This window comes from Gossypium arboreum, chromosome 10, assembly GCF_025698485.1.
Source record: "Gossypium arboreum isolate Shixiya-1 chromosome 10, ASM2569848v2, whole genome shotgun sequence".
Taxonomy (NCBI): domain Eukaryota; kingdom Viridiplantae; phylum Streptophyta; class Magnoliopsida; order Malvales; family Malvaceae; genus Gossypium; species Gossypium arboreum.
In genome coordinates this window covers 46956590-47028085 of record NC_069079.1, presented here as the reverse complement: position 1 = coordinate 47028085, position 71496 = coordinate 46956590, and the positions used below count along the sequence as shown (strand labels likewise).

Genomic DNA, 71496 nt, shown 5'->3' with positions numbered 1-71496 from the left:
ACTTATTCATGTTCATTTCACTAACCCCGTGTTTTTTTTACAAGTACCACATTATGCACTATTGCAGCACCCTACTTCTACCCCTCCCACAGGTACATTTTTTGTGGCACCTCCATCCCCAGCATTCTACACCCCATGTTGCTACTGATGTTGATGCAAATGATGAGCCAGATGTCAACGTACATACCGTCATCGATGTGACACTAATGTCATCATCGATGCCTATATCGATGCCCAAGTTAATGTCGATGTATCTAGGTTTCACGACATCATACAGTTATACGCAGATAGTGTCATAAACACCCACCGCATCGTTGTTTTATCGAGGTGGGTCATCGGCGCAACCATTTTATTGTAGAGTAGAGGACACACGATGGGAGGCTAGGAAGCCATCAAATTCAAGCACGGAGGAATACAATAGAGTCAAAGAAAAAGTCGAGGGCAAAGATAAAGATCAGTACGAGGGTGAAGGTGAAGATGAAGAAGACGATCACGATTAAAAACTGGAGCCAGCACCACTAGTTGTACACAGAAATCCTATATGCACCCTTCAGCCATCACTTTATGGCACACATTCAACCTGACGACGCTAATGGTGTATTTTTTATTTACTTATTGCGATGTAAATATAAATGACATCAATAGAAAAATGATCAATTTTTTTTCTATTTCTATTACAACTCATATTTGTCTTTGTTAAATTTTAATGTACATTATACATAAATCTCCATACATAATATTTTACTTGAAGTAATGCTTAAAGTAACAACTTTTCCACTATATGAATGTTAATAGACTGTGGCAAATACAATTGAAATGTAAGTTAAAAAGAAAGAACATATTTTCTAAAAAAAATCTGGAAGCATTGTAATCAATTTTATATTGCTGCAAAAAAACTGAATGCTAGCAACGTTGAGGCCCAAATGTACCCTTCAATACGGAACACGTTGCCTTCGTATGCCCTGGCTTTCTATAGTACCCGCATAACCTATTTTGATTGACCCTCTCCCAAACATCCATATTGGTAAATATCTAAAGGGAATTCGGATGACCTTTCAAGATGCAATGCAAGTTCATGTTCAGGACCAACTCAAACAGCTCGCTAGATACTAGTGGCCACATACTATTATCTGGGACGGATAGGAATTCAGATCTCCATGCATTGTACATGCATTCTAGTCTGTATACATCACTAATATAAGGCGTGTACTCTATTCGTACATTCAAACATGCAGCAATTGTAAGTGCACATAGGAATCAAAGTGCCTGGAATCTCCCATAATCATAAGTCCCTTTCGTTAAGTTAATACGGTATGATGCTTCTGACATGTTTTAGTTGAGTCTAGCATACTCCGTCACATGAAATCTCAGGTTTGGATAGAAGTGACACAGTACATACATAGTGTCCGCTCTCTCTGCATTTTGTCTAATTTCTTTCATGACATCCTCGCACCAAACATGATCATCTGCTACTTGTCTAACATATGTTGCTGCCCGCCTTCATGACATCTTCACACCGTGTTGTTGATGGTGCACAAGTTATCCAACATTTCATTGAAACGATGTTGGACGAGCTAGTACCCTCGCGAGAAAATTATACTTATGAATGCAAACAATATACTCCAATATGGCTTAGTATGATTACGGATAAAATGGAAACTACATACGATCTCGTTCACTTCCCGAAGGCTATTTTAAGTGGTAGTTTGAATCGACATGCCTTATACAATACCTATGGTGGGTGTAATCCCAAAGGCTACCCTGCTGCTCAATAACAGACAAGATTTCGGTTCCCCTATCGGATATGACACATATGTCAGACTACAGGCAAACGCGATGGTGCAATCGACTAAGGAAGAAATCCCAATCATCTACATTTTTGGAGGCAATTATTGCAAATACTATCGACAGAATCTTCCGATTACCATCTTGAGCAACGACTATCAACAATTGATGTTGGTACCTCCAATATAGCCAGGTGCCATCAATTTTCACCAACGGCTTGCAATGTCAGAAAGCTTATTTACATTTATCGAAACTCCAAATGAATTAATGGAATACTCTTTTCCTAGGGACCAGACGATCTTGGATGAAGTACTTGACACGTATCGGTGCATTACCTGACATCATTACCATAAATCATTGTACAACCTATCTCAGCCGTGATGCAACTTATCTATTGCCTTTTGTTTTGAAGCCCATGCTTTGTAGTACAATAGAGTGTAATCGTGCTGGCTAGAAATGTTGGCAATCAACACTAGGAAAAAGATCCTGAGACTCGCTTTCACCATAGGTAGAATAATGTCAAATATGTAACACCCGTAACCCCTATCTGTCGTTGGAACAAGGTTTTAGAGTATAACTAAAATATTTAGAACATTTTTTAATTAATTTATGTAAATTACTATTCATTTACCGAGATCATACATATCGTCCCTTATATGGACCCTCGAGGCCCAAAATGAGTGTTGGAATCAAATTGTGACTAAGTCAGGAACTCAGGGAATTTTTCGTGAAATTCTAAAAATTTTCCTAGGTACAGGGCTCACACGCCCATGTGGTCAGGCCATGTACTACACACGCCCGTGTCTCTAACCCGTGTAACTCTCTAAGTTTTAAAGCATGAAGAAATTGAAGTCACACGGTCAAGTCATATGCCCGTGTGCTAGGCCGTGTGGCGAATTTTTATTTTCAAAATTTAGGTGCAATTTTCACACGGTCGTGTAACACACCCATGTCCAAGGCCATGTCAACCACATGGTTGAGACACATGCCCGTGTTTCTGCCCGTGTGCCCAATTTTGAGCATTCTATTTCTCATTTTTAAGATACAGAGGACACACAGCCAAATCACATACCCATGGGATAAGCCGTGTGTCACACACGGCCTAGACACACGCCTATGTGTCTACCCGTGTAGACAAAATAAAGCCATTTCCTAGCTTTATTTTCTCACCCAAATTTTTCCACAAACCTACACCAAATCATGCAAACATATACCAACCAATCCAAGCATTATAATTATACAAATTAAGTCATTTGATACGTCATAGCATCATATGTACTCTTAGCTTTAAATATACTCTAAACATAAACACATAAGCTTGATATAATTCCATCAAACCAACCCATAATAAACTTAAGTAATTACAACAAAATAACTTCATACATAACCAAACTTAAACCATCACTAGCCATTCCAATGGCTAGGTTACAACACAACCATTCCAAGCCATCATTGGCCAACAAGCTTATACATGCCATTATACCAAAATGAGATTTCTATTTATACCAAAATGAGATAGTAGATAGTGCGATGACTGCTCCGACAGACTTCCAACCTTCGCAAGCTTTAAGCACTATAAAATAGGGAAAAATAAACGGAGTAAGCATTTTATGCTTAGTAAGTCCATATAATGGGAAATAAACTTACCGGTCTTATTTATTAACACAAGCACACATAAAGACATATTCCATCAATTTTAGGTAAGTTACCTAAACACATACACTTGTTCAAACAAGTTAGTCATATAATCTCATATGAATATCAAGTAAACATAAATGAGCTCATCACATTACAAGCTTCCATTAATTTCATCTTTCCACTCTTCAAGAGTCTTTTTCGTCAAACTATTGAAATCTCGATGGATGTTCGGATAATATACACATGTGCAAAAGTACCCATTGGGTACATATTAAAAAGACACACTCTTGAGCCGTACATTTTACCGTAGGATTACCAGTTTAGGCTGAATCCTATCCATAGCATATGCTCTAAAGAGCTTAATATGGATTACCTGTCCGGCCTAAATCCAGTTTATAATCTAAACTCAAGAGGACTTACATTAGAATTACCCGTCCGAGCTAAATTCTATCTGCAACATATGCACTATTATTCTTAACCCATCGAAATTCAACATTCGACCAGAACATGATAATTTGTCCATATTACACAACTTAAAACTATTTCATTATGTATATATCATCTCACACATATCAACACAATCATATAATTCAATTTAATCACATTAACATACATACTTAAGTTACACGAACTTACCTTGAAAATGGTTCATTTTTGAATTTCAACTAATCCGAACTTACCTCGATCTAGTTCTATAGTTGGTATTTCCAGATCTATATGGATAAATTTAACTATTAATCTATCACATTTCATATGCATTAGCATTCTATTGCATCATAGGCAAAATTACCAGTTTGCCTCTATCCTTTTCAAAAATTCTGATTTCATCTCTAGGCTCGGAAAATGAAATTCATGAAATTTAACCCTCTTTCCAAGACTAGCCAAAATTTATAAACAACATTTACAGCACACATTTTTCACAAATTTCAGAATTTTCCATGGGTTTTTACCAATTTTCATTTTAGTCCCTAAATCAAGTTTTCATCAAAAATTGCTTTGTAAAAGTTGTTTATCTATGAATAACTTTTCATTTTCTACCATAAATTTCTAATTTTCAGCATATTCATCCATGACCCAAATTTTATACCTTGATAACTTTTCAAATTAATCCCCTAAATAGAGAGATTAGACTATTCCGGTTTCAAAAATATAAAAATCATTAAAAATAGGACTTGATTTCATACCTTTTCAAGCTTGGTAAGTTGTTTTCCTCTCTCCTAGGGTTTCTATAGAAATTTTGGGGAAGATGATATGAAATTAGATGAATATTTCTTTTTTTTTTAATTTCCATCTTTTAATTTTAGTGATTTCCAATTTAGTCCCTTACCTTTTCAAATTTTTCCATGGATGAGTCATTAAAATATCTACTAACAACTCTTCAATGGTTTAATTACCATATAAGGACCTTAAGTTTTAAATTCCATAGCTATTTGATACCTATAGCTACTAGAATCCAACTTTTGTATTTTATGCAATTTAGTGCTTTACCTAATTAACCACATAATTTATAAAATTTTCGTATAAAAATTTTCATGTGACCTTCCTATATAATGCCAACCATAAAATAAAATAAAATTTATTTTTATTTTTAACTCAAATTTGTGGTCCCGAAACCATTGTTTTGACCTCACGGAAATTGGGCTGTTACAAAATATCATGTCGACGTCTAGCCTCAGATGATCCTGACTTACACCTACAAACTACGAATTTAAGTTACATTATTGGAAAAACAAAGACCCATAGGTTGCATTATGTTAGAAAATTGGGTGATCGCATTACGCGCCTATTACAACAAAAGTATGTCGACTGAAATACTTCTTTATCATCCACAAGCCTATTTTCTTCCGAAAAGATGTCATGATTTTCCATTTGCACCTCTCGTAGCACATTGTGCACTTTTCCTCGAATTTTTCCGAACGTGATTCTGTGACGTGATAATTCATGTCGTTTTTAAAGTTGTCCGCTTCAGTAAAACAAGAAAAGCATCATTGTTGAGGTATTCCATGAAAGCTTTCACTACCCAGACATCTAAAGATGACCTTGTATGGCCAAGTGTTCTACGCAGTAGCTACCAAAACTCTAAGACATCATTGACGGAGAGGTCAATGTTGGTCATGTAAGGTGGAGGTTCATATACCTTGAATTGTGGATCTGGACTCAAAGTAGTGTCCAAACTTTTATCGTTAGAACCACAAGGTTTTGGCTCAGTTGGAACCTACTTTGGTTCAAAAGAAAGTGCTACTTCTAAACCATCTGAACTGGACTATAAGATTGGATCGGGGTCTAAATCTGATTCGTCAACTACATTCTCTACCCCTTCTTCCTCGACTGCATCTTTTTCCTCATCTGTGTCTTCATTGTCATCTTCAACCAAAGGGTTCGTTGTATCCTTGCCGGACTCAATCATAGAGAGTAAGTCAACAATTTTTCTATACCCCATGTACCGGTAAAATCTATACTGAATTGTAAACCAGTGTAGGTTAATGGCCTCTCGGTATATGTGCTTCCACCCTAGGACATCAGTCCACTGAAGTTGAAATTGAACGCATTAATTGAATGTCGTGCTTGGATGCCGAGGTTCGGGTTACACTCATACCCCAATTGATAGTGGCCACTAAAGTTTAAATCGATGTTAGAAACTAAAGAATGTCTTGTAACAAACTAGTGAACCCACTGCACAACTGTGTAGTAGGGCTTCCTATTCAACTTTGATTCCAGCATTAGTTGCAACAGTGGCTAAAGATGAACCAACTCCATCAGCCACAATAAACTTGATATATAACTTCATTACTGCATTTTCGCTTGATCAGTGAGATGATATGAGCGTCTTTAGCTTGAGCTCGCCTTTCACATCAAATAGCTCATACTTAAAGGGATCAACTAATGCCACATATCTATATTACAAGCTCGAAAGTCTTCCTCAGCTCGAACCCTCGACTTTCCTCCTGATTCTAGTCCATAGCTAACACAATTGAATGGTACAGTTGAAAGTCAATTCCATGGACCAGGCTCCTACAAATACGACTTCAGCTTCTTATTATAGATTTGATCGTCGTAGTAAATAACATATTTCACTCGTAGACTCATTTTAATTTAAAATGAATTGGATATTTAGAGAAAAAATATTCAGACGATTATGCAAAGAAATGCAGACGACTCTCACAATTCAACACTTTGATGTTTGATATAAATTTGTTGCATGCCTAAGTTTTGAATATTTCAGTACTTTAATAGCAAAATAGAATAAATAGAGGGAATGTATGGTTCAAAATTCATTTTTCAAGATGCGTTTTTGTCGAATAATGATAATGAAACGCTTTTCAATGCTTGAAAATACGTTTCACAGATCAAATGATTTCATTAGACGCGTGCTTTAGAGAGTATTCAGTGCCTCAAAAAGTGCTTCAGATTTTACCTGGGATTCTTGGGGTTAAGTATTTTTTCTCAAACTTTGCGAAATTTTTAGTGAAAACTCATCAAGCTGGGTGAGCTTGATAGAAAATCAGGTTTGTAAAACGTAACGGAAAATAAATTTAGGGAAAAACCAGAGTTTTAAAATTTTTCCAAAACTAAAACTTGGTTGTGATATCTAAACTAATAAACACTTAATCAAAATTTTACATTTTTTATTCGTCCAGGATGAACTCTTTGACCGAGTAGTCTTCACCGCTATCCTCAAGCTCACGTCTGATGAGTGTGGGCTTACTTCGAATCAGAAAATTTTTCACAAAAATTACTAGTAGGGTAATTTCGTAATTTCTCTAAACTTTTGGGCCAAGTTGTAAATAAAAAAATCTTTAGAAATTTTCTGAAATAATCTCTTTAGAGAATTTTTTCTCTACAACTTTCTTTTGAATTCAAGTGTGTGAAATAATGACCCAATGCTATCTTTATTGTAACACCCCAGAATTTAGGGTTAAAAGTTTTGGGGTTTGTAGTTAGGGTCAGTGAATAGGTCGAGCAGTTATGTTTAATTTCTCATTTTAATGTCAGAATGAGCCTGCTAGTTCGGGTATGGGGAGTGTGTTAGTTTACCTTTAGGTTTTGGGTTCGAGTCATCATGTGTGTTTTGCAGAATTATTTTATTCTATTTGTTTTTAAGTTAAATGCATATTTAATTTTAGTCTTTTTATTTTATTATTTTGGAAAGGAAGTTTAATTTTTAATTTGGACGTTCCTTTTCTCTCTCTCTTTTTCTCATGTTAGTTTTTCTCCTGGATTTCAAAAATTTGAAGTTTCTTAACCATTGAACTCTCCTTATTATCACTTTCGTTTTATTTTTCCTTTTAATTTTTGTTTGAAATCATTGGGTTCCATTAGATTTTGTTGATTGGTGTGTGGGTAATTCCAGTAATCGAGTAGAGGTAGAGTAAGTAGTGTTTTTTAATTTTTTATAGGACAATTTTTGGTTGATTCTTTTGTGTTAGTTTGGTATGATAATAATAGATTGGTATGTTTGTGTAAACTAGTTTTCAGAACTTTGTTGAGGAGGCAAATCGGTCAGTTTCTGGTGCTTGAAATCCTGATTTAAGGTGTGTTTCTGAATCCTTAGTGGTTAGGGATGGTTTTGCTTATGCATATTCACATTTTTGGTCTATTTCAGTATGGTTTCATGACCACACGAGTGGCCACACAGATGTGTGCCGCACACAGGCGGTCCACACAGGTGTGTGCCACACACGGGCGGTCCACACGGTCGTGTGATTTTGGAAATTAGGGTTTTGGGGCAAATTTTGGTGCCACATAGCCGTATGGCTTCGATTTGTGGGATTTAGTCGACTTTCACACGAGCGTGTGCCTTAGACACAAGGCCGTATACCTTGGACACAAGGTTGTATCCTTTGGACATAAAGTTGTGTCCCTTAGCCACACGGCTATGTCTGCTCTGCACCCTATTTTATCAATTTTGGACAGAAAGTTACACGGGTTGCTCACACGATCATGTAACTAGGTCACATGGGCATGTGTCTCCTCCACATGGGCATGTAGACCTCTACACGACCTAGGCACTTCTACACGATTGAGGCACACGGCCGTGTAGGCTTGTTTCGCAAATCATTGTTCTGTGTTAAAATTTGACTTGTTTTGTGTTTCTGTATGCCCCGACCCTAAGTTAAGCTTCGATAAGTGTGTTTGGGACACGGTCAAGGTTGGTGTTTGTAAATGTAAATGCCTGTATTTGTATGTGTGTCTGTGTACTGTGTGCATTGCTGCATTAGCATGAAAACTTTGGGTTTTGGATGTTGAGAGAAGGAAGATTGATTTGATTTGGCAATTTTAACTACGATACATCTGTACAGCGATTTTTCGCACTGTACTATACATATGCTAGCTCAGCTGCATATTGATAATCCAGTAGCTTAGTCCCATAATATGTAGTGTGTATGGTGGATGAGCCAAGTATGGTTCTATGTGGTGTGAAGGGTGGATGGGCTTGATATAGCTCATATGTGGTGTGCAAGGAGGTCGAAGTGGTGTTTGGATTGTTGGGATGGGTTTTTCACTCGTTACATTGCATATTTGAATATATGTCTGATTATGTAAGCATTGGAATGTGGCAATATGGTTATTACATTATATAAGTGCATTAATTAAACATGTGTTTTGGTAAGTTCTGTATACTGAATTTTTTATTTAGGTTCTCCCTGTTTATGTGATTTGTGTGCGTGCTTCTAGAATATTCAGTGTGTTATTCTATTTCATTGATTGATTTGGATTTTGGGCTCACGCTGAGCTTGCATAGCTCACCCCCTCTTAGCTTTCTTACTTTCAGGTATTTTGCGAGGCTATGCTATAGACTAGGCACATCGGAGGTCTCAGAAAGCTTGGTTTGATTTAGCTTAGATAAAAAATTATCATAAGTCTAATACGGTTGGTTTTAAGAATAATTGTAAGGTAATTATATGAATTGTGGTACGGGTTTTGGTTCGGACTTTTTGTTAAATCACGTGTTTTTCGGTTTGAACTTCATTTTGGGAATTTTGCGCACATTTTTGTTTTTCAATTGGTTTCTATTATTGATCCAAGGTTCCTATTTATTTGAGAAAACCACATATTTTTCCGTACAACATTTACTTGAAATTTTGAGTTGCAATTTGACTAAATTAACGTATTTTAAACCATCGTTTTAAAGTGCGAATTAATTACTGTTGCAAAACATAAATTGTTAAATGATTTAGTTCGGTTTTGGCAAACTATGTTCGAAATGAGTTTTAAACGATTCTTTTTGTTAATTACTTTTGGATCACTTCAGTGGTCAATGTGATCTTCGAGATCTGGTCAAAACTTCTGGGCCAAGTTTTAGGGTGTTACATTTATATAGAGAGAGTTTAAGGAGTTCGACTATGATTAAACTTAACCATGTTAATATTGATAAATATTAGATTAAATTTAATATTAAATCTTATTAAATTAATAGAATATTTATCTACAAGATAAATATTAAAATAAATTTAATATTAAATTTATTAAAATAATATTATTTTTGGAATAGTTAATCTGAAATCAAATTCTCTGGTAGAGTCCTAGTAGGAGTGTAATTCTTCCACTGCTCAACCACTAAAGATCCACCGTCGCCGACCATTTTCCGACCATCGGAATGTCACTGTCACAGTCGCTAGCACCCCAAGCTGGTTCAGTTTCTGCTAGTTTAGCATGGACCAGTGACGGCTCGACCTATCCAATCTACCCATCGATTGGATCATCGGCTCAGTTTCGCATATTAGACTCGGTTTGACCAATTTTTGGGTTTTGATCTCGATTTTGGGCTCCCGAGCTCAAATTATGATCTCAGGTCTAATTTTCATGTTCAATTATCCATTGGGCCAATTGTTTGACTTAAAAATTAATTTTCAAAAATATCATATTAATTTTAATTAATTTGATTAATTTAATTTTACTTGATCAAAATTAATTTTTCCAAAAATCATTTAGATTTTCCAAATTAATTTTTCAAGAAAATTCTTTAATCAAATTCTCTAGTTGAACAATTCTTACGACTGTCCAATTTAATTCCACATCGAATAAGTCGACTCAATTAAATTATTTCCAAAGTCGTAAAATTTCTTTCTGGTTCAAATATAGTCCGATTGAACTTTTGTTAAGCTAGTGGAGGGACCAATCAGACATATACAATTAGGATTTTAATTACAATTATATCCAGAAACATCATTCCAATAATTCGCAATTACTTAATCATGGAGTCAGTCCACAAGAAGTACCATGATTGAAAACTCCTTTATACTCTTTATGAAAGCAATTCATCTATATGCTTTGTCCAATGACTTCGTCATGTGTGTGTTACCCTCATATGATATCCTCGATTCCTTTAAGTTAAATCCGTTCACTCAATACAATCCTATTTTATCTCATTGTCAGCATTGTGTCTTCTTAATGATTAATATGATCACTGTCAACAAATGACTGTGATAAATTGCTCATTTGAGAACAAGCAACCCGTGGCTATGTTCCATATTTATCAATCCACACAAAGCCAATGGGAGGATATTGTTAGCTCTTTAATTGCGCTATTAATTCCACTGTTGCTAGTAAAACCATGCCATACACAATGCATGTACCCAACATATTGGCTATTGGCTCGATATCTTAGAGCATAAGCCTTCACTTATATCAAAGCACATCAGTTACATATGCATGGTTAGTGAATAACACAAGATTTAGGAAAATTACACCTTGAATGTCACAAGTGAATTAATTCACAAACGGATTCAGAATTAATTCATTTTGGGTCTAGTCTAATGTATCATTTTGCTAATGAATACATCTATGTCTCTACCCGTGGATTCAACTACTCCGATAGCCAAGACTAGTCATCTTTTCAATTGCAATTGCAGACAACATAATAATCCTTCTCAATATTTGAATCAAATGTTCACTTTGATTCTTTTACAGGATTATAGACTCGTTTAGATTATCTACTGGATTAAGTTGTCTTTCTCACAATATAAACGTTCTTACAATTCCACTTATCATCAGTTTGAACTTAGACAATCAATGAGCTATTATTTGCTTGTCACAGTTTCGCTATGCATACAAAATATGAAAGACAGAAATACAAAAGACATAACAGTGAAATGTGAAATTTATTTATTCATCATTTAAATACATAGTAAACAGATACATGATTACTATAATATAGATGCATTTTCCAATTGAGTTTACCTACTGATTTGGCAAGAAAGCGCATCTAGCTGGATGCACTTTCCACTAATACGAGTTTTCACTAATATTTTCATAAAGTCTGAAAAAAGTACCTTGACCGAGAGAGCTTTTTTGCATATTTGAAGCACGTTCTGAAGATATTCAATGAAAACGTTGGTATTACCACGCGTTTTCGATCATGGAGATTTTTTCCTTTACAATCTCACCCTTCTTTTACGACTATAAAAAGGGGCTCCCCCTCCACTCCATCATCCTTAAAACATCATCTCTCCCAACCTTTATCCCTTCACTTTACAATATTTCTCTCTCTCTCTTTTCTTTCCTGCTTCAGTGTTGAAAATTTCCATCACTAATAAAATTGTCGGTTTAAGGTATTCTTGAGTCGTCGGTGATGTGATATCTCTCCAAGACACACATTTCATATATCTTGTCGGGATGGAACCTTTACCTCTTAAACCTATCATGTGGAAGTCGAGTTCCAAGGTGATTTTGCTTTATTCGGTCACGGGTGGAAGTCTGCGTAGAGGTCTCGGTCGACGGTTGTTATGAGGTCGTGATCAGAGTTTAATGGGGGAGGGCACAAGCTCAAACTTTTTGGATACCCGGAGATGTTGCCTTATAAATACCATACAAAAGTTTGAGGGCATAATCATAGGAAAAAACTGTGGTGCTTCACGTTATAATTGGCGTAGTTTGTTCCTCTATTTCCACGTAATCAATATCTTTAACCTTACTTCTTATCCGAAGGCCAACACCACTGTGGGCATAGGAGGACTCTCATGCGGGGAGTGATTATTTCGATAGAGTAAAGGTAATGCTCTTTTTGGGGCGACAACGGTTGCCATTATTAAATAACTCATTAATAACTACAATCGTTGCCGTGTCGATCCGAGTTTAACCTCTATTTCCACTAAAACATCTGCTCTCAGCCTGAGAGCCCTCTTGTGTCCACCTCAGTTTCAGCCTTCGGATGAGAATAAAATGTTAAAGATACTGACTAATTGGAAATAGAGAACAATTATGTTGATTACACTAGAAAGCCCTCCGTTTTCCCTATGACTATGGCCCCAATATTATGTATAGTATATACAATGCATCATTTGCGGGTATCCAAAAAGCTTGAACTCGTGACTGCATAATGACCATCAACTGGCCCCTGATTATACTCAAACTCGTGACCGCATCATGGTTGCTGACAGGGACCTCCATTTAGACTTCGACCTACGACCATATCAAGCACTGTCACTCAAAAACCAAACTTTCATAGGATGTGTTTCTGAGGTAATAATCCTATCCCAGCATGACATATGAAATGTATGTGTTCTGAGGAGCGTTATTGCATCTCCAACCCCTCAATTCTACATATAAACTTTTACGGTTTCACCCCTAAAATCCTAACCTTAAAAAAATTAAAAAAACTCCAACCTTATCAAAATTAAAAAAAAAAAATCGAGGAAAGTGTTTGTGAAAGTGCACCCAATTGGACACTCTTTCAGACACTCTTTCCAAAATCAACCTATTTTTCTAATTTAAAAAAAGTTACATCTAATTTAGCCATTTTATATGCTTTAGCAATATAAAAGCATAATCAAATAACCTGTATGAATGAATAATTTAATTTTTTTATAATTTAAAAACTTTTATAATCTAAAAATATTGACGGGAATAAATCTAAATAGATTATTGTTGAATCTTATTCGTTCCAGCAGATTTTTCTATAATATTTTTATTTTTATTTTTATAATTTTTATAATGATTTTTAAATGTATGTAAAAATTAAATTTCAAAATCTAATCTTTTAAATAAATTTATATTTTTTATCGACGTAGATCATCATGTTAGCAATGAAACGATTGACTCTGAAATCGTTAATGGCCATGTCAGCAATGCAATGATTAAAAACTAAAAATATTGATTAAATGACTTAATTAATGTAATTTGAAAATTTTAAAACTTAATTTAGTGCATATTATTGGAAAATTTTAATTGATTCTTTTCACCAAAATTAAAATAATTTTTAGCGTAAAATTGTTGATAAGTACGTACTACTTTATTCCAAGATTGTTTGAAACAAATCGATTAGTCGATGAGACCGGTTGAATCAAGAATCAGTTAGAATATCGATTTGGAAGAGGACATTAAATTGAGAATTAGTACAAACTAGTAGAACTAAACAAAAAAACTAAATGAACCAAGGCGTTGAACCGAAAATTTAAAATTTTCTAGGGTAAATTTTTTGATAAATAACAATGGCAATACCAATTGAAAACAATAATTTCAGCATATGTATGGACTACTTTATTCCAAAATTATTAGAACCGGATCAAAATAATTGATAAAATTGAGAATCGATTAGAATATCAATAAAAAAAAGCATTAAATTTAAAATTAATACAAACCAATTGAATTAGATAAAATAGCGGTTGAATCGTTGAAAAGAATTTTTAATTTTTATGAATTTATAATATTTATTTAATCGAATCTAAATCAAATTGATATAACCGATTGATAGACCTCTAAATCGATTGTTTATTGTAGGGATTAATGATGATTTTAATTTCTTAAATTTTAAAAAATGGAAACACACAATAAAAATCTACATTGGAAAGGATGCATTTAAACGCCGACAACACCAAAACGAAAAACAAAATTTTTTTGACTCCCAAATCCGAATCGTCTCCTCTCTCTTTCGCTTGTTTCCGCCACGGTCTCCGTATTCTCTTTATTCTTTTTTCCGCAAAAAATAAAATTTTCTTTGCTTTTTTTTTTTCATTTCTCTCGATGCCCTAGCCACCTTCCCTCGCCGGAACTTCCCAGGGCGCGTCGCCGCCGCCGGCGATATCTGTGGCACCAAGCTTCCAAATCTCTCTCCTTTCTCTAGGTTTTGGTTTGTTTGGATTGGATTTGATTACGCAAAAAGGAATAACAAGGACGACGAAAACGACGGCGTCGAAGGATCTATTAGGGGTTTAGTCTTGATGGCTGGCAATCGTAAAAAGGGAGGGAAGAAAGCAAAAATTAAGAATTTAAGCTTAGGCGATCTTGTTCTTGCAAAAATCAAGGGTTTTCCTGCCTGGCCTGCCCAGGTCTCTTTCTTATTCTCTTCCTTCGATATTACTTCTTTATCCTCAGTTATGCTATTTTCAATCTAGATGATTTTTTTATTTAATTTCTTAAATACTTAATGCGAACTTACGAAATTTGAATAAGTCGATGATGAGGTTTTTTTTCGCATGACGTTGGTAAATTTATTTTATACCTACATTGCCTTACTTCGCAGTATATTTGCTGGTTTTTATACTCAATTGGTTTCTTTTTAGTAAATGTTGTTTTACTTTATGTAAGGCCAAACTTTGGAATTTAATGTTTTCCAATACTTATGTTAGTTGATTGTTCTTTTTAGTGTTTCGGATTTGGGACTTGGCCTGTTTCTGAATTGAGTTACTTGATGCAAATATGCAAGTTTTTTATTTTTGGGACTGAAAAAATAGGGCAAATATGTGTTTTTTGTGGTTTTGTGCTAAATTGATTTGAACGTAGCAAGTGCATCAGAAATTTAGTCAGGGATATTGATTTATGTTTTATGTTTTATGTTTTATTATTTGTTACTTACAATTGGTTTTGAGGTAGATGCTGTGGGTTCTGAATTTCAGATTAGCCGGCCTGAAGATTGGAAGCAAGAACCTGACCCTAAGAAATATTTTGTCCAATTCTTTGGAACACAAGAAATGTAAGTATTGCACATCCAGTTTGTAAATGTTTGGTGAATCAGGGAGATGGCAACATGATGAATATAGATAGGTGATGTGTCTGTTTTTGGTTTTGCTTCTACTTTCTGGTTGGAGGGAATGCACATTTTATCATAAGATGGAACATGAAAAATGTTACTATGTAAATCCTAGAGCTATTAAATTGTTATTTACCAAATAACATGTTACATATGATGATACAAGCAGACAAACTTTTATGTAGTCTTTACATTGCTAATTGAACTATTTTGTTTCTTGTCAGTGCTTACTATAGGATGCAATGAGAGTGAATTCATTTTTTCTATCTGCTATGCTGTCTGTATTCTTTGATTCTTTTTCTTTCCATGCAGCTTTTTTGTTTGAGATTATAGGATGCATGTTCTAATAACAACAGGAGAAATTTTCTAATATGAAATGCTCTATGCTTGGTCTTTTTCAGTACCGTGGACATCTCTGTCATTTAATTTTAGATTGAATTATGTAAACTCCTCTTTCTAATCTTTGGGGGAATATTTTGGGCAGAAATGATAAGTCATGCTGATTATCTTGCAAATTTTATATCTTATAGTGTCTTCATATGATAATTTGAGAATTGTTGAGATGTCCTTTAGATAACCAAGCTTGTCATTCTAGGATGCAGAAAACTAAACATTAATGTCATTACAAATGGTGCAATTGTTTTCTTCTTGTACAGGTTCCTGAAGTAGCATGTGCATTTCATGTTACCTTTAATCTTCTTGTTCGTACCTTTTATTATTATATATATTTGAGTTCTTTCTTTTGGCATTGTGTAAGATGTCTCATTTTAATATTGGTTGTTAGCTAAGCTGCTGATGTTAGTTGATGGGGCTTTTTCGGATGTTTGTTGTGGTTAGGAATTTTGGTATGGCATATGTGGGTCAGTTAGGATTAGAGGTTTCTTTTATCAAAGACCACAATCTGTTCTTTCTGTCTTTTGTTTATTTTGTAATACTTGATATTCTCTTTTCTAGATCTCTTCTGTGTATTGTGTTCATGCACACGTGAGCAAGTTGATAAATTTAAATATCTTAAAAAAAAAAAGTTGGCTCTTAAAGCTAATGTTTATGTAATTGGGATTTTCATACTGCATTTGGGATGTAGAAAGGAGTAATGCTATTGTTTTCCAGCCAAGGGATGCATGCATCATTATTGTTTCTTACACTAATCTTTTCAATTCACTTGGGTTCTATTTGCTTACTCTGCTTCCCCAACTCTTCTTCTTTTGTAGAGCTTTTGTTCCCCCTGCAGATATTCAGGCATTTACTAGTGAGACGAAGAATAAATTGTCTTCCAAGTGTCATATTAAAACTAAGTACTTTGTCCAAGCAGTGAAGGAAATCTGTGTGGCATATGATGAATTACAGGAAGAAAAATGCCGAGGTTTGGGAAATGAAACTGATGGATCGAAACCTGGATGTGAGGCTTCAACTGTTGATGGGGTTGAGGTTGATGGTGTAGAGGCCAACTTAAAGGACGAAACAGCTGCAGTTGTAACTGGTGAAGAAGCCAGTAGCGATGGAAAAACTGATTTTGATTCGAGTGTGGGGTGCTGTTCGTGCAGAGGTGAGAATAATAATGAAGATATAAAGACATCAGTTTCGGTTCATGCGGATGATAGCTCATACCCAGTTATGTCTGCTGAGGGAAAACATAAAATATCTAATGGTGAACAACCTAAAAAGGAGGTGTCATCTGCATCATCTTTAGATAAGCCCTCTCTGATAACAGAAGAATTCTCTGATGATAAAATTGCTAATGCCAATTCTACTAAGAAAACATTAAGAGAAGATCAGAAATCAAAGAATATGGCTCCTGGGCCAAAGAAAAGAACTGAGGAAGGACAGAAAGGCAGCAGCTCAGCTGTAAAAGTTCTGAGGGATGATAAATCTGAAGGTTGTCTTGATTGGTCTGAGTCTGAGGAGCGATTGAAAGATAGAGGAAAAGGCAAAGTCTCTGGCATTGGTACACGAAAATTCTCACAAGATACTCTCAAAGCAGATTCTAATTACAGTGGTGGTAAAAAAGCAAAGGAGTTGCCGAAAACCAAAAGCAAATTCAAGGCCTCTGATGATGTACAGAACACTGTAGCCAATTCCAAAGCTGAGACCACTGGTAAGAAAAAAAGGTGTGAACCGGGACTTGGAAAAGCTAAATTAGGAAGAGTTGAAAGTTTACGTCCGGCCAAAAAGTCAAAGTTTGTAGATATGAAAAATGATGCCTCCAAGGGATCTCTTGGCAAAAAAATGAAGAGTAGTTCTTCAATTTCTAATGTCAGGGACAAAGAAGTTAAAAAATTGAAGTTGAAAAAATCCACATCTCATGTTATTTCATCGAGAGCCCCAACGGTGACTAGTTCTGATGTTTCTGGTGATGAAGCTGTGCTGCCCTTATCGAAGCATCGTCAGCAGGCTTTAGAGGCTATGTCTGATTCTGCCGCTCTTAATTCTAATGATAAAATTGGATCAAACCCTGTTGAATTGAAGAGTGATGCTCCAAGCTCCAATGTGAAAACTTCAGCTACCCCATTGCCAAAGAGGCGGAGAGCTGTTTGCCTATTTGTTGATGATGATGAAGATCCTGAAACTCCAGTTCATGAAGGATTTGCTCGGAATGTTAAGGTAACTCCTGTTGGCTCTGGTCCTTCACAGAGCATTGACGTAAATCATGTGACTACTGTCAATGCTCAATATAGTGTTGGAAATTCTTCCCATAATGAGAATGGTGGTCCCGAGGTGGCTTTTTCACAATTAGAAAATGATTCTGGCTCACCTCTTCAACCGCAAACTGCCGAAAGGAAGCCTTCTGCTCATGCCTCCATCACTCCTGAAAGATCAGAAGCGGAGGAGTTGGCTGTGAAGGAGGCTAAACCAGTCTTGATTTCCCCAAGGAAGTCTCCTCCTCTGGTTTCTGCTATCAAACAAGTTGAACAACATAAAACTACTAAAGCTACTGTTAAGGTTTCCAGTAACGGAACACGGAAAAAGGCTCTATCTGGCTCTGTTAAGGGGTCAGTTGTGGTTTCTGATGCTTTGAAGTCTTCTCAGAATCAGTTTTTAAGTCAAAGGTAGTTTCTTCTATATAAAGACTGAAATCTACTCTGAAAGCAATTTCACGTGTAAATGACTGCTTTTTTTACTGAAACTTCAATGGAGTATGGCTCTGCAATGTCCTTGTTATTATTGTTATATTTTCATTAATCTTTTTTAACGGTATTTATTATTCATTGCATAATGTAGATTTAATCATTTTGCGTACAGATCTGACTTCTTTAGAGAAGATAGGAGTAGTTTATTGACCGATTCCAAGACTCCAGATTCCGCTGTGTCTATGAAGCATCTTATTGCAGCTGCCCAGGCAAAAAGGAGACAAGCTCATTCTCAACAATATTCTCTTGGAAATCCCAGTTCTATTTTTGTATCAATGTCCGATGTTCAGGGGGCAAGTCCCAGCTCTGCAGTTCAGTCTTTCCCATCTGCAGTTGACAATGTAATGCAGGTTGATGTGCAGGGATTTGCTCATCAGACAAATCTACATTCTCCATCAGCTCTTGGCCACCAGTCAGGATCCCGTGATCAACAGGATGCTGAAGAGACTGAAGAGAGAAGAGCTAGTTCAGGACGTTTGGCTACTGGAAGCTCTCTCAGTGGTGGCACTGAGGCAGCTGTTGCACGAGATGCATTTGAAGGAATGATAGAGACTTTGTCGAGGACTAAAGACAGTATAGGACGTGCAACTCGCCTTGCTATTGATTGTGCCAAGTATGGTATAGCAAATGAAGTAAGTTGAATAATATGCTTTATTTGTTTTTTATGTGGGTTTAATGATGTCAAGATGAGCTTTTTCATCACCATATTCATATATATTATGATTTGATGTTCATGATTGAATATTTTTTTGTGGGTGTGGGGGTTTAAAATACATTATCTGCATGCAGGTTGTTGAACTTCTCATCAGGAAGCTGGAAAGCGAGCCCAGTTATCATCGTAAAGTTGACCTGTTCTTTCTTGTTGATTCAATCACCCAATGTTCTCATAATCAAAAAGGTTGGTTTGCTATCTTTATTAGGAACAGTTTGAGTTACTCTATTACTGAATTTCTTTGATACGGGCAATTAAGAAATGAACTTTTAGTTTCTCTCTTTTCTTGCTGGTTTAACATCACAAGGTTATGTCTCCTATAGACTGTTGCTTGATTGCATGCTCAAGAACAGTCTTTTAGTTGTTTTTCAAATTGTGTGCACACATGCTGAAATAATCAAATGCGATCTATTAATGCAGCAATTTGTGTAAATGGTTGTGGTCAATGTTTATATAGGAATTGCTGGTGCTTCTTATATCCCTATGGTTCAAACAGCATTGCCTCGGCTCCTTGGTGCAGCTGCTCCACCTGGAGCAAGTGCTCGTGAAAATCGTCGTCAATGTCTCAAGGTATATTTTTGCTTTTTAATTGTAAGAAACTTTTCTGCTTCTTCCTTTCCCCCCACTATCTGGAGGATACAGGGATCTATTTTCTGTACCAGGTTTTAAGGTTGTGGCTTGAGAGGAAAATTTTACCCGAATCTATTCTGCGACGGTATATGGACAACATTGGAGTTTCAAATGATGATACAATTTCAGGATTTTCCCTGAGGCGCCCTTCTCGAGCGGAGCGTGCTATAGATGACCCTATAAGAGAAATGGAAGGCATGCTTGTTGATGAGTATGGCAGGTCTAAAATCTCTTTCAACTATCTAAATCAAATAAATTATTGTTATGATAATAAATATAATATCTGCTATATTACTATTTAGGTTTGATTTTTTATTCAGTTTGATTTCATATGCATCTGAGACCAGACTATGACCAAATTACTTAACTGTTTGATTTTGAGACCAAACTGAACCTTTTTGCTTTCCAAATGAAACCAAACCGAACCAAATCAGCTAGTTAAATCTGATTTTCAGCTTAGACCAAAATTTTTCACCTATTTGCTATTGCCCTGTAATCTGATTAGCATCAACAGCTACTTTTTTTTTAGTCACCTTTCATATTGTAGCACTTCAGCCCCACTTTAGTTTTCTAGTATTTGTCAATTGAGAGGAATTAAATCTGATTTTCAGCTTAGACCAAAATTTTTCACCCCATTTCACCTATTTGCTATTGTCCTGTGATCTGATTAGCATCAACAGCTACTTTTTTTGAGTTACCTTTCATATCATAGCACTTCAGCCCCACTTTAGTTTTCTAGTATTTGTCAATTGAGAGGAATATCAACTTTCTGACAGTAATTTTGTTGGTTCTTGAGACCAGTAATGCTACATTTCAGCTCCCTGGATTGTTGTCTTCTAATGTATTTGAAGATGAAGAGGAAGACAATCTTTCAAGCAGCCCTGGCAGAGAAGCTGCTGATGCATCACCTCTAGAAGCAGCTCCTGCTTTAGGAGAGTTAGAAACATGTGCGGTTACTCCAAGTGACAGGGCTCATCGCATCTTAGAAGACGTGGATGGTGAGCTTGAAATGGAAGATGTTTCTGGACATCTGAAGAATGACCAGCCATTCACAAATGATGCTCTTCAAATGGACTGCCAGCAGCAGGGGATTATGGAACCAGCTTCAAATAGCTCCAACGAATTCCCTCCTCTACCAGAGGGTTCACCGCCTTTGCCCCCTGATTCTCCTCCACCTCCACCCCCTTTGCCACCTTTTCCATCCCCACCTCCACCTCCAACATCTCCATCGCCACCTCCACCTCCTCCGCCTCTACCAACTCAACTTCCTCCTGCGCCACCTTCATGCCCTCCTCCACCCTTCATACCTCAACCACCAGTGCCAACTCAACCGTCACTGCTATCCCAGCCCATGCTACCACCCCAATCAGCAATACAGTCTTCTCCGCAGTTGGCATATCAACCACCTGTACCTCATGAATTCCGGGGCACACCGAATGTATGATTCCAGGACATTTTCTTTGCTTTTTACTCAGTATGTTAATACATTTTTATTTTTTAAACCTATGCATTTGTATGCAGGGTAATCAGATAGTTCAAATGGCTGGAAATACTGCTCATGGAGGTCATATTGATGCTTCTGTGAAAAGTGAATTGTTTCCACAGCAATCACCTTGCTTTGTACCAGGAGTGTGCAATTCTAGAGAGCCTTCTGGATATGTTTCTTCAAGGCAATTGGACTATGGACATAATGAAATGTACTTGAATGCTCAATCCTCTCAACCAAGTCAACAGTTTCAACCTGGTAATGCAGCCTTTGTGCAAAGACCTTTAGCCCCAAGTCTGCCACAGACCTCATCTAGCCATTTCTCATTCACAAAGCCTGCCATGCCACCACATCCTCAGCATTCGTATCCTCAATATGATGGCTGGAGGCCATTTGTTGCTGATGAACAGTGGAGAATGCCTGCTGGAGAATATAACACTGATAATCAGCATGGTGGGTGGATATCAGGAAGAAATCCATCACCTTGTGGTCCATTGTTTGTCCGGGAAGGTAGATGTACTGTCCTTCAATCAATTTTTTGGGTTCACTCATTTTAATTTTTACTTAAAATTTGTATACCTGCTTGCATGGATAAAGGTGGATTTAGGGGCACTAACTTCTGTTTTGATCTGATCAATAATATAGTTACCTGCAAATTAAATATATGCCCTTTTATGGTGGTGGCAATCAAACTCATTACAAGTGTTACATGTTCTTATCGGATGCTCTACAGAACTAAATGAGAAACCCAAAAGTATAGAACCATGTCAACCATATAAACATGAAAGGCATGCTTTACATGATATCTGAATACTCTGGTAGTATCTACTTATTTTCTTGCTTTGAACTGTTGTCATGGCTAAGTTCTTACTCTCAATGTCTTTTCCAGTATGTATCTGTTTTAAAAGTTAAAGAGTCTGGATGATAACCCTTCTAATTGTTCTTTTGTTGAACGATTGAGCTATGTTATGCTCTTTGTTTTAAAAGTCAAAGAGTGTGGATGGAAACCCCTGTCATCTTTCCTTTGTTGAAAATCTGAGCTATATTATCCTTCTTTCGATGACGCTGTTAATTCTTCAGCAGGTTACTTTAGACCACCTGTTGAAAGACCATCCTCAAATGTTGGGTTCCCCCTTACTTCTGCCAATAATTTACCTGCTGGTGCTCCAAATTCAGGTGTTGTAATTTTTAATTGCGGTCTTGCTTTGCTTGTAATTTTCTTCTTTTGCCAGGTAAATAACCAATCATGCTTTCAACCAGAAAATGATTTCATTGTTATATTTTTCAGGTCATGGTATTTTTCCATGTCGACCAGACATGTCTGCCATTAATTGTTGGAGGCCAGCTTGAGACTGGGGAAATAGTATCATTAGGTACTTCAAATACATTTCGTACTTATTTATTAATGAGTCTCAACTGGGACATTTCATCCCCCCCCCCCCCCCGGCCCCCGCGGCCACCCCCAATTTATTAAGGATAGAAACTTCATCTCTGTCATTAAGTGAATGAACTTTTGTTCATTTTTCCGGTAAACTACTATCTAGTATTACCTAAAGTTTGAGAGTTTCTGCTCCTTTTGTTGCTAGAATAGAAATTTCACAGTATTTTCTTTCATTGTCACTTTCTGCTGTAAAAGAATGGGGAAGTTTATTCTTCCAGGATAGCAGGAAAATGCTAAACTCAAGAACCTATCTCCTCATCTTTTCCACTTATTGATTAATTATTGCTTTATTTGTTCCATTGATTGATGTCTTTGGGTAGTTGGCTGCAAGACAAGTTACATGGAAGGTGGTTCACTTTTTGGGCAAAATAATACCACCACATGAATGCAGTGCTGATAACTTCTGGAGACTCTTGGCAGGATTGTGCATATTATATTTTTTTCCCTGACGAATGTATCCCAGGAACATCTACATATTTCTCCCTTGGTTAGTAGATCTGTTTCTTAGCTTCTCAAATTAACTGAGTATAAAGTAAAAAAGAAACTATTCCTTGTTAAAAATTTGGACTCTGGTCAACTAATATAAACTAAATGCGCAACGTTTTTATGATCCTCTTTTATTCTAAAATCTTAAGTGCTTTGTATTTAGTTGGCTGCTGTGATGATGGCTTTCCCTTTATCTTGGAGCCATGTTCACATCAGCATTTTTTGTACACTCAGTTGAGCTGCATGTTTAGTATCTTGTGACTTATGTTCTGGTGAAACATAGCTGCAACATTGCTGATTTGTTGTGTGGAATACAATTGTAGTTCACTGCTAGACTTGTCAATCATTGAAGTTTATTTTCTTTTGAAAGATGGACGAACTTGTTTAGTAACTGAATCCATTACCAGATTTACCTGTAGACCTTTATTGACTTTGAGAGAATGGGAGATACTTCAAAAAACTCTGCATGTAAAACTTTAAGCAGAATTGTGGAGAGTCGTTTTCTGGGATGGTTAGGCATTCTTCTTGTAACTTGTGGTGCTCTTAAGCCCTGATGAATAAGGGCATCACCTCCTGAACTGTCTACTTTATTTTGTTAGTGATGGTAAAAGAATTTAGTTCTTTTTATGTTTATCTGCACCTTCAGGTTCCAATTCCCCAATTTTTTTTTTTTTTTGGTAAAGTGATATGGTTTTGGGATACTTCTATTATATCATCTTTTTTTGCTGTACCATGTTTGATTTGGCATCAAGACCAAAATAGTCTTTTGACCCCTATCATCGATTGGAAGAGAAGGAAATGGAAGGAAATACTTTTAATCTGATGCGTGAGCTAAGACATAGCATATGTTGTTATGAATCCAACTGTTAGATGATTACTTTACCCTTTCTTTCCTCTTTTCTTTCCTTCCTACATTGCAATTGTATCATGGTTTTTGCAGCTTGATGCCCTTTGAGGTTTTACGATTGTTCTAGGCATCAGATTTACATCAAGTCTTTTTGAACAGGGTAATATTAGGCTTTAGTTTAGAACTGTCGCGGAATTGAAGATCTATTACATTTTTGGACTTGATATTTCCTGAAGTGGTAGAGTAATACTGTGCTAATGCATGGAAACTGGTCTAATTTGATAGAAATCTGAGCTCAATGACTTGGGTGCTAAAGAAGAATTTCATGAAATGGGGGTGGTACTCCTTTTGAAGATAGGAAAACACTGCATAATGTCAGGGATTTAAGTGGAAACCATGGTGTAATAGTTCTGAAGATGGGGTGGCGAAAATAGGTGGATGAATCTTTCCTATTTCTGCTTATGCATTTTTTAATGTTATCTAAGGTTGTAAACATAGAAGTCTCGTGTATAATGTTTTCTGGACATATTAGTTGTAAAATTACAAACCTGGGAACATTCAGTGTTGGAATGTACGACTGTACGGTAACTTGATCCAGTATGTGAGTGAGGAATGCTTAGAGATAAAAAGTTCAGTTGCCTATGGGTGAAAGGGTAGGGAGCTGGGGGAATCTATACGTCCAAAGAGAAATGATGAATGAATTAGGTTTGGACCACATACTCGAAGAGTTGCCGAACTGGTTGGGTCTTTGAATAGTGCTGGTAACAAGTAATGGGTAATGGGAACTATAAACTTGATGTTTAGTAGGTTCTTTTCATTAGGATCTCAAGGAAGATTTTTTGAGGTTTAACTGAGTGAATTCGTGGTAATTATAAGTTGCTGGGAGTCTGATAAGGCTAAAAATAAACCTGATAAAATAGGGGACCTAAAATAAGATTCTCGACTTCTGTATTTTCAGTTAAGCCAGAAACTGATAAATCCTTAACCTATATAACATCTTGTCTCTGATTGCTAGGTAGGGGAACTCAGTGTTCAAACCCTGATAACAGTCATGCTACTAGCTGAAGTAGAAAACTAAAGAGAATTAAATAAATAAAATCTTCTATGTTGCATTCCAAACTATCATAAAGACTTAATTAATCTTTAGTTCTTGAATTCTTATTCTATCTTTGAAGTCTAATTAATCATTGTTATTGTTCTTTTTTATAATGTTATGGAAAAAAACCTGAACAGATCTTTTAGTAATTGATTATATCTGCTAATGGTAGATATTCATTTTTTATTCATGTAGCTTCTTTCAGTGGTTCTGCCTGCACTTTCTTTGGATGTTAGTTTCCCCGGCCCTCCCGTACACCCAAAAAGAGGCATCTCTATTTTTGTATTAAGTGGTTCACCTTGTAGCAATGAGTGATGAGGAAATCACTTTGTAATTTAAATAGCATGCCCATGTAAGACAAAAAGAGAGCATTCTTTGTTTTTTTTGAAGGCCTTGGGGTAATGCTTTCACTATGATATATTTCTGGTACATATTGGAGATAGTTCCCTGGATATACTTGGATTTAGTTTTAGTGGATTGCAAATGACTAAATCAGTAGTCAGACTGAGACAATTTTTGGACTTCCAAATCGGGGAATTATTGAGTATTCACTCTGGACCACTCTTATGTGTTGGAACTAGGGAAATGCAACCAAGGTTTTGCTTTGTATGATCATCATATTTCCTTATGGTTTGTTCCATATTTTCTACATTAAGAAGTGTCTCCCTCCAGCTAAGCCTACTGCCCTGGAGTCTTTTCCTGTTTAAAGCCTCTATCTACTCCTTGTACCTTCGTTACATATGCTTGATTATCAACGAAGGATTATTACCTTTTTTTTTTTTTTCTTTTATTCTTTTTCGAAGCTCTTTTATCATTTTCTACTTGGTCTGGATGTATATGGCTGTTGATAAGCTGGCTGGCATTTATCCACTTATTGCCTGCAGTTGAAAATTAGTTTAGTAGTCTATGAATTTTAGAACGGTTTGAAGCTTAACTCACGTGTCAACTTCTTTTTACTAGTGAAAGAAAAGGGAAAAAATAGAAGCCAGTTATGCAATTGGTATTCAATTTATATTTGCTTTTTGGAAAATGAAAATTCAATCGAGAATGATGTTGCTATTACATTTATTACAGGTTCGGCAAATTGTTCAACTTGAAATGTCTATTTATGGTTTTGCAACTTGGATATCCACCATTGTTGGCAGGTGCTAAGCAGAGCAAACTACTGCAAAATGTTGAGGTAAATATCTGACATGGATTCTTGAGCCAAGGCAATGCTTGGAATTTTCTAATTAGTTAGGAATAGTTCTCACAAAAGATGTTTTCTGTCAAAGTTTAGGCAGTTAGAAATTACTTGAAAAGTTTTTTTTTTTTTTTTTTTTTCCATGTTTATAAGGAATCATGTACTATTCTGTATATTACGTATACATGAGTTTTTTTTTTTCCTCATATCCATTTTCTTTTTGACTAGTTAGCTGATTAAATTCCCAAAGCTATGCCGGTATTAATACCCATGTCACTCAGATTTTTCATTTTTATTTTCAGTACCTATGGTCGGCATCCATGCCTGACGCATAACCAGGCATGAGTATTTAGATATGGTCCTAAAACTACATGAAAAAACTTTTAAAATTTTGAACAAATTCGTATTTATACCTATATTTGAGTCACACCAGGGTTGGACTAACCAGATTTTTTATAAGGTGGCTGATATATTATACAGTGCTATAAACTTATGTCCTCTTTTCATTTCAAATCGTAGCTATTTGCACCTAGAAAACTATGGAACCAGTTTTTGATTTTTCTGACAGTTGAGTTGCACCATAAATTAGGTCCTTGGACATAGTGCGGTGGTTATTTGTGTCTCCTTTGCGTCTTAATTTTCTGGGCAGTCAAAAAAGGGTGCTCCATTGTTGTATTCGTGTGATCTGTTATCAAATACCCATTGGACATGGTTATCATAAGTATGAAAGTAAATTGTAATGTGATGAATGGTCAGTCATATGTGGTTTTGCTGTTGTTTATAAACCTGTGTACCTATTTGTACTGATGTTGATTAGGATAAGGAATGATCATATTTGGTTTTCCCATGCGGCAATATAGTCGCATATATTGAAAGTAATAAAAAAAATGGATAGGATATACGACTTAAAAATATCAGACAGTATATTATTTTACTAATATGTTAAGATTTATATGTCTGAACATAAATAAATAATATTTGAAATATTATTCTGAAGGATTTGTGAATAGTAATGACGGATTTCTTATTAGCTTCCTATGTTTTTTTCCCTTCATTTTCATAAGTTAGGTATAATAAAACTAAAATATTTATGGGTTTCCTTTTAAGCATCACAAATATTATTTGCTAATATGAAGAGAGTTGCCCAATTAGGAAATGCGTTGTCCAAGCTATGGGCTTCATAAATAATATAACTAAGATTAGTTTATTATTTCAATTCGTGCCATTTAGTTGTTTTTATGAATGAAATATTGTTGATGCGTAAGTTGGATCACAAGTGTGTTGGAACGAAATGTAGATCCCCCCAGTCTATCTTTGGGTAATACTCACCATTACAGGATTTTGGCTTTTTTTATCTGATATTACTAGATTTAGTACTTTTAGGCGTAGTATAATTGTAAAATTAAAAACATGATATATATATATATATATATACAGAGTACTGCATAATAAAAAATAACATAAAAATATGGACATGCAAAACATAAATTAATTTATTAATGCATTGTTAACCCTTTTTAAAAATGCTACAGGAATCATAACACCTAGAGTTTATGGGTAATTTGCATTATAGATTATTGAATTTCGCTTCAGCTTTCAAATAAATAAAATTTTAATTGAATCAGATCACTTCATTCGACTTTAATTACTAGTAAATGAAATCACTTATACTAATATCGTTATATTATTTTAATCAAAAGATTAAATCATGACTCCTATTTTGCATATTTTCAACATTTCAGTAAATTAATATCTAATTGGCATATTTCTAGGTTTATTTTTAAAGTAAATTATTAGGAAAATAGATTTCCTATTGTCTAAGAATGAACCTTAAATAATTGATCAATTTGTATTATATAAGTTTTCGTAGTAGGAGTTAGATTGTAAAACCTCAGTGCTACATGTAATCCATTTTTTTTTTACCTCTTAGCTAACTCATAACTCTGGTCAGAGCACTCCACTGCTCTTTCCCTGGATTACTTGAGTTCTTGCTCAACATCTCCAAAGCAAAAGCTATGTCTGGTCTCGTATTACTTTTAAAAAATGACAAATTAATCTTTATACATTAGATTATAAAGTAAATTAATTTTTTTGTTAAAAGTTTATTTATTTTATAGTGAAAAATTGCTTGTAATAATTAAGCTGTTACATATAACGTATTATTTGTACCTTTGTTGATATACAATAAGCTATTTCTAACAATGGAAATGAATGAAATTTTAAAAAAATATCAGATTACTTTTGAGCTAATGTACATGAATAAATTTATTATTTTTAATAAATAGAGAGTAAAATACAAACCTTCCATAATATTTTCACCTCAATTTCTTAAATCTTTATAACTTATTTTTTAGCAGACTTTTTCAACACGTTCGAAGATATTGCTATTATTCACTCGACAATTGAGGTGTTTAATTTGTTAAAAAATAACTATCAATTTCAATTTTGAGCATAGCAGATCATTCTCTTCCCTAAAAAAAAAAACGAGTGGGTGGGATTACCTTATTTCCATTTTCCATGAGCTCTAAATTTTTTTTTTAGAACTAAACAAATTGGAAACTTGGGTTAGAAGATTGATCAAGAATGAGATAGAAAGGACAGAGAAATTGACTCAATTTATTATGATTTCATTTTAAATAATTGAAAACTAATTTTTAATAATTTAGTTCAAAAAGACAATATTTTTATTTAAAATGCTAATTAAATATTAGTTTGTTAATATCTATATCTATATTATGCATACTATCTTATTAAATTAATTTCACAAATTAATCGAGTATCAATTTAATTAAAATAAATAAAATTTCCTCTTTTTATAAAGTAATAATTAATTTAAGTTATTTTTCTTATATTTTATATACATTTTGTGAAAATCAATTTATCATAGACTTGAACACAAGTCAATCCTAATTTATGTAGCCTTAACTTTACAAATTTGATCAAATGCATTTTTTGTAAACATGTTTGTTATACCCATATTGACTTATGGATCAAAAGATGAGTTAACTTATTAATAATTAAAACTGAATTATGTAATTTGATCAAATTAAAGGTTGATGATGTGTTGAAGAATCGAGTTTAAGTTGACTGATTTTATCATATCCTATGTTTGGTTTAATTTCAGCTATAATAATTGTAACATGTAGATCTTATAAATTCCTATGTTTTGCTTAGTTTCAGGTATGGAAAGAAGGCATTATGACAGCAGGTAAAGAGAGCACCACTAAAATAAAACGGTCTTAAAGATGAAGATGGTATCCACCATTCTCTCTTTGGTAATTCTTTTCTTTTTTTCTCAACTCCCAACCATATATTTCCTTTATTCTGCTGTGAATGGTGATGAAAACCATCATCACTTAAAGCTTGATGATGATGGTTGTCGAAACCATTTTTATTTTGGAAAAACGGGGGTCGACTTTAAAAAAGAGGTACGGAGTTGCCATCGATCCTTTTTTGAGGTGTGATCGGGTCACCTCGATCATTTTAATAAAACATTTTAATTTATTAAAATAATGATTTTGGGTCTACGAAAATTGAGAAAAAGGGTTCGGGAGTCGGTTACGTACGAAGAAGGGTTAGCACCCTCGTAACGCCCAAAATTGGTACCAATTGACTAATTAATGTCCAAATGTCGAAAATTTAAAAAAAAAAACCTTAAAAATACGATCCCCTAGAAAAAAGTGTGAACAACTCGAGTTGGATTTTAAGATTCACACATTCCAAAGGAATAAAATACCGCATCCAATAGGTTAGGACACGATATTTTAAGCCCCCAAAACTAAGATCACCTCAAGATTTCCAAAACGCACAATGAAATCTTAAAAGGGTATTCCGTTATTTGGCCAAACGAAAAAATGAAACCCAGCACGTTAGGGCACGATTTCTCGAATTTCCAAACACAAAACATTGCCTTTTTTTGAGGAGTTTCTAAATAAACAATTATAAACCGGCTCAAGATATACTTGCTTAGTTTATTTAAAGGTAAAAAAAAAAAAACTTGATATTAGGCAAAAAAAAAACATTTGAAATTTTAAAGTTCGATGAAAATAGCAATCATTCAAGCATTGAATTGAGCATGAAATAAATATATACAACCATAATATTACGTGAACAATAAAAAGGAAAATACAAAGAACCAAGCTGCATGCAATAGTGACATATCATATACTATATAAATACGATCACTTATGTCCGAAGGCTAACGAATTGGGCCAATTTATAAGAAATTCTAAGCAAACTATACAAATAAAATATGAAGTTTTAAAACAAACTAAAATGAATAATAGGGTGGAAAGTAAAATTTAAAACATTCTTGTGCAATGATACAAAAATTTAAAAACCGACCATAGATACAAAAATTTAAAATAAGAAGAAAAATATAAATAAGTAAAGTACTAAATAGTAATATACAAATGAATTTTAAAAAAATGTCATAAGGTAAATATTTATATAAAATTTGAAGTGTATAAAAAAACAAACATAGATAGCATAATAATGCGTAAATGAAATTACAAAATAAATAGTATATATATATATATATATATAAAAGGTAATATATAAAATAATATATACTTCAATCAAAATAGATAATATGCATGAGGTAAAACTTTATATAAAAATAATATATATACAATAATAACAATGTAATATTAAAATAAAGAGTGTACATAAGAGGAAATTTTAAGATGAGTATATTATATAATAAAACATAAGGATATGCACATGAAAAATAAAATGAAAACAATGCGCAGTCAATGAAATAATCCCCAAAATAATACGTAAGAATAATATGATTTTTTTTTAAAAATGAATGGCTAAAAACCAAATTGAAAAAAAAAAACCAAAATCAAAGAGATATTTTATAAACCATACAAATTATTGAAACAGAATTGAAGGCCAAAATAAAGCGTGCCCAAATGTTTGAGGGTTAAAACCGAAAATGCTCCAAAGCGATTCATTCTAGCGTGGATCGAGATGAGTAGACGCACAAAATTTCTGGGACAATTTAAAAAAACAAGGGAAATGCAAACAAGTTTTAATTACAAATCAGTACAAAAGGAGAGGACTCAATGCGCAAATTCCCCCCTTTTAACCAAAATGCATAAGCCCAATACCAAACGGTGCTGTTTTAATTTTATGCCTTAAACCATTTTTGTTTTAAAACATTTTCAACCCCTGATTTCAAAAAACCCTAGAGTTTAAAACTTTCTTGTTTCTCCTTGCCACAGCCGAAGGGCTAACAGCCCCCAACCACCGCCGAAACCAACTACAACAAACGGTCCTCCAACGGAGCGATAAGTCTCTCTCTCCCTTATACTTTAGTATGCAAAAGAATCTAAATGAAGAGCTGAAAGTAATAGGGAAAAAAATATGCAATCACCTTCAAAATAAAAACCAATATTCACTCGCCGTTTTTGCTTGTATTCGGTATCTCGTGTGAATTTCTGTGCTCGATTTCTATTCTATTTCTCTGGAAAAAAAAACCCCATACACTTAAAAACGAAGGCTTTTATAGCCAGAATACAAGCAGTTTTTTGGCTATTTTTGCTTAACTTGCAGGTCATGAAGACGTGGGTGCGAACATGGAGTAAGGCGTGCGTGCGTGGCGGAGGTGATCGTGGCTGAAGGCTGCGGTGCAAATGAAGCTTTTAGGGATTTAGGGTTTCAGTTTTCTGATTGCTTAGGTTAGAGCATGAGTATTGGGCTTATGTAAATGGGCCAAAATTATTTGGGTTGTTTTATGTAATTGGGCTAGCTAAAAAATTGGAACTGTTGTTTTTTGTTTTATTTTTTGTATATGTATGGGCCTAGGCTAAAAATTAGGTCTACAGCTACCCCTCTTTGCACATTGTCGTGTAACAAAAATGAAGCAAAGACCACAAAAAGACCAACTTTTCCCGGTCTTGCCACATCTCGACCACCTCAGCGTTCTTCTTCTTCAAGTAGTCTTACAGCAACTTCAGGAAGATAATGTTTGTGACTTCAACTTGCATATTGAGCCTGCTCCACTGCAACTTCAGAGAGATAAGACTGGTGGCTAAAATCTGCTCCATAGCCGATACATGGAGATAAGATCTGTAATCTTCAGTCTGCTTCCTGCAACTTCAGGAAGATAAGACTTGTATCTTCAACCTGCTCTTTTGCTACCTCAGGAAGATAAGACCTGTATCTTCAACCTGCTCTCTTGCTACCTCAGAGAGATAAGGCTGGTGGCTAAAATCTGCTCCATAGTCGATATATGGAGATAAGATTCGCCATCTTCGATCTGTTCCATAGCCGATACATAGAGATAAGATCTGTAATTTTCAGTCTGATTCCTGCAACTTCAGGAAGATAAGACTTGTATCTTTAACTTGCTCTCTGCAACTTTAGAGAGATAAGGCTGGTGGCTAAAATCTGCTCCGTAATCAATACATGGAGATAAGACTCGCCATTTTCGATCTGCTCCATAGCCGATAAATGGAGATAATATCTATATTTTTCAGTCTACTTCCTGCAACTTCAAGAATATAAGACTTGTACCTTCAACCTGCTCTCTTGCTACCTTAGAGAGATAAGGTTGGTGTCTAAAATCTGCTCCATAGCCGATACATGGAGATAAGACTCGTCATTTTCGATCTACTCCATAGTCGATACATAGAGATAAGATCTGTAATTTTCGCCGATGTCACTACACTGTCCCCTGGGGAACATGCCCTGTAGACTCGGTTTCAATATGTCTATGTTTATGCCAAATGATTAGAATGCTATGACCGAAATGAATTAGATGCTCCTAACCAAATGTGTTATGAATGATATAAATATAGAAATGAAAATGATTTCTTTTTTTTTTAAAAAAAGCTTTAAGTGTCATTACTCGTTATTCATCAGAGCTTTATCACTGTCGTATTATGCTGTCTTCCTATTCGACTAGTATTTCCAATGAAAACCCATAGAAACGACTTATTTTGCTCAATTGGTTTGCCCCATTGCAACTTCAGGGTCTGTTTCGCTGTACTTCTAGAACTTAAGCTTTGTACTATCTTTAAAACCCCCTCTTCCACCAATTCGGTCTATTACACCACTCCCCAAGCCTCATGACTAGATGTGTACGCCCGACATTACATTAATGAGGAATATCATGACCCCTCTTAATGCTTTGGTTGACACGATATCCTGTTTTCTTATTCAATCAATATCTTTGACTGAAAATCTGAAGAGATAATCCCAATTTGAACACAAATATCCCACCTCTAAGTTGGGTAAGTTCTAACCAAAAGTCCTGTTTCAAATTCTTGTTCCATTTAGAAACTTCCAGAGTAATATACAAAAACCTCTTTTGTAAAAGTATTATTAGTCCATTAATCGTTATTTCAATACAAGTATGTGAACACAAAGATAAAAATGGACAAAACTGAAGTTTATTAGGAACAAGATTCAAGAAAACAGATTAATCAAGGGAATCAAATATTGCCAGAGTACAAAAATAGGTAAAGGGGAACAAAAATGAACGCCCCAGATATCGCAGCCTATGCTCCTCCGTATGAACACCACAAGGACCATTTTGAGCTTATCATGTGCCTAGGAGGTCTAACATATTCTGTCGATGCCCTAAGACATGCATACTTCCTCTTCATTAATTTCAGCATAGCAATACTACCACATGCCCCATCCTTGGTCAAAATTTGAATTGCCCTTTTTGGGTTTTCAATTCAAAACCCCTTTAGTCTCAAGGCGCCCTTTGCGGGTTTTCACCTCGGCCTCTCCTTTTTTTTAGGCGCCATTTGCAGGTTTTCACCTCTTAAGTGAAGTACTTCTTGACTGAATCCGAATTTACTGGGTTAGACAGGCTCCTACCATCCATCTCAGTTAGTATCAGTGCTCCTCCAGAAAAAGCCTTCTTTACCACGTAAGGTCCTTCCCAGTTTGGCATCCATGTCCCTCTGAAATCTTTTTGCAAAAGGAGAATTTGTTTCAATACCAAGTCCCCCTTATGGAATACTCTGGGGCGAACCTTTTTGTTGTAAGCTCGCATCATTCGTCTCTGGTACATTTGACCATGACAGATAGCCTTCAGTTTTTTTTCTTCAATCAAGTTCAGCTGATCATACTGGGACTGAATCCATTTGCTTCATCTAGCTTCAACTCTAATAAAACCCGGAGAGAAGAAATTTCGACTTCAATGGGCAAAACTGCCTCCATCCCATAAACTAATGAGTAATGTGTTGCCCCAGTAGAAGTTTTGACAAATGTTCGATAGGCATGAAGAGCAAATGGTAACTTTTCATGCCAATCCTTGTAAGTCTTCGTCATTTTCCCCACGATCTTTTTGATATTCTTATTGGCTGCCTCAACCGCACCATTCATTTTTGGGCGATATGGTGACGAGTTGTAGTGCTTAATTTTGAATTGTCTGTAGACCTCCACTATCACACTGTTATTCAAATTCAATGCATTGTCAAATATGATCCTTTCTGGCATGCTATATCGACATATAATCTCATTCTTCAAGAACTTGCTGACTGCCGACTTTGTAACATTGGCAAATGAAGCAGCCTCTACCCACTTGATGAAGTAATCGATGACCACAAAGATGAATCGATGCCCATTAGAAGCCTTCGATGAAATCGGCCTAATGACATCCATGCCCCACATTGAGAAAGGCCACGGAGAAGTCATGACATAAAGGGGTGAAGGAGGCACGTGGATCTTGTCACCATAAATTTGTCACTTATGGCATTTCTTGGCATAGTTGATGCAATCTCCTTCCATTGTGGACCAGTAGTACCTGAATCTCATGATTTGCCTGGCTATTGTGAACTCATTGGCATGCGTCCCGCGGACACTTTCATGGACTTCTAGGATTTTCTTAGCTTCAACAGCATCAACACATCTTAACAGCATTTGATCTTTCCTTCTTTTATAGAAAATCTCTCCGTCTAAGACATAGTCACTGGCTAGCCTTCTCAACGTCCTCTTATCATTTTTAGATGCCTGATCAGGGTATTCACGACTCTTCACATATCGTAAAATATCATGATACCAAGGATAATCATCTCTCTCCTCTTCGTCGTCTATACTGCAACAATGAGCTGGAGCCTCATAAATACTCATCTGGATCGGCTTCATATTCTCTCGTCCATTTACTCTGATCATAGAAGCTAACGTAACCAGAGCATCTGCCATCTGGTTTTCGTTTCACGGGAGATAATAGAAAGTGATATCATCAAACACCTTAATTAAATTCCAAACTAACTCACGATAGTTGATCAACTTTGGGTCTCCATTCACCTCTAAGCTGATAGATCACCAGTGCAGAATCCCCATACACCTCTAATACTTTAATTTTATGCTCGATGGCTGCACAGATTCCCATGATACATGCTTCGTACTCTACCATATTGGTCGTGCAATCAAAATCCAATTTACAAGTGAATGGATAATGATCTCCATTTGGGGATATCAGGACTGCCCCAATTCCATTACCAATAGCGTTTGATGCTCCGTCAAAATTCAGTTTCCACGGATGATCTTCTGAAGTGTCCTCTTCAGTAGTTGCCACATACACTAGATCTTCATTAGAGAAATCAAAGTTCAAAGGCTCATAACCATCTAAAATTCTGCTGGCTAAAAAATCTGTTATTGCATTCCCTTTCACAGCCTTCTGGTTCACATATACTATGTTGAATTCAGAAAGCAGGATTTGCCACCGGGCCATTCTTCCACTTAGAGCAGTCGACTCCATCATGTACTTTAAAGGGTTCAGTTTTGAGATTAACCAAGTCGTGTGGTATAACATGTACTACCTCAATCTCTGAGTGGTCCAAACCAAAGCACAACATAATTTCTCACTTGACGAGTATCTCATTTCACACTCAGTGAATTTCTTACTGAGGTAGTATATCGTCTTTTCTTTCTTTCTCGTCTCATCATGTTGACCGAGCACACATCCCATTGAATTGTCAAATACTGTCAAATACAATATTAATGGCTTATCGGGGCTAGGTGGCATTAGCACCAGGAGATTAGACAACTACTGTTTAACCCTGTCAAAGGTTTTCTGGCACTCATCATCCCACACGCATGGGTTGTGCTTCTTGAGAAGGTGAAATATGGGGTCACATATCTCAGTCAGCTGTGAAATGAATCGGGCGATATAATTTAGTCTTCCCAGTAAACTTCAAACTTCCTTCTGAGTGCGCGGCGGAGGTAATTTTTGTATAGCCTTAACTCTGTCAAGATTAACCTCAATTCTCTTCTCACTGACTATGAAACCGAGCAGTTTCCCAGACCTAGCTCCAAAAATGCACTTTGTTGGATTGAGCTTTAGCTGAAACCTTCTTAGCCTCAAAAACAATTTCCTCAAAACCTGTATGTGCTCTTTTTCTGTTCGGGATTTTACAATCATATTATCGACGTAAACCTCAATTTCCTTGTGCATCATGTAGTGAAACAAGGTTACCATGGCTTTTTGATACATTGCTCCCACATTCTTCAACCCAAATGGCATCATTTTATAACAAAAAGTCCCCCATAAGGTTATGAATGTGATTTTTTCTCTGTCTTCAGGATGTATCTTTATCTAATTATACCTAGAGAAACCATCCATGAAAGAAAACAATGAATAACCTGCCGTGTTATCCACCAAAGTATCAATGTGAGGCAATGGGAAGTTATCCTTAGCGCTTGCCTTGTTCAAGTCTCTGTAATCTACGCACATCCGCACTTTTCCATCTTTCTTAGGGACAGGGATGACGTTAGCTACCCATTCTGAATAATTAACAACTTGCAAGAACCTAGCATCAAATTGCTTCCTGACATCTTCTCTTATTTTTACTACAACATCGGGTCTCATCCTTCGAAGCTTCTGTTGAACAGGCTTGCACTCTTCTATTATGGGGAAGCGATGCAACGTAATATCAGCGTTTAGCCCAGGCATGTCTTGATATGGCCATGCGAAAATATCTTTGAACTCTTGCAGTAAATCAATGAGGTCCCGTCTTGTTTCCTTAGTTATACAAGTTCCAATGTTCACCTCTTTCCCCTCCTCCAAGGTCACACTCTCGATTGTCTCTTTATGGGGTAAAATCTGTTTCTCTTCCTGTTCTACCATCCTTAACAAATCTGAAGATAAGCTACTATCTTCATCATCTTCAAAATCCTGAGATCCCTCCAGACACACATCTCACTCAAAAAGAAACTCTGGGTTTGTAACAGCGTCACTCATGCCATTGATATCTAGAGACCTATTGTAGGCACGAAAAAAAATCCAACAAACAAATGAACCTAAGTATAGCTTTATTTGTATGGTATGATTATAAATGAAATGCAAGAAAAGAAAATTTGCTCAAGATAAAAGAATATTTGCTTAGAATAAGACATGAAAGTGTATTTATATTGAAATAAACGATTTGAACATGAGCCTATTTCACAAAAGATTCTTATTGCTTCTAGGCTTTAAAACAACAAGTGTGTTTTGAACATTACTCTGTATTAGCACTAAAAACTACAGGAATTTCCTCTGTAGTCCAGTTGTTCAGAACACTTCCAGGCTCACAAGGGCGAATGCTTGCTAAGTCACGTTTCATCACTTTCTCTTCAGATATGACATTGATATTCAAATTTTCCATTGTGTCTTCAGCTGCTCCTTTTCTTGTCATCTTCAATTCAGGATAAATAATTCCATCTGACACAAATGTATAGGATATATGGGGAAAAGCCATTGATTCCCATTTGACCTCTGCCCAACTCAATCGTGCTCTTTGTCTCTCCTGTCTCCTTTCCATCTCCTTTCTTTTCTGCTTTGCATCTGGCCTATACCCTAAGCCAAAGCAATCCTGCTTGTCAGCCAAAATTGGCACTTCAACCCATCCATGTAAATATTTCCCAAGTCCTCTTCCAGGCAATACTCCCTTTCCCACTATTAATTGCAAGCTCATCCTCGTAGCTTCAGATTTTTGCCCTAGGGATCTTCCCTCCTTCGCTGATGAAAGTAGCATTGACAAATTCCAATGACCGAAAAGAATACTCAATTGTTTTATCATCATTTTCTATATACGGTGCACTGCTGGTGGCGGATGCAATAATATCCTCCTCCGCATTTATCGTTATCAACCGGCCTTCTGTCACCAACTTTAGCTTTTGGTGCAACAATGACTGTACTGCCCCCGCCAAATGAATCCAAGGCCTCCCCAACAAGCAATTATAAGAAAGCTTAATATCCATCACAAGGAAATCTACCTCGTATGTGTTTGGTCCGATCAGCAGAGGTATCTCAATCCTTCCCATCACTTTCCTCTCAGTGCCATCAAATGCCCTCACTATGTTCTGGCATGTCTTCATATGAGAGCTGTCTATTGGTAACCTATTTAATGTGGACAAGGACAAAACATTCAGCGCTGACCCATTATCAATTAATACCCCCAACAGTGTATACCCTTTGCAGCAAGTGGTAATGTGCAAAGCCTTGGTGGATCCCATGCCCCCTGGTGGTATTTCATTGTCACTGAAGGAGATGAAGTTATCGGTGCTTATGTTACTGACAAGGCGGTCTAGCTTGTTCACTGAAATATCTTCAGCAATACAGGTCTCGTTCAACACCTTCATCAACGCATTTCGATAATCCTCCGAGTTTTGGAGCAGAGCTAGGACCGATGTGTGTGTTGGCTGCTTGTGCAACTGTTCCACAACACTATACTCACTGTGTTTTAAGAACTTCAAAAATTCTTTAGCTTCATCTTCAGTTACTGGTTCATTAACCAGTGGTTTTGTCCTCTCTTTCCCTTGTTCAATCATTACAGACTTCCCTTTTCCAAGCTCGACCTTTGTACTTGGTATGCTGACCGAACTCTCCTCCCTTGGATATGTCACATTACAGTTATAATTCCAAGGCATTCCTTTTTTATCCTTATACGGAAAAGTCGTGGGTCTCTGGATTACAACTCTCGGTGTAATTTTTACTCTAACTTTATTAATTTTCGATCGTGAAATGATCACCATTGAGTGATTGACCTCAGAAACCTTCTCTATCAACCCCTCTTCCGAGGAGCATACATCGTATTTCTCAGTAAACTCAAAGAACTCCAGTTCTTTGTTGTCCATTAAAGCCTGTACCAGGGCCCTAAATTCCTTACATGTTCCTATCTCATGGTCCTCCTCTCCATGGAACCCACAATAGTTCCCTGCTTCTCGGGATTTTCTCCCAAAGTCTTGCATGACTAGACTTTTCTCCACCATCTTTTTCAAAACCTCCCTCATCGAGGTTCTCACTTCTGCCACATCCAACTTAATTCTCCTCACCATATTCTTGACTATGGCATTTACCCCTTTATCAGTTTGATTGGGCAACGGATTTCCTACACCAAATGCATCATCGAATTTCACAATACCCATGTTGATGAGCCTTTCGACTACCCTCTTAAAAGAGGTGCAGTTCTCTATTGAATGTCCCGCTATTCCAGCATGATATTCACATTGAGCACTTACATCATACCACTTAGGGGGTTGCGGTGGCTTTAAGTAGAAAGGAGATACGACGTGTACATCAAACAAATTTTTGTACAGCTCCCGATACGTTACTGGAATGGGAGTAAACTGGGGCTTCTTCGTGTTTTGCTTTGTATTGTGCTCCTGTCTTGGCGAAGCTTGCTGACCCGTGGCTACCACTTTCAGTTGATTTACCATGATTGGTTTCGCATAACTCATGTTCTCATTGCTGACTTTATTTTCTTTTTTTAAGGGCCGACCTCCTGGTGCTTTCCCATGCCTCTATCTTTTCGTACCTTATTGCATTCTCAATCATTTCACCAGACATAACTATATTCGTAAAACTCTTAGTTGCGCTTCCCAACATGTGATTAATAAAAGGTGCCTTCAAAGTATTAATGAAAAGCATGGTTGTTTCCTTTTCCAACTGTGGGGGTTGGACTTGTGTAGCAATCTTCCTCCATCTCTGAGCATATTGCCTGAAACTTTTATTTGACTTCTTTTCCATGTTTTGTAATGTGATCCTACCAGGCGCTATGTCAGTCACATGGCCATATTGTTTCATAAAGGCCTGTGCTAAGTCTTTCCACGATTTAACTTGGCTACGATTCAACTGATTGTACCATTTGGCTACAGCCCTAGTCAAATTGTCTTGGAAATAGTGGATTAATAACTGATCATTATTGACATGATCAGTCATTCTCCGATAAAACATCGTGATATGTCCTTCAGGGCAACTGGTTCCGTTGTATTTTTCAAATTTTGGCATTTTAAACTTTGGAGGGAGTACTAGATCTGGGACCAGGCTCAACTCCTTGGCATCCATTCCGTAATGATAATCAGTGCTTTCCAACGCCTTAAATTTTTCCTCCAACCATTTATATCGGTCTTCTAGTCGCTTTGGAAACTCTGCTCCTGTCTTTCTTATTTCCGCGACCTCATTGAAGTCAGAGACTGTAGGATTTGCCCGATGGTCTTCGGGGTTAGAACACGAGCCCGTCGGGATATTTATCGGTGCCGAAGTGCCTGTCTGATATTGGTTGATACTGACAGATACCTTTTACGGAGGTACTGGAGTATTTTTTGAGGTGAAACCCAGAGGGTAAGCAAGAATCCTGCTATCATCCTCAGCATTGACCATGGGACTCTTCCCCTTTTCTGGCTTTCCAACTAGTAGCTGAGTCAATTCGCTCATCATACTCCTCTGAGATTCCAACATCTGATCTTTCATATCTTGCTGGATCTTAGCTAATTTCTCTTGCATTTGCGCTTGCATCTGTTCCTGCATTTCTTTCTGCATTTGCTCTAATTTTTCCAACCTTTGATCCATAACTTTGGACTTTTTCCGTGTGTAATATTGATGTTCCAGGGTAACTATAATACAATTTCCAATTCATTAAGGTTCTTTTTGTGAAGTTTAATGCACATGATGCAATGTAATGCATGTAATGGCCTAAATTCAAGGTTATCGGAACAATGGTTTCGTAACCATAGATCCGATTTAAAGAAAAATTTATTTTAATATTTTTGCTTGAAAATTGATATGATAGGAAAATCGTATGAAAATATTGATAGGAAAATTTTATCGATTTAGTGATTAGTTAGAAAAAGAAATTATTGAAGAAATTGGGTAAAATAAGGTATCGGGACCTCTATCTCGTAAAACCGAGTCAAAATAATTTTATAAATATTTATGAAATGTTATTAATGTGGTATTAAAATTTCGTTAGGAAATTTTAATGTTTGGGTAGTCAATTAAATGAAAAGGATTTGAATTGTAATAGGTGTAAAAGTTGCTAGAGTGATTAAATAGCTTATTAGTCTAATGAGAAAGGATTTAAAAGGCAATTAGACCCAAAAGTTATTTGGGCTGGCCGGCAAGGGTATGCAATCAGCAGAAAAATTGATAAATTAAGGGTAAAATTGGAATATTGCAAAATTAACTAAATAAAACCAGGACTAAATAGGAAATATCTAGATTTCTCTTCATTTCTCTTCAATTCCAGCAGCTAAAAACGCCATAGGAGGGTTCTCTAAGCTGGTATTTCATAAGTTTTGCACCAAGTGAGTTAATCCTTGCCTTTTTCTTGTAATTTTTGTGTTTCTAAGACTTTTACAACTAGATCCTACTATTAAATTCATTAGTTTTTGATTTCATGGATGAAATTTAAAGTCACCATGGTTGAGTTCTGTAAGTTTATGATGAAATAGAATGAAATTAAAGATTTAATTTGTTTATGAGATGATTTTATTAGGCAATTTCAATGGAAATTGATTTTTGGGACCTAATTGTGAAAATGTTTGGAATTAAAGTCTATTGCTGAAATTCTGATTCCTAAAGGTTGTAAACTAGTTTAAGGTGATAGAATAAAATGTTAATTGAGAAAAATCAGCTCAATTGAGAGGCTAATTGAGTAGGGACTAAATTATCATTTATTAAAAGCTTAGGGGAAAAATGGTAATAAACAGCTTGCACTAAAACAGTTTGGACAGCACCAGTAGACTAACTTTGAAAAATCACCAAAAATTGTAGGAATCTAATTAGAAGATGAAAAAAATATGTAATTAAATCTTATTGAGTCTAGTTTCTCATAGAAGAAATATTGTAAGCAATGGATTTGTAAATTTTGAGATATAATGAATTTTGTGAGACAAGGTCAGAATAAATTCGGGTTCCCCTGTTCTGACTTTGAAAAATTATAAAAAATTGAATAAAAATAATTAGGGACTTAAATTTATATGTATAGAATTCTGAATGAGTCTATTTTTAATAGAAACAAACAAGAACATCATTTGAATTCTGTATAAAGAGATAATTTATTTTTAGTGAAGAAGGGTCAGAACTGTTAGACAACAGAACAGGGGTGACTTTGAAGAATAAACTGTACTGATTGGCTAAACCAAAAAATTATGAAAATTTTATGTAAAATTATATATGAGTCTAGTTTCAGGGAAAATTAACGGATCTTAATTTGGAGTTCCGTAGCTCAAGTTATAAATAATTTAGTGACTATGACTCAAGTAGACAGCTTTGAATGAACTATAAATAATAGTTGAATTATAGAGAATGTTGCATATGAACATGAAATGTATTAAATTGATAATTAAATTTATTTATTTAGATCCAGAAGATTCAAATCTGAAGCTAGATCGAGGAAAGGAAAAAGTTCTGGATTAATAGATTTTCTTGTTTACAAACAAGTATCAAGGTAAGTTCGTGTAACTTGAATTATATTCTTAAATTACTTGAGATTGTATGTTTTTGATATGAATATGATTTGAATGTTCATTGTATGAAAATTTATGAAACATTGATATATTTGATAAAATGGGAAGAAATCCGTTTGAATGAAAGGAAAATTCGATGGATTTCGAAAAGGAATTGACGGTAAAAGGATCTAGCCGGACGGGTGATCCTATCTGATATAGCCCTCCCGAAGAATATGTGTAAAATGGATTTAGCCGGACGGGTAATCCAATTAGGGTCTGAATTTAGCTTTGGTGGTAATTGGATCCAAGTTCATTAGAGTAATTGTCGTTGCGAGGATTTAGCTTTGGTGGTAATCCCGACAATACTCTATGAGTTTATATTGCGAGGATTTAGCTTTGGTGGTAATCCATTTGCAAGGTTGAGGTTCAGGAGTGTGCTCTCGAAATGGAAATGTCGCACATGAATATGAATTGACGGACCGAATTGTACACTAAAAGTGGACCTCTGAAAATCCATTGAAATTCGATAAATTCAACGGGATAAATATGAAAAATAATAAGGAATGAAAATCATGGTATTGATGAGTACATCAATCATGGTATATATATATATTATTGATACATGGAAATTATTGTACTAACTTGAATGTTGAGTTTGTGCATGTTAGGGTAATAATGCATTGAATGGATATATGAATGTTTATTATATTGTATTGAAAATATTAGGTAAGTATAATTCTTGTTACATGAGCTTACTAAGCACAAAGTGCTTACCCTATTTCCTTTTTCCTGTTTTGTAGTGTTAAGAGCTCGGAGGTCGGATTTGGTGGAGACACATCACCTTCGTCAACCTCGGGATTTCGGTATATAAAGAAACTTTATTTTGGAAATCAATGGCATGTATAAACTAACAAAGTAAATGTTAACGTGAAATGAATGTAAAGTTAGCCATTAGTATGGTTAACAAACCTGGTTATAGATATGTGATGACGTTATTTTATATAAATGCATGAATCTATCATGAAAATATGTTGAATTGATTTGGTTGATGTGGATTGGTCTCGATTTAATATTACAGGGAAGGTTAGATATTTATAAAAGGGCTATATTGAATATAAAAAAAAATTAATTCGTAAACTCCGGTAATGCCTCGTACCCTATTTCGGCAATGAATACGGGTAGGGGTATTACAATGCAAATGCATGAAATGTATGCAAAACTAAAGAGACGTCGATTCTAATTCAATTCCATTTAAAAAATTTTATTAAAAAGAAAAATCCTTTACATAAAATAGATCATATATATGACTTAGCCTAATGCTCAAAGTTTTAACTTTCTTAAGAAGGCAAACTAGCTCACGACCTCGGTCTGACTCTAACTCATACTTCACACTTAGCACGTCAACCTGAACCGCTAAGGTTTGTAAATAATCAGCCACTGCTCGAATCTGAGCCACGGTTTCACCCATGATATGAACTCTATCCCTGACCTGGTCTTGCGATCGGCGGAGCTGTTCCTTCCACTGCTCATTGTTCGACTCAAGTAACTCAATTCTACCTTCAATCCTATTCAAGCTGGCTTTTAATTCAATATCAGAGTTACGACCACGGTACTGATGCAGGGCCTTTTCTAGCTCCGCTACCCAAGCTACCAACATCTCTTTCTCACATTGGCCTTCAACCAAGCTCTTCTTTAAGGCGCTTTCACGTGCTCGAGCATCATGAAACCTTTTCTCCCACTGATTTGCTCTAGCCTTTTCCTCTTGAACTTCTAGTCGCCACTACTCTGACGTCTTTCCCAATCCAGCAGTTCTCATCGACATACGCAGCTTCTTGTAATCGGTCTTCAAACTATCCAAGTCTTCCTCAACCTTCCTTTTCCCTTTTCTCAACTTCTCGGCCTCAAGTTTTTGAACGTCGACATCCAATCTCAAATGCATATTTTTCTCCTCCAATTGTTCTATCTTTTTCCTTAACTCCGCATTTCTCTCTTCGAAGTCCCGTTTTACAATTTCAAGCTTGGAGAGGGTTACTTGCAAATATTCTTCCATAGTACGAACATCCTCCAAACTCGGCTCGAGAATATTATCATTAACTCTTTTACTTAACAACCCCTTGTATTCAGGAGTCGTCATTGATCCAACAGCCAATTTCTTCATCTGGCATTTTTGTTTCCAAGCATCAGAAATCTCTTGAACCTTCTTCTTATAATTCTTCTCCTTATACGCGAACTCACTCTGGGCTAATCCATGTGTCATCGGTATAAACTACCTTGACTTGTATTTTCTTAAAACGAGCAAAAGGGCATATCCAACAGCTCCCCAAATTCCAAGTAAAGGTACCCAATCAAAACTCCCGCACCAATAGAGGATCTCATCAGGAACAAACCAAGGAGCTCTCCACTCAACATCCTCTTCCTGAAAATTTCAGAGGAGCGCGATCCAATTTTCTCCTGATATGTCATCTCTCCTAGACATGGCTGCTATCTCCTTTACCGGGAAGTAACTCTCGAAAAAAACCCGATAGGAAACTTTATCCACCTTTCAGAAATGGCTGTGGAACCAAGCAACAATAACTGCGCACATCCTATAAATTTACTTTCACTTGCCCTCCGACATGCACTCAAGGATCTGAATGTCTCAGTAAAAATTGCCGGCACCGGTGTGACCCCTTTATCAAGTCGATCAAAGAAATCGACAACTGTTTCATTTATATACCTTAAAGCCTTGGGGAAAATCACCAAACCATAGATACTCAAGGCAAAGACGTCAACTTTTCTCTTTGTATCTGGATGTGCTACGATCAGGTCCCTCAAACTTACCCAAGGAATGCACCTACAATCACCCTTTTGCTGAATTCGAGCTGTAACCATTGTTCACTCATCCCAGTGATACTCATTAACTTCTTTACAAAAGTTGGGGCACTAGTAGCCTTGGAATTAACTTTGTCAACTTGAACCTTTAGACAACGAAGCAAAGCTGTATACTCCTCCACAGTAGGCACCACATTCCCGAAGGTGAAGCAACTATACGCCGGGTTCCAAAACGGAGCCATAGCCCGAAACAAGTACTTGTCCACCTTGATATCGAGCAGGTAGGGTAAGTCACCATAACTTTGATAGAATAGGTGCTTGGTCTCATCATCCCAACGAGCCCATATAGCTCTCAATTCCTGGAACTCGTTTTAGGTCGTATTGATGCAAGTGAAGCCCGACAACCCCGATGTATACCCCTCAGCTAGGTTATCCCCTTTTTCAAGTTGCATATTCTCTGACCACATACGGACAGCCGCATTATCCTCAACTTTATCAAGGAATTCACTCTCCATAACAAGCTTTCTAATTTAGCAACCGAACAGAAATCGACACCTCTTTAATATGAAATGACATACAAAACATAATCACAACAAAACACAACAAGTTAGTATCGAAAAATAAAAATTTAAGCAAATAAAAAATAATTAAACACCTAACTGGGTAATCACTAGAATTCAACATAGCTCCACCTAGGGCGAGCTCCTAGAGTTCACTATATATGGCTCGGTTCTAAGAAAATGGTACCTGAACCAGAAGATTCTTCAACCCTTACCCATTATAGGCTCATACGGATCAAGTTCAGTTCAGGGGAATACATTTCTTTATGGCCATGCGGAGGTGAAAACCTCACAAAGACATAGGTACGGATGTATCCCAGAAGCAGTCCACTAGCCCATGCGGAGGTGAAAACCTCACGAAGGCGTAGTCTCTCACTCCCACTTAAAAAGGTGCGACCACAACGGTCATGCAAGATGATATGAAGGGATATAAAAAGCTCAAAATGCAAAACACGAATAAAATGACAAAAACCATAAAACCCATGAAATGCAATAAAAGGATAGTATGTTAAAATCTAAATTTTAAATTTTCGACAAAACGACAACAAATAATAATTTTACGGCTTGACTCTCTTATTGGTCCCCAACAGAGTTGCCTAGCTGTCGAAAACATTTTTATTTTGAAAAAACGGGGGTCGGCTTTAAAAAAGAGGTACGGAGTCGCCACCGATCCTTTTTTGAGGTGTGATCGGGTCACCTTGATCATTTTAATAAAATATTTTAATTTATTAAAACAATGATTTTGGGTCTACAAAAATTGAGGAAAAGGGTTCGGGAGTCGGTTACGTACGAAAAAGGGTTAGCACCCTCGTAACGCCCAAAATTGGTACCAATTGACTAATTAATGTCCAAATGTTGAAAATTTGAAAAAAAAACCTTAAAAATACGATCCCCTAGAAAAAAGTGTGAACAACTCGAGTTGGATTTAAGATTCACACATTCCAAAGGAATAAAATACCGCACCCAATACGTTAGGACACGATATTTTAAGTCTCCAAAATTGAGATCAGCTCAAGATTTCCAAAACGCACAATGAATCTTAAAAGGGTATTTCGTTATTTGGCCAAACGAAAAAATGAAACCCAGCACGTTAGGGCACGATTTCTCGAATTTTCAAACACGAAACATTGCCTTTTTTTGAGGAGTTTCTAAATAAACAATTATAAACCGGCTCAAGATATACTTGCTTAGTTTATTTAAAGGTAAAAAAAAAACTTGATATTAGGCAAAAAAAAACATTCGAAATTTTAAAGTCCGATGAAAATAGCAATCATTCAAGCATTGAATTGAGCATGAAATAAATATATACAACCATAATATTACGTGAATAATAAAAAGGAAAATACAAAGAACCAAGTTGCATGCAATAGCAACATATCATATACTATATAAATACCATCACTAATGTCCGAAGGCTAACGAATTAGGCCAATTTATAAGAAATTCCAAGCAAACTATACAAATAAAATATTAAGTTTTAAAACAAACTAAAATGAATAATAGGGTGGAAAGTAAAATTTAAAACATTACTGTGCAATGATACAAAAATTTGAAAATCGACCATAGATACAAAAATTTAAAATAAGAAGAAAAATATAAATAAGTAAAGTACTAAATAGTAATATACAAATGAATTTTAAAAAATGACATAAGGTAAATATTTATATGAAAATTTGAAGTGTATAAAAAAACAAACATAGATAACATAATAATGCGTAAATGAAATTGCAATATATATATATATATATATATATATATATATATATATATATAAAGTAATATATAAAATAATATATACGTCAATCAAAATAGATAATATACATGAGGTAAAATTTTATATAAAAATAATATATATACAATAATAACAATGTAATATCAAAACAAAGAATGTACATAAGAGGAAATTTTAAGATGAGTATATTATATAATAAAACATAAGGATATGCACATGAAAAATAAAATGTAAACAATGCGCAGTCAATGAAATAATCCCAAAATAATACGTAAGAATAATATGATTTTTTTTTAAAAATGAATGGCTAAAAACTAAATTGAAAAAAAAACCAAAATCAAAGAGATATTTTATAAATCATACAAATTATTGAAACAGAATTGAGGGCCAAAATAAAGCGTGCCCAAATGTTCGAGGGTTAAAACTGAAAATGCTGCAAAGCGATTCATTCTAGCGTGGACCGAGATGAATAGACGCACAAAATTTCTAGGACAATTTAAAAAAACAAGGGAAATGCAAATAAGTTTTAATTACAAATCAGTACAAAAGGAGAGGAGTCAATGCGCAAATTCCCCCCTTTTAACCAAAATGCATAAGCCCAACACCAAACGGTGCTGTTTTAATTTTATGACTTAAACCATTTTTGTTTTAAACATTTTCAACCCCTGATTTCAAAAAACCCTAGAGTTTAAAACTTTCTTATTTCTTCTTGCCACAGCCGAAGGGCTAACAGCCCCCAACCACCGCCGAAACCAACTGCAAGGAACGGTCCTCCAACGGAGCGGTAAGTCTCTCTCTCCCTTATACTTTAGTATGCAAAAGAATCTAAATGAAGAGCCGAAAGTAATAGGGAAAAAAATATGCAATCACCTTCAAAATAAAAACCAATATTCACTCGCCGTTTTTGCTTGTATTTGGTATCTCGTGTGAATTTTTGTGCTCGATTTCTATTCTATTTCTCTAAAAAAAAAAAAAAAACCCCATACACTTAAAAACGAAGGCTTTTATAGCCAAAATATAAACAGTTTTTTGACTATTTTTGCTCAACTTGCACGTCATGAAGACGTGAGTGCGAACATGGAGTAAGGCGTGCGTGCATGACGGAGGTGATCGTGGCTGAAGGCTGAAGCTTTTAAGGATTTAGGGTTTCAGTTTTCTGATTGCTTAGGTTAGAGTATGAGTATTGGGCTTATGTAAACGGGCCAAAATTATTTGGGTTGTTTTATGTAATTGGGCTGACTAAAAAATTGATACTGTTGTTTTTTGTTTTATTTTTTGTATATGTATGGGCCCGGGCTAAAAGTTGGGTCTACAATGGTTTCGGTGAGAACATTCTCCACTAATCCATCATCCATATCAACCTAAACAGATGATGATGGCTTCGAAATTCTAATGACATCCAACTTTTAATATCTCTACAATGAAAATCTAAAATAACATGCTTTGGTCAGTCATATGCAACTCAATCAACATTAGCATTGAATCATAATTTAAATAATCATCATCTTTCCTCTAAAGACTTTCAGGCCAGATTCATGGAGTCTTTTTTCTCGTTTTAAGTGGCTAGAGTTCAGTAGTAAAACAATACCATCCAATCTGTAGTAAATACCTTCTCAATTATAAACTTGGTTCATGTGTTCCAACCAATTTGTTCCAATGGCCTGTCTTCATCGTCCAAAATTGCAACTGAAAATGTAAAAACCTGCAGAACCAAATGCCCATTTATGGCATCTCCTAGAAAATCTTCTGAAACTAGTTATTAGCTGTTCTATCCATTCAAAGTGGTTTAAGTTGAACAATTTTCATTTTTAGCAATTCTGTTCACTATAATTCCTAGAGTTTTGAACATGTGGTTTATAGTATATCAGTTTTGAAAGAACATCAAAAATTACTAAATAACAGATATCAGTTATGAAGATTACCTGAACAGCTCAACAACCCCAGACAAACCAATTCCTTTCTGTGGTTTCTAGGAATGATATATACCAATAATACCATAGTAAAAGTCTAAAGCAAACACTTTATCCTTCTGTCCTACTCGTTGAATTCTTTTCAGCCAAGGTTTCTGGGTCACTGGTCACTTTGTTCTCCAACCGGCTGTCTAGAACTTCCAAAACATTATCTGGTGGGCATTTGTCAGCAGGATTTTTAGGTGATACTTGACAGAAGCATTCTGGCCAAGAATTTGTATAAAAAGATTCAGGTGACACCCGCTTGTGAGGTCCACCGAAGTTTGTTTTAAGCATGACACGCCTAACAGCTTCTTTGAAACCTTCTGTCCGTCCATTCTCTCGATCAATGAATATTGGAGCAAGAGCTTTTCTGTCAGGTCTAATTGTGGTCCGAAAACCATAATAGAGGCGATGGCCTAGTAGATTGTTGGCGTAGTTGCTAGGTCCATCATAAGTTGGCATAAAAATGTCAGAAAGAAGACAAACCATGTAATCAACAGCAGAGCCTAACAACCCCTGAGTGTTCGTAACCAGTTCCTCTGAAGAGTCTACAGAACTGTGATTCTCAAGGCGAGGGAAAAGATCCCGAAAATGTTTCATAAAACGCTCTCCCCCAAATAATTCACCAGCTGCTAGGTATATCCTGGTAGAATTGTCAAATCCCATAGCATGCAAGATAAGACCAACCTGTAGTTTGAACAGTCAGTATTTATATATAAGAACCATCTCTCTCGCCACTCCCTGTGTAGAGGAACGATTGACAAGATATGCTACCTCCTTTGGAGTTAATGGGCATTTCCCAATAGCCCTTCTTTCTTTGTAGACAAGTCTTTTCTCTGCAAAATTTTCCTTCCTATACTTCTTCAATATACTTTGCTCTTCTGGGTTAAAAATATCAATGCACCTATAAAACCATTCAAGCCCATAGCTAGTCAAAGTCCTCATGCATATCATGATATTTATTACATCCAAACATGTGTTATTATTCAATAAAACATGTACACATCAAGTGGATTAAAATGGTGATAGTGGATATATAATTACTTCAAAATGGGTATATTCACAGAATATTGCATTGTACCCCAACCAACACGTCATCCTTAGCATAAAATTTAACAGACTATACATGGTTATAGAACAAAAATCAACCTCACTTATTTTTAATTTGTTGAAATATGTGAAACCCATATATTTTGAGGATATATTTTAAAGTTATTTAGGTAAATAAATCTTATTTAGGTAGATAAATCTTAGAATAAATCATTTGAGATATTTTAGGAATATTTTCCCAATTAGGTTGACTCTTTTCTCTATTTAAATTCAGTTGTTTAGTTAATTAAAGACAGAACAGTTTTATTAAATGCTCTCTTGAAAACTTTCGTAGTATCAAGGCTAAGTTAAATCTTTAGTAGCATCATGGTTAAAACAACCTTTACTGGAGATAAGAGATCCAACAATCAAACAAAAGAAGAAAATTCCACTGTTGAAACAACTAATGAAAATTATGAGAGCCAAAGTTCTCTAGAAGGATCTCCATTCACTAAGGAACAATTAGAGCATCTACATAAGCTTTTTCAATTACCACAATTTCGGATGAATTCTTTTGTTCCTAACTCATCCAATAATCCTTCTTCCTCCTTTGCCCAATCAGGTATTGATTTTTCTATTTTTTCAGTGTCAAGTCTTGTAAAACAAACTCGGCGATCGTTGATTCTGGAGCTAGTGATCACATGATTAGTAGTCATTTTCTTTTTTCAACTTACACACCTTGTGCAAGAAACAAAAAAATCAAAGTAGCAGATGGGTCGTTCTCAGCAATAGCTGGGAAAGGCACTGTTAAAATTTCGTCTTCCTTGGTTTTACATGATATTTTACCTGTGCCAAATCTAGCTTGTAATCTCATGTCGGTCAATAAATTATCCCAGTCCTCGAATTGTTATGTTATATTTGACTCCTCTATGTGTAAATTTCAGGACATAGTCTCGAGGCAAATGATTGGCAATGCTAATGAATCTGGTGGAATTTACTTTCTTGACGACGACCATCTAAGTTAACCACCAACTACTTTATGTTTAAATACTGCTTCTCGTTTTGATAGGTTATGATTTAGCATTATAGGCTTGGATATCCTAATTTTTACTATTTAAGATATTTGTTACCTGATCTATTTAAAAATAACAGTCTTTCTTCATATCACTGTGAATTTTGTGAATTGACTATACATCATCGGTCATTCTTCCCACCTCAAAAATATAAAGCTTCCAAACCCTTTTCGTTAATTCATAGTGATGTTTGGGGACCTTCGAAAGTCTCAACTTTTTCAAGAAAATGTTGGTTTGTCACATTTATTGATTATCATACTCACATTTGTTGAGTGTTTTTATTAAAAGATAAGTCTGAAGTTAAAAATATGTTTCAATTTTTGTATGTTATGGTGAAAACACAATTTGATGTGAGAATAGAAGTACTTCGGAGTGACAATGGAGGGGAATTTTTTAGTGACCAATTAGGTGTTTTCTTAACCAAACATGGTATAGTCCACCAAAGCTCTTGTACAAATACACCACAACAAAATGGGGTTGCAGAAAGAAAAAATTGGCATCTTTTGGAAATAACTAGAGCCTGGATGTTCACTAATCATGTACCACATTATCTTTGGGGCGAAACCTTGTTAACGACTACATATTTTATTAATAGAATGCCTAGTAAAACTCTAAACTATACAACTCCTTTCCGTCTCTTTAAAGATAACTTTCCTAACTCTAAATTGATCACAGATTTATCCCTCCGAGTTTTGGGGTGTAGTATTTTTGTTCATCTTCACAACCAAGGCAAACTTGATCCTAGAGCAAAAAAATGCGCCTTTGTTAGCTATACTTCTAATAAAAAAGGTTACAAATATTATGATCCAATTGATAGAAAGATTATTGTTACCATAGATGTTACATTTGTTCTTACTCAAGAAGAAATCGAAATCAAGAAAGTGGAATCAACCATATTCATCACTAAGAATCCAACTTGCAAGATCTTGTCAAAAATCTAGGTAAAGCTCATAATCTAACCAATGAATTTTTTGATTTAGATTTTTCAATTGTTAAAAGAAAAGGTGTTAGAAATGTTGTCAAATATCCCATGTCTAACTTTGTGTCCTATAAAGCCTTGTCTTCGACATTCTCATCCTTTATTTTGTGTCTCGATACTATGAAAATACCCAAAAATGTGAAAGATACTATACAAATTCCTGAGTTGAAGGAAGCTATTTTAGAGGAGATGGGAGCTCTTGAAGAAACAGGTACAAGGGAAACAATGGAATTACCTGTAGGGAAAAAAACTGTGAGTTGTAAATAGGTGTTGACAACCAAATTCAAACCGGATGGATCTTTAAATAGATACAAAGCTCGGTTGGTGGCTAAAGGGTACACTCAAACATACGAGATAGATTATCTTAAAACATTGGCTCCAGTAGCCAAATTAAATTTTGTTAGAGTTCTTTTATTAATTGCTGTTAGTCTTGATTGGTCCTTACAGCAGCTAGATATGAAGAATGCTTTTCTAAATGGGAAACTTGAAGAAGAAGTTTACATGGATCCTCCTCCAATTTTTGAAGAAAAATTTGGAACTCGAGTATGTAAGCTCAGGAAATCTTTGTATACTCTAAAGCAGTCTCCTCGAGCTTGATTTAAATGGTTCACTCAAGTTGTTAAACAATAAGGTTATTCACAAGGGCAAGCTGACCACACAATGTTCTATCGACACTCACAAAGAGGTAGAATAGCAGTTATTATAGTTTATGTCAATGATATCATTCTTATAGGAGATGATGTGGATGAAATAAAGTGTCTCAAGGAGCATCTAGCATTGGAATTTGAGATCAAAGACTTGGGTCCTTTGAAATACTTTCTTGGAATGGAAGTTGCTCGATCAAAAAAAGGTCTTGTGGTCTCTCAAAAAAAATATGTGATTGATCTTTTAAAAGAGGCTGGGATGAGTGGTTGCCGACTAGCTAACACACCAATTGATCCAAATGTAAAATTAGAAAATAAAAAAGGTCGATTAGTTGATAAATGGAAGTACCAAAGATTAGCCGGTAAGTTAATTTACTTATCACATACAAGGCCAGACATAGCTTTTACAGTGAGTTTAGTGAGTCAATTTATGCACTCCCCAATGGAGGAACATGAAGAAGCAGTGTTTCGAATTCTGAGATACTTGAAGAGTTCACCTAGAAAGGGTTGAAAAGAATTATGGAAGAGCTGAAGAAACCAATAAGTTCACCAATGAAGTTGTACTGAGATAGCAAAGCTGCTATTAGTATTGCTCACAACCCAGTCCAATATGACAGAACTAAACATGCTGATATTAATAGACACTTTATCAAGGAGAAGATTGAAGGAGGCCAAGTGTGCATGCCGTTTGTTCCTTCAAAACAACAGATTGCTGACATACTCACCAAAGAGCTCTCCAAGACAAGCTTTGATTTTCTTGTAAGCAAGTTGGGCATGATTGATATATATGTACCAACTTGAGTGAGGGTGTTGAAATATGTGAAACCGATATATTTTGGGGATATATTTTAAAGTTATTTAGGTAAATAAATCTTAGAATAAATCATTTAAGATATTCTAGGAATATTTTATTTTTATTTTAGTAGTTGATTAGAATCGAGAATTATTTTCCTTATGTTTTAGTAGTTTATTAGAATAAGGGAATTATTTTCCCAATTAGGTTATACTCTTTTTCTCTATTTAAATTCAGTTGTTTAGTTAATAAAAGACAGAACAGTTCTATTAAATGCTCTCTTGAAAACTTTCATAATGCACTAATAATGATTTCAAACAATGATATGTAGATGCACACTGACCTTGCATGCACTGTATAAGGAGATGAAAGATTTTATATTTCTTAATGTTACAGCTAAGGCTATTCAGGCACAAAGCCCCAAGCAAAATGAATGCATAGCCTAGACAACCTATGGCAACTGTGAATGAATTAACATAGATATAAAATGATAACAAAAAGAACATACCCAGCAAATGCCAGCATATCCATCTCAAAACGAAGATGGATCGACATGAAATGACCCTGTGCCCGGAGTTTATCAACTATTGACTCACTTAACTGCATAATATTTGGCTTGAACCTCAAAGCGTGATAGTTAACTCTACACCTCAACCGTTGATACTCGGGATTGTCAATTTCTTCAGCAAGACGATGTGAAAAGGGAGTCAGATAAATAGCACCATGTTCTTGCATTTTCTTGAGAGCAACTGTTGTATACCACTCGATAGGAGCATCCCTCGGGGGGCGAAGCTAAATGAATAGACAAAGAAGCAAGAGCAGAGAAAAGACATAAGTTTCAACAACTTCTACAAAACTTAAAAATTATTTGCCTAACTGATTATTATAATCGATGGCTCCAATATTTCACACCTGATACCCTTTTATCTTCTTGGTTTTGCCATTTTTTTGGATTTCAGGTATGCTTTCCACAATTTGTACATCATACTTCAATGTCTGGATAAAATGCTCAACATCATAGATACCTTTGAAACCACTGGAGAGAAAAGATGGTATCGTTACAATTTAATTGCAAACGGTCCACAAGTACAGTGGCATATTGCTTCAATAAAGAGCTGGAAAACACATTCCATGTGATGTGTGTATATATTCCTAATTTTTTTGTTAGGAAGGTGAACAATTAATATTCAGCAACCATATAAATTAAAACATAAAAATGACTGCACAAAATTATTGTAAACTCACAAAAGATCTCTACATTAATGGTGGTTTAAGTTTCAGGGAGAAGAAACGGCAGAAAAAAAAGTCTAGAAATGGAATTGATTAAATAACTAGTTCAAAAACATCAGTTGCTGAAAATTTCTGATATCTTAGAGAACAGAAACTATGGCCTGAGCAAATCATATATTAATCATCACTCTATTCAATCACATTGCAGTATAAAAAGCTTCTCAAAGATAAAGCAGATATACCAAACCAAAAACTACAGAAAATAATGTAGAAAGTGATTCGAGTTCATGAGCAAGCTCATATCCTAGTTGGATCTTCCAAACTGCTAGTGGTTCTCTTCCTAATAATCCTTGGATTTCTTAGTTTAGGAGCCAGTTCACCAAACAAACTAAGAATGATAAATACAAAAAAATCTGAGTAACTTCTCTAAACTTACAGGTAACTTGAACCATAATAAATTGAAATGAAGATGACTCAAGTTGACCAATCAAATTAACACAAATTTGCCGTAACCATAGCAAGTTCAATTAGAAGAGTAGCAGAGAGGGGAAGCCACCTATTCCCCAGTGAACAAATTAGAAAAGATAAAGCCATGCACAGCAAGAGAACACATTAAGCTTCACAAATGCAGATGAAAATATTGCAAACAATCATAAATTTTAATAATCTTCTGTTAGCCTCTCTAAGATGCCAAATCCAAGAAATCAGAATTTCACTTCCTATGGCTTCCAAAAAAGAAAATGCCTATAATTGCCAAGCCATTAAGTTTTTGCACTGTTTAAATAAATGTTTAAATTCTATCTGAAAATTTTCCATCTAAAATCTGTGTCCATACTCATCACGTACACTGCTTCTGTTATAGAAGTACCCAGTGAATTTCAAATAAATTGAAAAAAAAAGGGGGTAAGGAAATGACGAGACAAGATTTTACCTTTCATCATGCCAAAAGGAGTTTGCATCCAGCTCAGGCAGTACAAGTGTGGCATTCATAATTCGTGCAGCAAGAACTGCATTACAGATCTAGGACACCAAAAGAAGCAAACTTAATATTTTATTTAAAATTTATAAACCACAGAAGCAATATCAACACAATCTAACTCTATTTTAAACTTTTAAGCCTTTTTACACTAAGAATCTAAAACAAAACATAACCATAAAAACTCAAGCTGGCTTGCACCCATTTGATTTCCATGGAAACACAGAGTATGATAGAGTAGAATTTACAGCAAAAAGGTTAAGACAAACCGCGCTGCGTTGTTGGTTCAGACCGCCATTGCAACGGACTCGAAGATAACCATTAGTTTCCCTTGGAGGAGCTGCCAGAATATAGCAATAAGAATTCTAAGGAACTTACATTTTTACATAAAATCAATTCAAACATAATTTTTTTTCTTTGGGAAAGTTGTGAGTAGTTACAGGGCCAGTCAGATCGTGGAGCAGATGAAGGCCTCCATCCACTAGACTTGGCACTTTCCCAAAGTTCTTCTGCATTGATCTGAATAAATATTTCAGAAAAAAGACAAAAGAATGATCAAAGGTTAGAGTGATTGACAATGGTGACCAGCCATTAAAAGTGGGAAAGGGCGAGAATAAATCCTATTCACTGGTTTAGCTCCCACAGGTATATAGTATGAAATAATACAACAACCAGTCTCAAGCATCTGACTACAGAGGAACTGTTTTATTATGATTATCTCAAACCATTTCCTATAAAGATAACAAAAACCTATCAACAAATATTGTTAAAGGAAGCGGAATCATGCATAAAAACACCTAAAGTCTCTGAAAACTAGCTAATGATCCTCTTGGACTTAATCCGCATGATCCTAGCAAATTAGCATAAAACCAAACCAATGCAATAAATAAAACATTTCCACTTTGATGAATTTTCATGCAAGTAAATAGGTCAATTTATGAGGTACATTACAAACGCCAAATAAAGTACCGACCAAATGAGATGGTTTGCAGACGCATCAAACAAGAGATTCCCCCAAGGCTTCTATAGAGCGTGAGCATTACTATAGACTAACTCAGACAACAAACTTAGCTACCCATTATAACAAACTAACAACATTTACGCCTTATTAAGTTTCAACAATCTGATAATAGAAGCAATCCGCAAATTCGCTTAATACTGAAAATTTAATCACAAAGCCAGGGATCAAATTCAAGACGATCAGATCCTAACTCTTTACAAGAACCACTAACCTCGGAAGGCTCTAGAGATCCGCGATTTCCGCCAATTGTAGCCGAAAACAAAAGCGAGAGCGTGCAGATCAAAAGCACCACAACGGCAATCGTTAGTTTGGCGTAAATTCCCTTTGCTCCTACTCCTCCTCCTCCAGCTCCTTGTTTCCCATGCTGCCTATGCAGCCCCGACCTAAGCAACAAAATAGAAAGAAGAAGTTAAAAAATGGCAGTCTGGTTCAACGGAAAACCGAAATTTTTAACGGAAAAACGAATCAACTAGTTAGTTTGTAAACCTCCGCATAATTACGAAAGACAAAAAAAGCAATGTATTATTCCCAGATCTGATGTTTTTACAAATTTCCTTCTTTCTGGCTGTCGGTTTTACTTGCCGCGCTGTAAAACCTTGAAATTAGTCAAAGTAATGGTTAAAATATGCTATAGCTCCCTGCCCTCTTTGTACATTTGTAATTTAGTCTTACTACTTTTATTTTAACTAATTTTATCCTTCTACTTTTTGGATCTAAAATTATTAAAATTATTCTATTAAATTCAAACTTATTACAACTGTCTTTTTTTTTGTTATATGACTATCAAGTGAGTATTTTTTATTTTAAAATATCAAATCAATGAATTTAATAGAAAAATTTTAACATACTAACAATTAAACCTATAAAAAAGTAAAGAACTAAATTCCTATAAATAAAAGTAAAAGAACTATATGTTGAATATACAAAAGTACAAAAACTTAATACATATTTTAACTCAAAATAGATAAATAAATGAGAAATAAAGCATACTTTAGTTCGTGTTGTCAACTTAGTTCCTTAATTTTATTTTTTCACATTAATCTTTAAACTTGACAAAATTAAGAAAAATTTTCAAATTCAAAGAGTAAACAGGTGCCTTTCTCCCAGAAAAATTAAAAAAAAAGATTTAATTCTAAATTTCATCTCTCTATGTTAAGAAAGTTGAGAAATTCATCCTTATCATTTAATTTGTCAAAATTTAATCTGTACTTTATGAAAAATGAGAAATTAATCCAATTATTAGTTAAATACATAAATTTGAAGAGTTTATTTTTGCTATACAAATTACAAAACTATTACTAACTCTTTACATATAAAATTAATGAACGGTTAATTTTCAAGTCATCGATCTATCATGATATTATCTAATTTGATCAACTTCTTAATTTTTGTAAAAACAAATTCCGACAAATTAAAACAGAGGAATAAAAGTACGAAATTAGAATTAAACCTTAAAAAATTTAGAAAATAATAATAATGATTAATGAGTGAAAACTGGGGTGTAGTTTGGAGAAGGGAAATGAACGATGGGATTAGGCGGTTGTGTTGAGTAATTGGAACTGTTTCTTGGATTGGGCCTCCATTAATGGCAGAGTAGCCCATGCCCAACACAAACAAAACCCTCCTCTTTCTCCACCAGCAGCAGAGTAGCTTCGAAGAACACAGTAATGCCGAACTCTTTCAGGACCCTCTCCAAAACCCTCACCCGCTCATTCTCCACCAAATCATCCCACCAGAACCACCACCAGAAAACCCACAAATATTTAGATCCCAACTCCTTGTTGGGCAGCTGGAAGACCCCCAACAACCCCAAAGAGGCCGAGAAGAAACTCGCCCTGTTGCGACGAGACTACGCCAAGCAAGTAAAAAATGTACGCAAGGAGTACATCCACGAGATGGAGTTGTTGCGTCTTGAGAAGCTCAGAAAAGAAGAGGCTAGGAAAGAGGCTATACGAGTTGCTAATGAGGAGCGTAAAAGGCTTAAGGCTGAGGCTGCTAAGGTTAGAGCTCAAGAGCGTATGGTTGCTGAAGAAGAGTTTCGACAAACCCTGGTAATCTTCTACCACTCATACTTTGTTTCTTGAATTTTATGATGAATTTCAGTTATAAAATTAAAAAAATTGGAAATTGGGATTGGTAGGTTTGTTTAAGTGAAACACCAGATTCAAAACCCTAATTTCCTTTGCCTATCTTTCGATTATGTTAGTTTATATATAAAATAAAGTTAATGTTCAGTTAAGAAATTAAATTTTATTGTTACCTTTATTCGTTAGTTTAAGTTGAGTAGGAGAATCTCCCAAGCCTATCCATTTGTTCCATTGAATCGACGAACTAAATTTATACTGGCATTTACACTTTGACTGTATGGATATCCTATATCATAATAGTTGTTATCCCTTGATGCCTTGGTGGATATGGTTGATTCTCATTCTACCATGGCTAGGTGATATGGTAATTACGGTTGATCTCGGTCAACATGATGATATACTTCTGCTTACTACTAACATTATTGAGTTTGAAGTTGAGCATGGGAATTGAGCCGATCTCAAGCAGCTGGATTTTTTTTAATCTTATTGATTTTGTATCAAGCTCAAGTTTCTTTCAGGCTTGAGCTCAACTCGGCCTGGTTAAGCCCCTAGCCTTACCTTATATCTACGGCCCTATTTCTACTTCTCAATTTGAATATGAAGTTACTTGATCCTTCAAATCTTGGTCTTTATCAAATGGTCAAGGTTCTATTTCCATGAATGCAGTTGAAAGAAAGAGCAGAAAAGCTTGAAAATTGGAGAATGAAGCTGGATTTTTTTTAATCTTATTGATTTTGTATCAAGCTCAAGTTTCTTTCAGGCTTGAGCTCAACTCGGCCTGGTTAAGCCCCTAGCCTTACCTTATATCTATGGCCCTATTTCTACTTCTCAATTTGAATATGAAGTTACTTGATCCTTCAAATCTTGGTCTTTATCAAATGGTCAAGGTTCTATTTCCATGAATGCAGTTGAAAGAAAGAGCAGAAAAGCTTGAAAATTGGAGAATGAAACAAACGCTACATGAGAATAAGAAGAAAGAGGCGAAAGATCTAGTGCGTAGAAGAAGTTCCATGTGGATTGAAGAACAGGAATTGGAGAGTAAGATCTTTAGTGCCATTGTTTTTTAACTGATTTTTCCTTTAAATTCGAAGAACATAAAATAAGGATTTTACGTGAATCTAGTGACTAATGGAAATGTTTGTGTACTGTTTGTTTATCTCTGTTAAAACCCTGCATCAATGTGGTTTGTTGGTAACAGCTTCATTGAAGATTTATAGTAAGTTTTGGACTATTATTCAAGCATGCATATATATACTTTATTGGCTGAATGCTATTCAACTGTTCAAGTGAATCAGCTTGTCTCTCACTCTTGCCTTTATTGCCTTTATCCTACTCTTTTCTTCTACAAACAGACCACACTGTTGGTCTCTAAACCTTCTGAGCTAACAATGTAAGCTGGTTGCTTTAACCCTTTTTCAAGCTATGCTTTTGGAACTTGAGATGAGTGTTGGATACATGCTTGATACAGCTATGCTCAACTTTAAGCTTTTCTATATATGTATATACATATATTGTAACTTTATATACAATCAATCTGGGCAAGTATGTTATGGAATGTGGAAGAGACTTGAAGATTCTATACAAGGCCTGTTAAATACGAGCCTGCCTGACAGTTTGCAGAAATGATGATGCTTCCGTCGATTAACTTTTTGAGTTTTGCAAACAAAATGTTATCCAAGTTGGATCTTATAGAGCTTGAAAACCAAGTTCCCTCTGACAATGAAGAAGAAAGTCCAATTAATTCCGTTCTTTGGTCTTCTGTGTCTCCTGATTACTGAACAGTGCCTTAAAGAAAATCAGTAGCCCCCAAGGGATCTCCACAGGAGAAACTAACAAAGACCGTGGTTCTCAATCGAATCTCCCATGTACCATCAACTCATACAATAGCCCTAATAGTGTTTTTTAGTTTAAAGCCTAAAAAACATATTGATCTTAAGCTTTGAAACTGGTACAAAAGGAAAATTCCAGGGTTGAGAGTTGGAAGACAAAACAGAGCGAATCTAGCATATCAACAATTCTGGAACAAACGACATCATGGAATCTCATGGCATATGAACAATTAAAAGACCAACCGACCTCGTTCACTTTATTTTACAAAAGGGTGAGGGAATTGGAAGAACTGACAGAAGAATAAGATGTAAAATTATGGGACAGACTACTTCCCATTCTTTTTTTCTTTTTCTTTTTTTTTTATTTTTTTCCTGGAAAAGACTAGCATTACTCTGAAAATAAAGTCCCAACAATACTATCAACATTCAATTATCATTTACATCCTTTTCTTAAAGACACAAAAAGGGAAAAAATGAATTGTGATTCCTATGCCTGCTACCGGCCTGCCAAAATCACTAGGGAGCAAGTTTTTTACTGGCTCTTTGGTTTTTGAATCTTAACGTATGGGAAAAATCCCAAGAAGTGAACAACTTTTGGGTCCCATTCTCGCTGCTGAGCACGACAAAACATCAGAAATGTGTTGGCGAAATATGAATTGAAGCCCATCAAGACATGCCAAAGCGCATGACCCTGAGGGTTGAAGTACCAACTAGATATCTCCTTGCAGAACAACCTGTCGGCAAGCCAACAAATACTCCCCAGGAATAATGTTGCTACATATAACTTTGCTAGTCGCTTTGCAGAGGCATCTTCAGTGTAGATGTAGTATTTGTACATGCGAGGGATGCAGAGAAGGCAGAGAATGACATAATGCACCTTGAAGCCAATTCCAAAGCGTAAGAGAGCATGGACTATTGCAAATCCAACTCCATAAAGGAACAGGAAAGTAGGCATTGTGCTTCGATAGTGCCAATCTGGTGAGTAGAGGATGTAAAAGTATAGAAGCATTTCCCATACCATCGGTGTTTCATCACCTTGCTGTTGCCTGAAATAAATTAAAAGAATTTCACTTCAAAACCAACTTGGCAAATAAAAAACTGCTTTAAATTTTACAAGTCTTCAAAATAGGAGAAATGAATGTTTTCTCGAGTATATTTCCCATGGGTGCCTACTTTCTAGAGTAAAAGATAAAAAGGTTTTCCATCAAAAAGAGATGATACCAGAAACAGTAATGATTTATCAAATAAACCCTCAGTTTTTATTCATTATTTCCGCGAACCCAAAAAAAAAAAAAAAGTGGAAATGAAAATAAGCTATTCAATTGTAGACAGAATTGCATGGGGCAGATACATTTACCAGCCTAGCTACTACAATCAAGCAGCCCCCAGTGAACTTCAAAAGACAACAATATAATTAGCATATAGGATCTGCAGATCCAATGCCCCATAAAAGGAGTCCCTCCATTCTATCTATGATTACAAGCAATGAAAAGTTTTAACATTCAGGTTATCAACAACGTCAAATGCCTTTTGCATCACATCAAACTAATAAAAGTACTGCAGTGCCTTCTCTTTATCTTAGTGTTTCATTGTTCGTATTCTGGAGGGAAACAGAGACACACACATTAACATGGAGCTAGGTGTAAGCCTTTATGGGAAAAGGATGAAAATAAAAACTATAAAATCTACTTTTCAAGTAATAGATTTAAAACAAAATGAAGGGTATGAGTTAGTACGATCTAGTAAAAAACAACCTGATGAAATAAAGGACTAAAAGCCCAAATACACTAGTGAAACTTATGAAAGGATGTAAAAGGTAGAAATATAGAAGGGATCAGATATTGAAATATTGCCTTTTGAAGCCTTTCAAATTTCCCGTCACCTTCACCAAAAAAGAAAGGAAAAGATGGAAACATAGGCATTAGTCCAATACATCTTGGAAAGATGTGCTCAAGGAACGCCAGAGCAAAGGGAGCCATTCACAGAAGTGCAGACAAGTCAAAAAAGAGCTTTAGGCATAACATCATTTTTTTTATTCGTCCAATGAAGCTTTTGAACCTAAGACATTAATCAAACATTACTTCTGCCAAAGAGTACTTTATTCAAGTTTGACAACAGGTGGATGTCCATTTCCGGTGGTAAGAATAAGAATTAAAACTTAGGCTAACTGTAGTATTTGCTACTTATGGAGTCAGACTACCACACAAGTAGGTAGCGAACTCCTGGAACCAATCAAACAAGGAGAAAAATGCTCTTCCAATCTGACATATAAAAACAATACTAACATTAGATCTTTGTTAGTAAGACATTCACCTAATACCTGAAGAATTTTGAGGGAACACAAATGTAAATGTAAGAGTTGAAAAGAATACTTACATATGTTGCAGTGTGGAATGGTATAGCATGCTTCCAATGGCAAGTATCATGTTAGATACGTGAAGGACACTAAATCTCTTCTCAAATCGTTGTCTTAACGCATTTATAAGGCCAATGAGTGCCAAAAGAATACATGGGACATTGGATATTGTGTTGAAAAACTCTGCAATGTAAGATGAGTAAACATAGTTTTTCTCACACCACTCAGCAGCTGTGACAGGACCCCAGAAGCTAGACAATCCACCTTCCATTCTAAACTGAACACGCCAAAGGTGTATAATTCTTCAACTGAGACACCTTTTGCTATAATTTCATAAATGTCATAGATGCTGCAATTTATGTCCATAAGAGTTGCGATTGTATGGTCAATAAAGCATGGTAAACAATTAAACAACACGTCAAACTAGCAAGTGTACACCAATTCAGACACATACTTGGCCAAATTAAAAAGGGCCACAGGGCATAGCATAAAGGGAATATCAGAATAGAAGAGAAACACGAATTGACATTTTAGCATTAGTTCATAAAGTTTTCTCACAGAAGTCTCAATATAAGGTAAATTCATTTTTGACATCAGACTCCGCAGAACTCCACATTAAGGAACTTAAAAACCTTTTACGCTAGCTGTATTAGGATTCCTGCATCCATCTGATGCAATTTTACATTATTTTTGCCTTTAAAACCATTTTCAACCTATTCAACGGCAATCTGTTCTGTTTTCAGAACACCAAAACAGACTAGGCATCTAAAGACAGGTATAGATCTAGAAAATAAGTCAAGAACAGAAACCCACAATTACTACCTAGAATGCATGTAACACCTGCTTGCCACATTGTGAGTTTCAGTAAGAAACTTTTTTAACTCAGTTTCTAGCTTATCCGTCCATATTTAGTTCCACTCATCTCTGTGCAGCAAACGACAACTATATACTCCAAAACAGATCTCTATACAAAAAAAGGAACTAAAAGTAACTGCTTACTTGACGCAGGAGCTTCTAATTTTTCATTTTTTTATTCCAGTAATATTTATTAATTATTAGACATTTTGTGGATGACTGGATCTAGGATTATAAGATATTTTTAGAGTTTAAATCTAGGGCTAAGATAAAAACTTCATTTGCAAGAAAGCCTAGTAAAAATAAATCGAAAGCTTTACAGCCAACATCATTAATATTGTTCTCTATATAAAATATGAACTAAAAGTAAGTGCTTATTAGACGCCAGAGCTTTAAAATTTTTTTTATTTATTTCAGTAATATTTATTAATTATTAGACAATATTGCGAATCACTAGGGCTACGATTATTAGTTCTTTAGCGTTTAAATCTAGGGCTAGGATTAAAAGTTTATTTGCAAGAAAGTCTAATATTAGTATAAATAAACGTAAGCTTTACAGCAACAATATTGTTATTGTTCTTATTATTTTCATTGTATTAACAGAGAAATACTAGAGGCTCTTTTATAACCATAAGTTTTCTAGAGTTCCAACTTACTTACTCGTTTATTCAACCTAATTCTATTGATTTACTTTTGTTTTTCCCTAAACCACATCATTATTTTCATATTCCTCAACACAAACTTGAAAACCATTCTACTTCTGGTCCTTCTTGCCACTGTCATCTAAAGAAATAGTAATACCATGCTGCAGAAAGCTACATAGCACATCCCATATGATCCAAACAATTCATCCCATTATCAGACTCCTATATGCGCAGCAATCTTATCAAATTCCAGTAAAAGTTGGTAACTGCATATCACTTTGGTTCTATGTGGACCTGTTTAATAAATTTCTTTTTAACTCAAACAAGGAGTTAAACCTTCAGCCAATTAACTACCGAGATCCAATTTTGCTAACCTTAAAACTTCCGCTAAACCCATTTCGCATAATGAATCTGACAGAACCTTAAATTGAAGCACTTCAAATTTCCATCCATCTTTAACCAAAGCTTTGAATCTAAGCAGGGGCAGATCCAGGGTGCGGGCCCTAAAATGGAAAACTTGCCCTTTTAGCCTTTTATAATTTATAAAATTTTACCCCAAAATATAAAAATTATAATTTTGATCTTTTAAAAATTATAAAGACAATAGATTATTAAAATGATCAAATTACATTTTTTTTCATAGGAAAAATATAACTTAATTCCGGCCCACAAAAAGTCCCTGAATCTAAGTTCCTTCCTACCTAGAAAACAGCCTTGGCAGACTGAAAGGGAAGTTCCCGGATCCCAACTTATTCTCAGGAAAGACAACCTGCAACTGTAGCACTTAAATGCCCTCTTCAAACGCCAGTTCTTTCTACTCTATTTATCTACCTTGAGAAAAACCAATAACAAAATTCAGAAATTGGAGAAGGGGAAAACTACAATTCAACCATCCATAAATCATAAAGCACTACCCTCCAAAACCCTCAACCCAAAGAAGCATTCCTTTGAAATTTGACCTAATCTAGTAATACTTCCTCAAAAAGCAAAAAAGTAAAAGGTTTAAATGTCAAAGCTTGGGCATACATTTTACCAAAAATGGAAGCCAAAAAAATAGAAAAAGGAAAAGAGAAGAGAAAATGAAAGTGAAAGTGAAATAGAAGCTAACCTTTTAAAGCAAATCAGATCTGACGTTGCATACGAAACCAATTTACAAACATCTCTTTTCGCAGTTTCTTTCTTTTTAAATATGTTGGGGCTTCTTTTTCTTTTTTTTTTTAATTTTTGGGTTATCGGAGGGAAAAATAATAGAAAGAAAAAAGGGTGAAACAGAAACTGGGGGTGGAAGGAAGCGAGGGCCGCGTAGAGTGGAATATTTAGGGAAAGGAGGAGGAAGGCATTTTTGTAGACGTTGGATTAAGATGTTCGACGGCTGAGATTTTCGGGACTAAAGATCGAATCTTCGCTGATTTTATTTGATTGATTGATGGTATGAATATATTTTAAGTAATAAAAGGAACATATTTAAACAGTCCGCTCTACAACACCAAGTACAGATATAGTAAGTGAAACAATTGCATTACATAGCCATTAATAAAGCCGTCAACTGAAGGACCAGAGGCACAAAATCACTTTTCAAGACACCAGCATTCCGGTTTCCTTTCTGAAAATATATCTAATTAATCAACCAACCCTGCAATCAATTAGGATTTTTCTACCCAGCTATCAAAAAATAATATTTACAAGAATAACCTATCTTAAAAAATAATAATGGGATGATATGAAATGTAAAGTATCTGGCAACGTCGACCGCAACTAATCAATCATCTTCTAATCATTAGCTATTGATTGTATGGGGTTTAAAAAAAAAATTTTAGTGCTGTCGCTACAATGACCAACACTCGTCTGTATTATTTCATGTATATTTTAAAAATATGAGTATGTTGAAAAATATGCAAATCACATATTGAATAAGAATAATTACATATTATATTATTTAGTATCATAAAATATTAGTCCAAATTAAAAATGATTTAAGTTGGTTAAGGCTTATTAGGCTTTAGTTATTAAAAAAGAATGAGTTAAATATGTGTAGATATTCTAATAATTAATTTATAATTGATGATGTGCTAATTAGAAATTAGAATTAATGTACAAAAGTTATATATTAAGGTTATAGTCTCCAAATTACACATAATGTAGCTTTTTGATATCCCATCTTTAGAAAGAGAGAATCACATTCCCTATGTGTGCTAATTTGGAATTTCAAAACCATAAGATTCTAAGATTTCAAGAAATTGATGAATTCATGCACACTCCTACATCTAGTTTTTTTTTTTATTTATTCTTAATTATTTAACATGACAGATTCTGATTTACAGTTTTAAGTTTATATCAGATCTTGTTTTTACGGTTCTAACAAGTAGTATCAGAGCCTCGTCATGTCGGATCATTGAGGAAAAAATAAATTTTTTGTTTTTTTTGGATCAATTTGTTCTTAAGATTTTATGAGATTTGGTATCTCAATCATACATATGTTAAATATTTGATATTCATAATAAAAGTTTTAAGATTTTTTATTCTTAGAATTTCACTTTTAGGGTTTCAATACAATTTGAACCCTTAAAAAGAAAATAATATTGTACAATTAAATTTAATATATGTTATAATTCACATTTGACCATTGAGATTGAATTTCATGTACAATTGATGCCACCGTTTTTGTTCTCTTTCGCATTATGTGCGATTTTGTTCTTTTCTTTTCACACAATTGCTTTATTTCATCATAATTGCTTTGTTTCAATTCATGCTTTGATTATTAAGTTCAATATCTACTTGGATGTTTGGGGCTTTAAAGGGAGCCAAAGTTTTTTAATTAAAATAGATCAGGCTTTCGAATGCAATGGCGCTGGGTAAAGCCATTACTTTTTTTTTTATTTTCTTTTTTATACATATTAATAGTGAAATTGGGTTTAATTACATGTTATTCTTCAAAATTATTGATAAATTTTATGGATTCAATTATGGTTTTCTGTTAAATTGGTAGATGGATATTCATTAAAGTTAATTTTTTATAAAAATATATATTTAATTTTATGGGAGTTTTGATGTAAATTCATGCTAAACTTATGCTTGTTTAAAGAATTTAATTTTAAGTTTAGTTCTACAATATTAGGTTTTGACATCTTATTGTTTTAAATATTTGGTTAAATTATGATGGCGTGGTTTATTATATGAATTGTGAAATATATAAACTATTATGATATTGTTTTTGATATTTATTAGCTTGAAAATATTTTTCAATTATTCATGCGAATCTCTGTTTAATCATAAATATAATTGAGGATTTACATAGAATGTGCAGGTGCATGAGTTTTTCTATTTGATTATGAATACATGTATAAGCATAAATTGCTTTGGTGTTTTGTCTATACTGAAATTATAAATACATGTGCTTGTTAATTATTTGGTATTATACCACTACATTATTTATGTTTAGTTTTGACATATATGGTTTTAAAAATAGGTTAAAGATTAAGGTTTTCGATTTTTATTACTTTATTTAGACAACATTATTTTAAGTTATTTCGAAATATAAAATAATAAAAATTTTTAGTTTTGACCATTAACTGTTATGAAAATTTTAAATTTGAATATTGATATATATATATATATATATATATATATATATTTTAAAATAACTTAATTGAAATAATAAGTTGCCAAAGTGACCTTTGTTATTGAAATTATTTTGTTTTAAAATATAAAAGGTTGCGTGCATGTAACTTAAGCTACGTTAATATTGATCGGCTCAAAGTAAGACTAATATTGAACAAAATTATATGTGCAACTGTGGTAATAAATAACTGATGATTATTTGGTTTTACATGTGAGTAATAAATTGGCCCAAAGGAAGATTTATTATTCGATATGTTTTTATTGTCAATGTTTGATTACTACAATAAGATATCACTTATAAGTTAATATTTTTGTCCAAAGATGAAATATTAATGGAGTGTTAAATATCTTGAGATGAGATTTACCTTTATTCGAATTATTTTGGTTTAAATTTGAAATATTTTAAAACAAAAAATTCAAATTTTAACTTTATGGTTTAATTAAGGATGTTTAATATTTTAAATAGATTAATTAAAACATAATATCACCAAAGTGACCCCTTTTGTGTAGATTAGTTTAATTAAAATATCAAGATTATTATATGTTTTTGTGATTCATGCGTTTATTAATGAACCCAAAGGTAAGTTAATATTTGGCAGAATTTCAACGATATCTGTGGTGGTAAATGTGTAACAATTATAAAGTACTTTATGTGAATAATAAGTTAGTCCAAAGATTGATTTGATGTTTGACATAATTTATTATTGATGTTTGATTGCTATAACAAGAGTATTGCTTACAATTAATATTACTGTTCAAAAACTTGATATTAATGGTGTATTTGGCATCTTGAGATGGGATTAGCCACTATTTTAAATTTATTGTTTACTTATGAATATTGATGTAAACTTGTTTTTATCTATTTTGTTCTATATTCAGTTACTTCATCTTCTGCTGCCACAATATCTGCCACTATAAATTCTATACTCATGCTTATTGAGGCTAACTTCATGGAATGGAAAAGACATTTACTTATAATGCTTAGCTTTATGGACATAGACCTTTCACTAAGCGAAGAATAACTTACACCTCTCATTACGAAAAGCCACCCTGAAGCTAAAAGGGATTTTGAAAGGTGGGATCATTCAAATTGCATGAGTATAATGATAATTAAGCACAAACATTCCAGAAGCCTTTAGAGGCATAGAATCTGAAGAGATTATTCAGGCTAAGGGTTTCCTTGACGAAATTGAGAAACTTTTTGCTAAAAACGATAAGGTTGGGATGTCATCATTTCTGAAATCTTTGATGTCTATGAAGTATAAGGGTCAAAGAAACGTGAGGGAGTACATTATGGAGATGTTTCATATTTGATGTGTGTTTTCCGTACTAACTAAAATTTACGACAAAGGCAAGCGCACTTATTGAATAATAATATAGCTACTGTGAGTAGAGATATCGTATCCACGAGGACTAAAAGTATTAGTAATTACCATTTTCTTAATATTTAGCTGACAATTTGGAGTGATGAGTTTTAATCTAAAATTACTAAACTAATTTAACTAAGAACACAATAGAGAATGAATCAGGAAAATAATCGAAAGATAACCAATGAGAGAAATAATAACCAGGAAAGAATCCGCCTAGACTCCTTCTATTATTATTAATATGATTTAAACGATTTATTCACTATGTGCCTTGATCTGTAAAAATCCCTAAATTATGCTAATATCTCTTTCGAGAGTAGAAGCAATTGACTTTAGGTTGATTAATTGAAATCTCTTTCTAATTAAAACCCCTATTGTTGCATTAACTTGATTTATGGATTCCGTTATTAGATTTGACTCTAATCCGGTAGATTTATGTCGTCCTATTTCTAGGATTGCATGCAACTCCACTCAATTATACTAGATCTACTTTTAAACATGGACTTTTGCTCCACTGAATTAAGCACAGTAAACATGAATTAATATCCCAAAAATATTAAAAGAAGAAATAAGCACACATAATTGAGAGCAAGAATCAAGTATTTATCATGTAAAACAGAAATTAAATAATAGAATTCGTCATAGGTTTTATCCTCCCTAGGTATCTAGGGAATTAGTTCATAATTCTGAAATAAAATATCTCAAAGTCGGAATAACCACAAGACATGAAGAAACTCATAAAAAATTCAAAAGAAATTAAAAGGAGGTATTTGATCTTGATGGAAATCTGCTTTAGAGTTGGCTCCAATGGTGTTCTTCGATGTTTTCTTCGATCTTCTCTGATGGCCCCATATCTCTTCTTCTAT

The 71496-nt window shown here is 34.9% G+C and overlaps 6 protein-coding genes across 11 annotated transcripts; 2 read left to right on the top strand and 4 right to left on the bottom strand.

Annotated features, from left to right (window-relative positions):
* Positions 1-14077: 14077 nt before the first annotated feature.
* Positions 14078-27312, top strand: LOC108451483 (ENHANCER OF AG-4 protein 2-like). Of its 2 annotated transcripts, none has more exons than XM_017749176.2 (13): positions 14078-14690; positions 15258-15334; positions 16603-18438; positions 18632-19151; positions 19309-19417; positions 19689-19801; positions 19894-20081; positions 20663-21299; positions 21383-21857; positions 22431-22523; positions 22636-22720; positions 23109-23275; positions 26292-27312. In XM_017749176.2, the coding sequence occupies exons 1-11, from the start codon at positions 14583-14585 to the stop codon at positions 22695-22697; spliced, it is 4218 nt and encodes a 1405-aa protein (XP_017604665.1). In that variant the 5' UTR covers positions 14078-14582; the 3' UTR covers positions 22698-22720; positions 23109-23275; positions 26292-27312. The 2 variants fall into 2 exon arrangements, with proteins under 2 accessions (XP_017604665.1, XP_017604660.1); XM_017749171.2 differs by having other exon boundaries at positions 22428-22523.
* Positions 27313-35106: 7794 nt separating this feature from the next.
* On the bottom strand, positions 35107-36124 carry LOC108474608 (uncharacterized). The gene is made up of 3 exons (XM_017776589.1): positions 35866-36124; positions 35640-35772; positions 35107-35527 (listed from the first exon to the last, which is right to left on the bottom strand). The coding sequence occupies exons 1-3, from the start codon at positions 36122-36124 to the stop codon at positions 35107-35109; spliced, it is 813 nt and encodes a 270-aa protein (XP_017632078.1).
* Positions 36125-38328: 2204 nt separating this feature from the next.
* Positions 38329-40083, bottom strand: LOC108474598 (uncharacterized). The gene has a single exon (XM_017776578.2). It carries the CDS (start codon positions 40081-40083, stop codon positions 38329-38331), a length of 1755 nt encoding a protein of 584 aa, XP_017632067.1.
* Positions 40084-49628: 9545 nt separating this feature from the next.
* On the bottom strand, positions 49629-58492 carry LOC108456664 (O-fucosyltransferase 1-like). 2 transcript variants are annotated; one of them, XR_008272273.1, is made up of 10 exons: positions 58361-58492; positions 58086-58257; positions 57294-57372; positions 57123-57193; positions 56809-56897; positions 55560-55683; positions 55156-55439; positions 50904-51033; positions 50100-50816; positions 49629-49879 (listed from the first exon to the last, which is right to left on the bottom strand). XR_008272273.1 is itself a non-coding variant. In XM_053020186.1 (9 exons), exons 1-9 carry the CDS (start codon positions 58366-58368, stop codon positions 50199-50201), a joined length of 1575 nt encoding a protein of 524 aa, XP_052876146.1. In that variant the 5' UTR covers positions 58369-58492; the 3' UTR covers positions 49977-50198. The 2 variants fall into 2 exon arrangements, 1 of the variants encoding a protein (XP_052876146.1); XM_053020186.1 differs by lacking the exon at positions 49629-49879 and having other exon boundaries at positions 49977-50816.
* A 912-nt stretch (positions 58493-59404) lies between these two features.
* LOC108453638 (uncharacterized) lies at positions 59405-61252 on the top strand. 2 transcript variants are annotated; one of them, XM_053019894.1, is made up of 2 exons: positions 59405-59925; positions 60628-61252. In XM_053019894.1, exons 1-2 carry the CDS (start codon positions 59542-59544, stop codon positions 60682-60684), a joined length of 441 nt encoding a protein of 146 aa, XP_052875854.1. In that variant the 5' UTR covers positions 59405-59541; the 3' UTR covers positions 60685-61252. The 2 variants fall into 2 exon arrangements, with proteins under 2 accessions (XP_052875854.1, XP_017607359.1); XM_017751870.2 differs by having other exon boundaries at positions 59453-59925; positions 60870-61252.
* Positions 60899-67234, bottom strand: LOC108453619 (alkaline ceramidase-like). 3 transcript variants are annotated; one of them, XM_017751860.2, is made up of 5 exons: positions 66754-67234; positions 66347-66472; positions 66020-66148; positions 64167-64495; positions 60899-62836 (listed from the first exon to the last, which is right to left on the bottom strand). In XM_017751860.2, exons 4-5 carry the CDS (start codon positions 64415-64417, stop codon positions 62323-62325), a joined length of 765 nt encoding a protein of 254 aa, XP_017607349.1. In that variant the 5' UTR covers positions 64418-64495; positions 66020-66148; positions 66347-66472; positions 66754-67234; the 3' UTR covers positions 60899-62322. The 3 variants fall into 3 exon arrangements, with proteins under 3 accessions (XP_017607349.1, XP_052875853.1, XP_017607330.1); XM_053019893.1 differs by lacking the exon at positions 66347-66472; XM_017751841.2 differs by lacking the exons at positions 66020-66148; positions 66347-66472 and having other exon boundaries at positions 66754-67232.
* Positions 67235-71496: the final 4262 nt, after the last annotated feature.

What these genes read in the sequence shown, in the direction of transcription:
- LOC108453638 (XM_017751870.2), top strand. Translation starts at nt 59,542, where the DNA reads ATGCCGAACTCTTTCAGGACCCTCTCCAAAACCCTCACCCGCTCATTC. An exon ending in AAGAGTTTCGACAAACCCTG is followed by an intron (nt 59,926 to 60,869) that starts GTAATCTTCTAC and finishes CCATGAATGCAG; the next exon opens with TTGAAAGAAAGAGCAGAAAA.
- LOC108456664 (XM_053020186.1), bottom strand. An exon ending in GATCTCTAGAGCCTTCCGAG is followed by an intron (nt 57,373 to 58,085) that starts GTTAGTGGTTCT and finishes ATATTTATTCAG; the next exon opens with ATCAATGCAGAAGAACTTTG. An exon ending in TCCACGATCTGACTGGCCCT is followed by an intron (nt 57,194 to 57,293) that starts GTAACTACTCAC and finishes ATATTCTGGCAG; the next exon opens with CTCCTCCAAGGGAAACTAAT.
- LOC108453619 (XM_017751860.2), bottom strand. Translation starts at nt 64,417, where the DNA reads ATGGAAGGTGGATTGTCTAGCTTCTGGGGTCCTGTCACAGCTGCTGAG. An exon ending in CATTCCACACTGCAACATAT is followed by an intron (nt 62,837 to 64,166) that starts GTAAGTATTCTT and finishes AATTTATTTCAG; the next exon opens with GCAACAGCAAGGTGATGAAA.
- LOC108474598 (XM_017776578.2), bottom strand. Translation starts at nt 40,083, where the DNA reads ATGAGTTATGCGAAACCAATCATGGTAAATCAACTGAAAGTGGTAGCC.
- LOC108474608 (XM_017776589.1), bottom strand. Translation starts at nt 36,124, where the DNA reads ATGGAGTCGACTGCTCTAAGTGGAAGAATGGCCCGGTGGCAAATCCTG. An exon ending in CGGAGCATCAAACGCTATTG is followed by an intron (nt 35,773 to 35,865) that starts GTAATGGAATTG and finishes CCAATATGGTAG; the next exon opens with AGTACGAAGCATGTATCATG. An exon ending in CCCAAAGTTGATCAACTATC is followed by an intron (nt 35,528 to 35,639) that starts GTGAGTTAGTTT and finishes TTCTATGATCAG; the next exon opens with AGTAAATGGACGAGAGAATA.
- LOC108451483 (XM_017749171.2), top strand. Translation starts at nt 14,583, where the DNA reads ATGGCTGGCAATCGTAAAAAGGGAGGGAAGAAAGCAAAAATTAAGAAT. An exon ending in AATTCCGGGGCACACCGAAT is followed by an intron (nt 21,300 to 21,382) that starts GTATGATTCCAG and finishes ATTTGTATGCAG; the next exon opens with GGTAATCAGATAGTTCAAAT. An exon ending in TCCATTGTTTGTCCGGGAAG is followed by an intron (nt 21,858 to 22,427) that starts GTAGATGTACTG and finishes TTAATTCTTCAG; the next exon opens with CAGGTTACTTTAGACCACCT.